General features: G+C 44.5%; 2 protein-coding genes across 2 annotated transcripts; one reads left to right on the forward strand and one right to left on the reverse strand.

The window, feature by feature from the left end:
* The first annotated feature begins 15650 nt into the window (after nucleotides 1-15650).
* On the forward strand, nucleotides 15651-35090 carry LOC146396350 (putative serine protease 47). The gene is made up of 6 exons (XM_084995481.1): nucleotides 15651-15732; nucleotides 20553-20699; nucleotides 22400-22583; nucleotides 23773-24050; nucleotides 26318-26478; nucleotides 32246-35090. Exons 1-6 carry the CDS (start codon nucleotides 15651-15653, stop codon nucleotides 32561-32563), a joined length of 1170 nt encoding a protein of 389 aa, XP_084851607.1. The 3' UTR covers nucleotides 32564-35090.
* A 285-nt stretch (nucleotides 35091-35375) lies between these two features.
* Nucleotides 35376-41806, reverse strand: LOC146396351 (NUT family member 2G-like). The gene is made up of 6 exons (XM_084996781.1): nucleotides 41116-41806; nucleotides 40053-40181; nucleotides 38869-39041; nucleotides 38145-38440; nucleotides 37573-37683; nucleotides 35376-37182 (listed from the first exon to the last, which is right to left on the reverse strand). The coding sequence occupies exons 1-5, from the start codon at nucleotides 41781-41783 to the stop codon at nucleotides 37660-37662; spliced, it is 1290 nt and encodes a 429-aa protein (XP_084852907.1). The 5' UTR covers nucleotides 41784-41806; the 3' UTR covers nucleotides 35376-37182; nucleotides 37573-37659.
* Between the last annotated feature and the right edge of the window lie 30283 nt (nucleotides 41807-72089).

Genomic DNA, 72089 nt, shown 5'->3' on the forward strand with positions numbered 1-72089 from the left:
CAAAGGAACAGGACAGATTGTAGGTGTGAATCCACACAAATGTAAGCTTTTTCATTGAGGTACATTTACATAACATGAAATTCATCATTTTAACTCTCTCTTTTTTCTTTTTTAAGTCATTTTAGGGCCTCACCTGTGGAACATGGAGGTTCCCAAGTTAGGGGTCGAAGTATAGCTATGGCTACCAGCCTGCACCACAGCCATAGCAATTCAGGATTTGAGCCTTGTCTACAACACCACAGCTCATGGCAATGCTGGATCCTTAACCCACTCAGTGAGGCCAGGGATCAAACCTGTGTCCTCATGGATTCTAGTCAGATTCATTTCCACTGAGTCATGATGGGAATTCCTCATTATTTTAACCATTTTTAAGAGTACAGTTCAATGCTATCTTTGGTATTAAGGTCTGTAGTAATTTCCTCACTTTTGTTTCTTATTTTAATTGGAGTCTTTTCTCAAAGATTTGTCAATTTTGTTGCTCTTTGAAAATATCTTAGGTTCATTTATTTTCCCTCTTGTTTCTCTGTTCTTTATCTCCACTCTAATCTTCATTATTACCTTCCTTCTTCTAGTTTGGAGTTTTTCCATGTGCTTTAATTAAGGTGCCAATTTAAGTGGCTAATTGGAGACATTTTTTAATGTAGGAACATAGGCATTTAAAGCTACAAATTTCCTTCTGAGCATATTTCACTGCATCACAAAAATTTCGGTAAAGCATGTTTATGTTTCTTTCATTTGTGTCTTCTAATTTGTCTTGTGATCTTTACTTTAGCCCACTGGTTGTTTAAGAGCATGTTACTGTGTGCATATTTGTGAATTTTCCAGTTTTCCTTCTGTTGGTGTTGGGGGTAATTTCATAGGAATTTCTTTACTAGTTTGAGCAGGGGAAGAAATTCATGAGTAGATCAGAAGAAGCAGAATTCTTGTAGAATGGATTCTGGCAATCTCTACACAGGACTACTGTTATTTTATCAACATTTGATAAAATAAGGTTATATTTTATTGAAATGACTCTCTCCAGCATTGACAGCAACAACTACAGGAAACTTAAGTTTTGATCCTACGATGGGTGGAGGAAAAAATGTCAAGCAGAGACCTGACTTCTCCCACAAGAATAAGAGATCATAATAAAGGCGTTCATTCCTTCTACTCCAGCAGCAAGATTTAAACCCTGCATTTGGAAACAGAGCATGGAAACAGATACTCCTGTTGGCACAAAGTTACACAATTTTTTTTAAATGGCTGCATCGAAGGCATATGGAAGTTCCCAGGCCAGGGACTGAATTCCAGCCACAGCTGCAACCCCATGCCTTGCAGCAAGCCAGATCCTTTAACCCACTGCACCAGGCCAGGAATTGAACTGGTGCCTCTGCTTCGATTAGTTAGATTCTAAACCCACCTTGTCACAGCAGGAACTCCTACATACTTTCTTTTCATTTTTCATGTTTCATTTCTTTTTTGGATGCCCTGAAGGCATATGGAGTTTCTGGGCCAGGGATCAGATCCAAGCCACAGTTGTGACCTGTGCTGCTGGTATGGCAACATTGGGTCTTTAACTCACTATGCCAGGCCAGGGATCAAACCTTTGTCCTGGCCCTGCAGAGATGCCACCAATCCCATTGTGCTTTTTAAATGCCAACTTTTCTACATTTCACACCAGTAAAGCTGCACTTAAATTGATGTTACTTATAATGGTCATGAGATGAGTGATGTAGCTCCACAGTTTATTACTGCATCTCCAATTCCTAGAAATGTCACTTCATTGAAATGCCCAGTAAACGACTGACTTGTATTACTTTAACGATTCTCCTATTAATACTCTTAGAATTGATTTCCAGTTTGGAAGTACTACTACAGTGAGAAGTGAATTACTATAATATCCTCTTTTTTATGTTTTTATTTTCTTTTGCTAACATGTTCTCAACTTTAGAAATTCTTCTCTGAATGGTTTCACAGATGTGAACTTCAGGACAGAGGTGGAAGAGTGAGAGTCTACTGCTGCAGAAGAAACAAAAGGACAGATTCCTTTTTTTGGTCCTTTTGTCTTTTTGGGGCACACCCACAGCATATGGAGGTTCCCAGGCTAGGGGTCCAACTGGAACTGTAGACACCGGCCTATGCCAGAGCCACAGCAATGCAGGATCTGAGATGTGTCTGCAACCTACACCACTCTCATGGCAATGCTGGATCCTTTAGCCCACTGAGTGAGGCGAGGGATCGAACCCACATCCTCATGGATGCTAGTCGGGTTCACTAACTACTGAGCCATGACAGGAACTCAAGGACAGGTTCCTTTTGAGGTAACATGATACCATAAATAAATTAGTACATTTGTCAACTTTTAAAATTACAATGGCTAGCCTCATGGGGAAATTGGAAGAGATGAATTTCTACTTGCTAAAATATCTTGGCCTCCTTCAATTTAGTTTCCTGAATGAGGTGGTGAGTCAGATGAGCTCTGAAGTCCATTTGAGCTCAAGGATTTTATTCTTCTTGACCTGAGAGTGCCAGGGAAGGTGGCAGCATTTCAGGGCTGATGCAGGTGCACTGGGTTTATGGAAGCCAAGATGATAAGCCTCACATTAGCTCCATGGGATGAGGTTCTGCTCTCAGGACATGCTGGCAGCCACCCCCACTTAGGACATAACCTGAATTTTAATGACTGAAGACATAGGTACCCTGTGGATATTTTCATAAATGCCAAAGTTCACACATTGTGGCTGATTGACTATAATGGCTAATAAACTTCAACAGAGTTTTTGCAAGGAACTGTATCTTATGATGAACATCATACTAGATGATGATTATCTGTTATTATTAATGATATCTTCCTGAAATGTATTATGAATATTTATTTAGTCATGAACTATTCATAATTCATGGAATATCATATATGTTTGTAATCTTTGTGATATTCTTTCCTCCCAGAACAAAAAGTTGTCTCTGTGTCGAAGAAGCCTTGGTTTGATAAGATTTCTGTGGAAATAGTCAATATTGATGTTCCTCCAGCAGATGTATTTTCACCAACTTATCTTCTATTATTAAAAATTTCTTCTATTATGAAAAATATTTTATATTGATATACAAGTGTGTGCACCCATGGGTTTCAACTTTCAGCAGTGGCCTAAGTTTGTGTTGATTCTCTTGTTTTATATCAAAGAACTCCAAGCCATTATTAGTATTTTACTTCATTTTAAAGTAAAAGTGGGAGCTCCTCTTGTGCCTCTGTGTGTTAAGAACCCAACATAGTGTCCATGAGTCCCTGGCCTCGCTCAGTGGGTTAAGGATCCAGCATTACCTCAAGCTGTGGCATAGGTCACAGGTGTGGCTCTGATGTGGCATTGCTGTAGCTGTGGTCTAGGCTGGCTGCTGCAGCTCTGATTCGACCCCTAGCCTGGAAAATTCCATATGCCACAGGTTGGGTCCTAAAAAGAAAAAAAAGTAATAATAAATAAATTAAAAAATAAAAATAAAATGATGGTGTTTGTTGTGAGGCGTCAGGTTGTTTTAGGGATGATGACATTCTACCAAACGATCTTTGCACATTAACAGCTTAAAAAATTGCTCATAGATATATTTCTTCAAGTCAGTCTTTAAGAAATCAGATGTCCCCATAAACACAGAGCTTTGACATTCTAGTATATAATATAATTTATTTAATTCTACTTTCATACTTGAAATAATCACGAGGGTTGGTAGATGCTACATTTCTGAAACCCTGACATTAATTTAAGGAACTCAGCTGAAAAGATAAGGTTTCAGAAAATTGCAAGTGATGTAATGTTAACAGTTCATGGGTCTCTGATACAGATCACCAGTTTGCATTCTCCTCCAATAGAAAAACTAACCACATTTCATCTTCCTCATGACTACAGGTGTTGAACAGTAATCATGTTAGGGAAATGTGTATTCAAGTCTTTCGCCAATTTTTTAAATAAGAGTTGCTTTTGGTTGTTGAATTATACAAGTTATTTCTACATTCTCTATATCAAACACTTACCAGGGATGTGGTTTGCAAATATTTTCTTCTATTCTGTAGGTTATCTTTTTACTTTCTTGATTATGCCATTTGCTGCACAAAAGTTTTTAATTTTGATGAAGATCTGTCTTTTTGTCTAAATAAAATTAAGAGCTGATTTCTCATCAGAAACCATGGAGGCAGTAGTGTTGCAAGAAAATGGCATGTTAATGGATGGTCATGTCTTGGGTCTTGGGTAAATTTCTGGGAGAGGCTTCCAAGTGAGGGCTCGTGGCTTTGTGCAGGAGAGAAAAGAGCAAGCCATAGTAAAGAGAAAGTGAACTTATTTAGAAAGATACATATTCCATAGACAGAATGAGGACTTTCTCAGAAAGGGAGAGCTGGCTTGACATGTGGGGTTGTTAGTTTTTATGGTCTGGATAATTTTATGGGCTAACAAGTGGGAGGATTATTCCAACTATTTTGGGGAAGGGGTAGGCATTTCCAGGAATTGGGCCACTGCCCAGTTTTTTGGCCTCTTATGGTCAGCCTTGGAACTGCCATGGCACCTGTAAGTATGTCATTCAGCATGCTAATGTGTTACAATGAACATGTAATGAGTTTCAAGATCTACTGGAAGTTGAATCTTCTACCATCTTAGGCCTAATAGGCTCTCACCACTTTTTGTCAATGTTCTAACCACTGTTCTACTCAATGGCTGTCATTCTTTTAATAGTCATGCCTTCCCCTCCCCTCCTGTTTTGGTAGGAGGATATACTCAAATTCTGAGAGAAAAATAAAAGTCAAATGAAGTATTCTATATCCAATAAAACTATCCTTCAAAGACAAAGGGGAAATGAACTTATTTTGAGCTAAACAAAAACAAATAATTCATTAGTTATAGACTTGCCTTACTAAAGGGGTGACATCAGTAAAAAATGTCAGATTAGATAGTTCCAGGGGCCTATCCCTCCATAGAAACACTGAAAAAAATAAAGCAAAAAATGTAAGAACCACCATAGTCAGAACTGTTGAAAACGGAGGTTTACAGCAACAAAGAGAATAATGAATCAAGAAAAGCCAACTTTAAAATGGTAGGAAAGCATTGCAACATTTTTACTTGTACTTGACCTGCACCATTCCCCAGCCTTGGTAGCAGTCTTGAAGAAAGCAGCCTTCAACCTTTGTCCCTGGCTAAAGGGAGTAGAGAAGACCTTATTTACGGTGACTCACATTTGTCTGCTTTGACCTGTCTTAGGTATCACCTGAAAGATTGATAGGAGGTGCTTGTCTGTTTAACATAATTTGGAATTTGCTCAGGCCAGAAAATTGCCTACACAGGTAGCATTCCTCAAAAAATTGTACAACAAATGAACAAAATACTGTGGCTTAGGGCAAAAGATAAGGTTGAGAGATAATAATAAACCTGCCAAAAGCTTAGGGAAAGAGTTTCTCTGAGAAATTAGGGCATTCAAATGTACTTGTGTATGGTGGTACATTTATGTGTATAGACATGCATATAACCTAGGCATGACACATGCTCAGACAGGACTTGAGAAGAGTCTGAGCCTTCCTTGCTGGCTGATTTCTAAGGTCAGCACAAACAGGAAGTGAAGGTGAAGGCAGAGTTGTAACTTGCCTGGCTAGGCAATAAAGGAGTGCCTAAACACAGAATCAATGTGAGAAAACCGGGAGAGATTTTTATTTTCCTTTTTTCATTTTTAGGCATTGGTGGACTTTTAGCTTCCTAAGAACTTTTCAAAGCCCCTGTGAATATTTCATTCCCCAGTTTTTTCTTTTATATTATTTGGCTGGTCTATTGTCTGTCCCCACTAGTATTCCCTGCCTCAGGCAGCTGTAAATTTAAACAATTGCCTGTAATTTTCGAGACAAGTGCTCTCAAAGAAGCCTTCTGACAGTGGTTGAACTCTCGCTAAGGTCAAATACATAGCCTTAAAGTAGGGGTTCCAAGGAATCATCAGTCAGATCATATAATGGTAATTCTCTGGTAATGGAGCTTAGGAAAAACTCTAACCCTCGTTCTGTCCCCTCCTGGAGCTGGCAGCCTGCTAGTTTTCACTGTGATTGGGAGTTGTTAGTTTTCAAAGCTACCATGGATCTGGAGAGTGGAGGATGGGGCTGGTGCCAGTTAAAACACACCAAAACATTTCACTCAGTATGAGATTCTCTAGTTCCATCCATGTTGCTGCAAATGGCATGATGTCATTCTTTTTATGGTTGAGTAGTATTCCATTGTGTATATATACCACATCTTCCGAATCCAATCATCTGTTGATGGACATCTGGGTTGTTTCCATGTCCTGGCTATTGTGAATAGTGCTGCAATGAACATGCGGGTGCATGTGTCTCTTTTAAGTAGAGTTTTGTCTGGATAGATGCCCAAGAGTGGGATTGCGGGGTCATATGGAAGTTCTATGTATAGATTTCTAAGGTATCTCCAGACTGTTCTCCATAGTGGCTGTACCAGTTTACATTCCCACCAGCAGTGCAGGAGGGTTCCCTTTTCTCCACAGCCCCTCCAGCACTTGTTATTTGTGGATTTATTAATGATGGCCATTCTGACTGGTGTGAGGTGATATCTCATTGTAGTTTTGATTTGCATTTCTCTTATAATCAGCGATGCTGAGCATTTTTTCATGTGTTTGTCACAACTTAGAATAGATTTACAAGGATATCCTGCTGAACAGCATTGAGAACTATGTCTAGATACTCATGTTGCAACAGAACAAAGGGTGGGGGAAAAAATGTAATTGTAATGTATACATGTAAGGATAACCTGACCCCCTTGCTGTACAGTGGGAAAATAAAAAAAAAAAACACCAAAACAAACTTATAAGCTTTTGCGCAGTGAAGGAAACCATCAACAAAATGAAAAGGCAACCTAATGAATGGGAGAATATTTGCAAACCACATCAGAAAAGGGATTAATATTCCAAATACATAAAGAATTCATGCAACATTAGGAAGTAATGTCAAACAAGAAAAAAAAAAACTAGGAGTTCCCATTGTGCTCAGTGGTTAAAGAACCTGACTAGTACCCATGAGGATGTGGGTTCAATCCCTGGCCTGGATCAGTGGGTTAAGGATCTGGCATTGCCATGACCTGTGGTGTAGGTCACAGAGGAGGCGCAAATCTGGCGTAGCTGTGGCTGTGGTGTAGGCCGGCAATTTACAGCACTGATTCAACTCTTAGGCTGGGAACCTCCATATGCCATGGGTGTGGCCCTAAAAAGCCAATAAAGAAAAACAAACAAACAAACAAAAAAAACCCAAAGAAACAAAAAACCCTCTGATTTTAAAATGGGCAGAGGACCTGAATAGACAGTTTTCCAAAGAATTCATACAACTGGTCAACAGAGGAAAAAGTGCTCAACATGATTAATCATCAGGGAAATGCAAATAAAAACCACAAAGAGATAGCACCTCACACCTGTTAGAATGACTGTTATCAAGAAGACAAGAAATAAAAAATGTTGGTGAGGATGTGGAGTAAAAGGAAAACTTCTGCACTGCTGATGGGAATGTAAATTGGTACAGACCCCATGGGAAAAAAAGTAGAGTTCCTTGAACAATTAAAAATAGCACTACCATATGAACAAGCACACCAAAAAATGGGCAGAAGGTCTAAACAGACAATTCTCCAAAGAAGACATACAGATGGCCAATAACACACATGAAAAGATGTTCAACATCACTAATTCTTTGAGAAATGCAAATCAGAACTACTAAGAGGTACCACCTCACCCCAGCCAGAGTGGCCATCATCAAAAAGTCTACAAACAATACATGCTGGAGAGGGTGTGGAGAGAAGGAACCCTATTAGATTGTTGGTGGGAATGTAAATTGGTACAACCACTATGGAAAACAGTATGGAGATTCCTCAAAAAACTAAAAATAGAATTACCATTTGATCCAGCAATCCCACTCCTGGGCATCTATCCAGAGAAAACCATGACTCAGAAAGATACATGTGGAGTTCCCTTCACAGCTCAGCAGAAATGAATCTGACTAGCATCCATGAGGATGCAGGTTCAATCCCTGGCCTTGCTCAGTGGCTTAAGGATCCAGTGTTGCCATGAGCTGGGTCCTAAAATCATACACAAAAAAGATATATATACTCCAATGTTCATTGCAGCACACTATATACAAAAGCTAAGACATGGAAGTAACCGAAATGTCCATCGACAGAGGAGTGGATAAAGATGTGGTACATACATACGATGGACTATTACTCAGCCATAAAAAGGAATGCAATAATGGCATTTTCAGCAACATGGATGGACCTAGAAATTATCATGCTAACTGAAGTTAGTCAGACAGTGGGATACCAATATCATATGCTATTACTTCTATGTGGAATCTATAAAAAGCATACAGTGAACTTCTTAGCAGAACAGATACTGACTCACCGACTTTGAAAAACTTATGGCTTCTAAAGGAGACGGGTTGGGGGAGGGGAGGGATGGGCTGGGGTTTGGGATGGAAATGCTGTAAAATTGGGTTGTGATGATCATTGTACAACTATAAATATTATAAAATCCTTTCAGTTACAATAACCAAAAAAAAGCTACCATATGATCCAGCAATCCCATTTCAGGGTGTTTATCTGAAGGAAATGGAACCACTATCTCAAAGAGATAGCTGCACCCCTGTGTTCACTGCAGCATTATTCACAGTAGCCAAGACATGAAAACAACCAAAGTTGCACACACACACACACATGTACACACATTAAGTGTGTGTTTGTGTTTTTGGGACTGCACCAGAGGCATGTAGAGGTTACCAGGCTAGGTGTCAAATCAGAGCTGTAGTCACTGGCCTACACCATAGCCACAGCAATGCCAGATTCCAACCATGTCTGTGACCTACAAACTAGGAGATATATATTTGGTTAATATATATAACATTATATATATCTATATATCACATTATATATATATCATGTATGAGTATATATCTCTATATGTAGAATATTATATATGTGTGTGTGTGTGTGTGTGTGTGTGTGTGTGTAATGGTATATTATTTGGCCAAAAAAAAAGAAGGAAATTCTGCCATTTGCAACAACATAGATGGACCTCAAGGGCATTATGGTAAGTGAGGCAAATCAGATAAAGACAAATACTATATAATCTCACTTATATGTGGAGTGAAAAACAAACAGGAAAAAAACCCAAAGCAACCCCCCCAAAAAAAAACCTCATAGATGACAGAAGACAGATTGGTGGTTGCCTGAGGTGGACGGTGGAGGAAGTGGGTGAACACGGTCAAAAAGTACAAACTGGAAAGTTATAAAAATGCATAAGTCCTAGGAACGTAATTTACATCATGTTGACAACAATATTCTATTGTATATTTGAAAGTGGTAAAAAGGGTAGGTCTTAGAAGTTCTCATCATAAGAAAAAAATTGGGAGTTTCCTTCATGGCTCAGTGGGTTAGGAACCTGACATAGTGTCCGTGAGGATGCAGGTTCAATCTCTGGCTTTGCTCAGTGGGTTGAGGATCTGGCACTGCCACAATCTGTGGCATAGGTTGCAGATGCAGCTCAGGTCTGGTATTGCTGTGGCTGTGGCTGTGGCATAGGCTGTCAACTATAGCTCTGATTCAACTCCTAGCCTGGGAACTTCCATATGCCACAGGTGCAGCTCTAAAAAAGAAAAGAGAAAAAAAATATAGCTATGTGTGCTGATGGATGTTAACTAAACTTACCGTGGTTATCATTTTGCAATATATGCATATATCAAAATGAATACACTACTATATGTAAGCTGTATCTCAATGTTGTAAAGACCTCCATAGCCCACCTTAAAGAATATAGAAACAACAATGAAAATTCAGGTAGCAAAGTTAACCTGGGAGGAAATTTACTGGTGGCCTCCAGCATGTCCCAAGAGGGAATATACAGCTGCCCACCAAACCAAATGTGTATATAGCCTTAGCCACAGCAATACGTACATATCTAAGCAGATCTAACTGTATGCTGCATCCTCATGAATATTAGTCGGGTTCAATTCCACTGTGCCACAATGGGAACACCTATAATTTTTTTTTCCTTTTAACTTCATTATGAGCAAACACACATATAATTTTTTCCAGACCTCTTTAGTCAGGAGCAGAATAGCTGAACGATGTGGAATATTCATTCCTAATAGTAGGAAAGCACATTTTCCCCCCTACCAGGAGAATTTTATTATCTTTCTTTTTATTTATTTATTTGTTTGTTTGTTTATTTATTTTTTAGGGCTGCACCCATGGCATATGGAGGTTCCCAGGCTAGGGGTTGACTCAGAGCTGCAGCTGCCAATCTATATCACAGCCACAGCAACATGGGATCTGAGCTGCATCGACATATACCACAGCTCACAGCAATGCCAGATCCTTTAATCCACTCAGCAAGGTCAGGGATCCAACCCACATACTCATGGATACTAGTCAGGTTTGTTACCACTGATTCACAATGGGAACTCCTAACTTTCCTTTTTAAATTGAGGTATAATTGACCTATAACCTTATATTATTTTCAGATTAAAATATGATTCTATATTTGTATATATTGTGAAATGATAACCACAATAAGTCTAGTAAATATCCATCCCCATACATAGCTACAATATTTTTAAGGACTTTTTTTTTTCTTTTTAGGGCCACACCCCCAGCATATGGAGGTTCCCAGGCTAGGGGTCTAATTGGAGCTACAGCTGCTGGGTTATACCACAGCCACAGGAAAGCCAGATCTGAACCACATCTGTGAGCTCATGGCAATGCTGGATCCTTAACCCACTGAGTGAGGCTAGGGATCAACCCTGCAACCTCATGGATCCTGGTTGGATTCGTTTCCACAGCACCATGACAGGAACTCTAATAAGGGCAAGATCTACTCTCTTATCAATTTTCAAATATGCAATACAGTATTAGTAACTGTAGTCACTAGGCTTATTACATACTCATCACTTATTTAATAACTTGAAGTTTATACTGTTTGATACATTTTACAAATTTCTCCACCCCAGCCCCTTGCCTCTGCCAACCACCAATATGTTCTCTGTATCTATGAACTCAGTTTGTGTGTGTATGTGTTGTTTTGTCTTGTTTTTAGACTCCACATATAAGTGACATTACCTGGTATTTGTATTTCACACTAGCATAATGCCTTTAAGATTATACATACATATGTATATATATATGTATATACATGTATCACATTTTCTTCATCCATTGTTGATGGACACTTGTTTCCATGTTCTGGCAATTGTGAATAATGCTGCAATGAACATAGGGGTGCAGATGTCTCTTTGAAGCAATGATTTCATTTATTTCAGGTAAATATCCTGAAGTGGGATTGCTGGATCTTATGGTAGTTCTATTTTTAGTTTTTTGAGGAACCTATATACTGTTTTCTATAGTGGTTTTATGAATTTACATTCCTACCAACAGTGCACACGTGTTCCCTTTCTCCACATCATCACCAACATTTGTTACTTATTTCTTTAATTAAAAATTTTTAATTGGAGTATAATTGTCCTACAACACTCTGTTAGTTCCAGGTGCATAATGTCGTGATTCAATATTTCTATACATTAGAAATGATTACCATGATAAACTAGCTACCATCTGTCACCATACAAAGATAATACAATATAGTAACAATATTTCCCATTATGTATATTTCAACACCATGACTCATGTATATATATACATATATACATATTCCCACATTCCTAAATAATTACAATGAAATAACTCCAGTCATCTTCCAAAATACAAATTCATAATAACCTCACACCACACAACCCACACAATCCATTCATCTGCACATATACAGCATATTACCAGTCCCATAAAATAGTCATAGACCTACCCTCACACACCCCAAACCACAAAATTCCTGAAAAACCACCATAAGAAACACATGCACTAATACAAAATTCCCAGAGTTCCCATTGTGGCACAGTGATGAAAAGATGTTCAACATCACTCATCACTAGAGAAATGCAAATCAAAACCTCTATGAGGTATCACCTTACACCAGCCAGAATGGCCATCATCAAAAAGTCTACAAACAATAAGTGCTGGAGAGGGTGTGGAGAAAAAGGAACCCTAGTACACTGTTGGTGGGATTGTAAATTGGTGCAACCACTGTGGAAAACAGGTTGGAGATTCCTCAGAAAATTAAAAATAGAACTACCGTTTGGTCCAGCAATCCCACTCCTGGGCATCTATCCAGAGAAACCCATGACTCGCAAAGACACATGTACGCCAGTGTTCATCGCAGCACTCTTTTCAATAGCCAAGACATGGAAACAACCTAAATGTCCATCGATAGAGGAGTGGATCCAGAAGAAGTGGTACAAATACACAATGGAATATTACTGAGCCATTAAAAGGAACAAAATACCATTGCCATCTGTATGTCTTCTTTGGAGAACTGTCTGTTTAGATCTTCTGCCCATTTTTTGATGGGGTTGTTTGTTTCTTTTTGTTTTTTTTTTGGTATGGAGCTGCAGAAGGTGTTTATACATTTTGGAGATGAATCCCTTGTCAGTCGAGTCATTTCCCAAGATTTTCTCCCATTGTGTGGGTTGTCTTTAAGTTTTGTTTAGGGTTTCCTTCGCTGATGCAGAAACTTCTAAATTTCATTTAGTCCCATTTCTTTCTTTTTGTTTTTACTGTCATTGCTCTAAGAGGTGGATCTGAGAAGATGTTGCTCTTGTTTATGTCAGAGAGTCTTTGGCCTAGTTTTATGGTGTCTGGTCTTCTATCTAGGTCTTGAATCCATTGGGAGTTTATTTCTGTGTATGGTGTTAGGGAGTGTTCTAATTTCATTCTTTTCCATGTGGCTGTCCAGTTTTCCCAGCACCACTTATTGAACAGGCTGTCTTTTCTCCAGTGGGTATTCTTGCCTCCTTTGTCATTGATTAGTTGGCTGTAGGTGCATGGGTTGAATTCTGGGCTTTGTATCCTTGATCCACTGATCTATTTCTGTCTTTGTGCCAGTACCATATGGTTTTGATGATTGTTGCTTTGTAGTAGAGACTGAAGTCCGGGAGCCTGATTCCTCCAGCTCCATTTTTCTTTTTCAGGATATCTTTGGCTATTCTGGGTCTTTTGTGCTTCCAAACAAACTTTAAAATATTTTGTTTGAGTTCTGTGAAAAATGTCCTTGGTAATTTGATAGGGATTGCATTGAATCTGTAGATTGCTTTGGGTAGTATAGTCATTTTGATAATTTTTTTTTTTTTGTCTTTTGTTGTTGTTGCTATTTCTTGGGCCACTCCCGCGGCATATGGAGGTTCCCAGGCTTGGGGTTGAATCGGAGCTGTAGCCACCGGCCTACGCCAGAGCCACAGCAACGCAGGATCCGAGCCGCGTCTGCAACCTACACCACAGCTAATGGCAACACCGGATCTTTAACCCTCTGAGCAAGGGCAGGGACTGAACCCGCAACCTCATGGTTCCTAGTCGGATTTGTTAACCACTGCGCCATGACAGGAACTCCTCATTTTGATAATTTTTAAAAAGTATTTTCTAGGACTGCACCCACAGCATATGGAGGTTTCCGCACTAGGAGTCTAATCAGAGCTACAGCTGCTGGCCTGTGCTAGAGCCACAGCAACATGGAATCCAAGCATCTGGGACCTATGCCACAGCTTACAGCAATGCCGGATCTTTAACCCACTGAGCAAAGCCAGGGAGCAAACCTGCAACCTCATAGTTCCTAGTTGGATTCATTAACCACTGAGCTATGTTGGGAATGCCCTCATTTTGATAATATTGACTCTTCCAATCCAAGAACATGGTACGACTTTCCATCTATTTGTGTCATCTTTGATTTCTTTCATCAGTGTCTTATAGTTTTCAGAGGACAGGTCTTTTGTCTCTTTAGGTAGGTTTACTCCTAGGTATTTTATTCTTTTGGCTGTGATGGTAAATGGGATTGTTTCCCTAATTTCTCTTTCTGCTCTTTCATTGTTAGTGTATAGCAATGCCGTTGATTTCTGTGTATTAATTTTGTATGCTGCGACTTTGCCAAATTCATGGGTGAGCTCCAACAGTTTTCTGGTAGAGTCTTTAGGATTCTCTAGGTATAGTATCATGTCATCTGCAAATAGCGATAGTTTTACTTCTTCCTTTCCAATTTGGATTCCTTTTATTTTTATTTTTTTCTCTGATTGCTGTGGCTAGGACTTCCAAAACTATGTTGTTTGGCCTGGGGCTTCTCAGCACTGATGTGTGGGGGCCAGATTTTCTCAAAATGACCACTTGCAGAGAAAGGCAGCTGCTGATGAACATTCCTGAGAGCTTTGCTTCCAATGTCCTTCCCCCACAATGAACCACATTTAACCCTGTTTTCCCAGGAGGTCCTCCAAGAACTGCAGTCATGTTTGACCCAGATTACTATAGAGACTTTGCTTTGCCCTGGGACCCAGTGCATGAGAAAGTCTGGGTGTGCCTTTTAAGAATGAGGTCTCCATTTCCCCCAGTCCCATGGAGCTCCTGTGCACAAGCCCCCTGGCCTTCAATGCCAGATGCTCCAGGGGCTCTTTCTCCCAGTGCCAGATCCCCAGGCATGGGAGTTTGATGTGGGGCTCAGAACTCTCACTCTTGTAGGTGAGTCTCTGTGAACCAGTTACTTTCCTGTCTGTGGATCTTCCCACCGGGAGGTATGGGGTTGCATATATCCTGTAATCAACCCACCACCTCTTGATGTGTCCTCCTCTTTGTCTTCTGGAATAGGATATCTTTTTGAAAGTTTCTGGTCCATTTGGTTGAAAATTGCTCAGCATTTGGTTGTAAATTTTGTTGTTTTTAGGAGAGAAATTGATCTCCAGTCCTTCTATTCAGCCATCTTATTTCTGTCTCCTACCCAGTTGATTCTTCCCTAATGCATTTCTTGATTTTTATTGAACTCTTGCATCACTTGCCAATCTATGCTAGGATATCTGTTTTTGTTTTTGTTTTTTGGTGGCATGGCCAGTCCAAAGTATGTCTATGGCCAGAGAATGAACAGCCTGTCACAATTGTAACCAAAGCTACAGTAGTGACAACCATGGACCCTTAACAAGCTGAGCCAGGAGGAAACTCCAATTCTGTCATTTCTTGAGAGTATTAGACTACAAATCAATGCTTATTGTTAGATTCAGCAACGTTGCCCCCATCACTGACAATAATATGCAGTTTGAACATGTGTTGATTGACATTTTTATGTTAAAATGGAAGACACTGGTGAAACTATGAGGATGTACAATAGATCTTTATTCATTTTCCACTCAATTTCCAGTGTCCTGAGCTATTTCTTGTGAACTGGATGAGCATTCTCGAACTGGAAAACCTTCCTTCTAGCTTTCATATGCTTTAGAATGCAAACACTAGACTGGCACCCATTTAATCGTTCACACATTTTATTCACCTGCCTCATGGTAGGGCCGGAAATCACTGAAGCCTTCATGCAACCTGCTCCACAGTGGTGCCAACAACCCTGGTGTAAACACTGCAGGGACACCGAGCTCCAGTTGGTGGCGGTGGGGGAGGGGCACAGGGCGGTGGTGAACTCACTTGGACAAGGCCACAAATAACCCACAGAGTGACTAAGAGTGCACAGCAGGACACCCAAGAGGTGAAAAGTCCGTTTTCCTTACTCCTGCTTTCAAATAATTGATTCTAAAAGCTGCCATGATTGGCTCCGCCCCCAGCCGGGATGACCGTTGGAACCCCACCCTCCACGCTGGCACGTGTGTTACTGGCTTCCCAAGCGGTCAGGCCTCAACAGATGCTCTGAGCAGCTGGAGGACAGTGGTGCGCATGCGGGGAGCCCCGCCCCTAGTGGGTGTGCACGTGCGTGCAGGGGTGTGGCCTTGCGGAGCTGTCCTTGGAGGTTGCTATGAAAGAGGAAAGCAACGGAGGATTGGGATCCCCTGGGAAGATTTTATGGCAAGGTCTTCTCAGCACTTTTGTGGTCCTCTCTTCTTAAAACTAGGGGTTGTGAGATGAGCCCCTGGGATTTTAAAATTGCAAACGTGAAATCCATTCATTTAGATATGACCCTTGTGAAAGAGTTTTGGAGAGCACCAGCCTAAGCACAGTATCTTCAAACTGGGGCAAGTGCTTTCACGCCCTTTGGGCTGCACTTTCTTGGGTTTCCTTAGTTTTTTTCTCCCCAGAAATAGTAGATTCTTTTTCCTAGCAAGCCTGATAGTTCCATTAAAGAACAATTCTAGTGAAGAATTTTAGACCTGAGAAACACTCTAAGAGCTACTGTCTCTTGGCTCCTCCATTCCTAGAGTTTTTCCAAATGAATTGATTCTGCTATAATGTTTTTACTTAGTGAGTTTTTTTTAAATACGTGGGGGTTCTTCAATAGATGTGGATTCATAGATGTTGCCTTTGCAGTGTTTTTGTTGTAACTTTGAGCAAGTTTTGACAGTTTGGGTCAATTCCAGTTGACATAGCATTCCCAAATTTTATTCTCCCCTCCTACTTTTCAGGAATATATTACACAATTTCAGTTGGAAAAAAAAATAGTAGTGGAATCAACGTACTGACTTGAGTTTGTTATACTTGCCAAAGAAATTTCAATCATCAGATTCTTTCACTGGTCATTCATTTCTACTGCATAGAATACCTCTGAAGATCCCTCACATCTAACACCACCAAAGGCTCTAAGCTCAGAGACTGAACATTCTACAAGACACAAACATTGTATCTCACCATACCGCTAATATTCCATGCTTGTGTAGAATATCATGTGTTTTCGGAGGTCTGTGATCCATATACAGATTTTTTTTTTCTCAGCAGTCAATACCACACCCCCAGTTTCTTGCAGGAATAGTCAGACATCATTGTCCAAAGGAGTTTTATCTATGCCCTTCTGTTGTCTGTCTCCCCAAGTTACATCTGGACTAATTTGATTATATCTGTGGTCTAGGATTTTGATATAGCACAAAAGTGATTATAGAATTGGAACTGGATAATTTTTCACAAGTTTTTGCAGGTTTTTATGTCAGTAGTCCAGAGAAGACTCATTGAAATTCTGTGTCAGAGCCATGAGTGAGAATCTTTTATTAACTACTGACTGACTAGACAAGAGGAGGAAGCAACAAGGAAACCTGCCTTTCTGGAGTGCCAGGGTACATTATCTTGCCACAGTATTCCCCTAATATGAAGCTATTGGTTAATAATTTAAAGTTTTCCATGATAAATGCTCAAGTCATGAGAAATGTCTCCAAACTGTGTATTTTTTCAACACTTAGTTTTTTTTTTTTTTTAAAGTTCACCATGATTTGCCTTGAATTGCTCTCACCTCATCTTCTCAGCTAAGGTCAAGGTAGAGTACACAGAATAGTTACCAAAGAGAATGAAAGAGAGAAGTGTTGCAGTTCTCATTGTGGCTCAGAAGTTACGAACCTGACTAGTATCCACGAAGACTTGGGTTCAATCCCTGGCCTCTCTCAGTGGGTTAAGGATCCAGTGTTGCCCCAAGCTATGGTGTAGATCGCAGATGTGGCTTAGATCCAGCATTGCTTTGCTGTGCCTGTGGCATGGGCCAGCATCTGCAGCTCCAATGATTCAACCCTTAGCCTGGGAACTTCCATATGCTGAGGTTGCAGCCCTAAAAGAAGAGAGAGGGAGGGAGGGAGAGAGAGAGAGAGAGAGAGAGAGAACCTGTAAGAAGACAGTTCTGTACTGCAGACCACTAAATGCCTTGGAAATATTAAAATGGATGAACACTGTGTAAGTCACTCCCTTCAAGTGGCCAAGAAAACACTCTCTGAAAGTACCAAACATAGACCATTTTCAAATTTAGAGTTAGAAAAAAAAACCCTTAGAAATCACAAGTAAATTGGTCAGGAGTTTAGAAATGCCTTTCCTACACAACTGCTAGAAAGAAGAGGAAAGAACCTGGGCCTGGCTTCAAAATTCAATGCCTTTCTTCAATAGCCACCATTTTGCATGCAACTTTTTTTTTTTTTTTTTTTGCAAGGAGCAAGAAACATTTAGCAGACAGTAAAGCTTGAAATTCAAGAGATTTGCTTGCAATCCTCTGAAGTCTTCACCTCTCATCTCCCTTGACCAATTTCCTACCAATCTTCTTCTATGAAACACAAATACTCTTTCATTTTGACACATAAACCCAGTGCTGAATGATAGCTCTTCCAAATCCCATATCATCAAAAGAGGCTGAAGGTGTGTGTGTGTGGGGGTGTGTGTGTGTGTGTGTGTGTGTGCAACTAGGGTGTCTTCTATTGGAGCCAAGTGGCACATTCAAGAATCTTTAATCCAGTTAAGGATTCTTACAATGAGTAATTAACAATTTAGTTTACTGTGCTATACTTTTTTTTGAAGAGTTGCCAGATAAAGTACGAGATCTAAGTTTAATAATAAATTTCAGATAAAAATGAAAAAATGTTCAGTAAAACTATGTCCAAAATATTGAATGGGAAATGATTATACTAAAACACAACATATTGTTTACCTGAAGTTCTAATTCATTTGGGTACTTACTATTTTAATTAAATACACCTGACCATTTTATTCTTTCCAAAACTTTTGATTTTAAGGGGTGTAGAAATTCTTGTTCTGGAAGTCTACTCCCATCTAGAAAGGAATCTCGTTAATGTAAGAAGATAGTCATTGTAAACATCTGCAAATGTATTGAAAATATATTAAGTTTGAATCAAAGAAAACCCTGCATTTTAAAAAATGCAAATATATTGCATTCTAAATTCTTTGCATAACACATCTATGGAAGGATTTAAATAAACACTACTTCCCTGTGGGAAAGAGGACTGGGTGGACAGGGGAAAGAGTTGGGAGGACGCATGACTCAACACTGCATATTCCATTTTGCACAATTGGATTGTGATCCATGAGAAGGTATTATTAGTTTAAAATATTAAATTATTTACAGGGAAAAAGTTAAATATTTAACAATAATAATTTCTGGTCTTGGACCTGTGGGCTGCACAACCACGTTTTTGATACACTGGGGCTCTCCAGAACAAAGGAATATTAGGCTGGTCCTGCTGGATATTGGTTGGAGCACAAGGACTTCTTCACTAGGAATTATATACCTACAGCCATGAACATATTGGATCTGCTGAGACGATCCTAATTTCAAATACTTTGTTCCATGGCACCATCACTACAGAAGTGTTTATCAGATGATAAATTGTGAATTTTGTTCAGAAAGTCTAGCCTCTGTTGAAGTAAGTTAAGAGCCAGATAGGAAGCAGAGTGGGTTGAGGGACAAAAAATTGGGTTGATGGATAAAGAAGTGAAAGGAAATATCAAGTCAAACCTTGGTGCTCTGACTCTGAAAACCAATTCATAGATTGCCTGAAGAGGCACTCAACAATTTATGAGTGATTTTTTTTCTATTTCTTTAATTTTGTATCTATATGAATGATAGATGTTCACTAAATTTATTGTGATGATCATTTTATGATTGTATGTAAGTGAAATCATTAAGCTCTATGCCTTAAACTTTAAAAAAAACTGAAAAAAGAGAGCTAATGGAATGAGTTAAATTTTTTTTTTTTTGTCTTTTGTTCTTGTTGTTGTTGTTGCTATTTCTTGGGCCACTCCCGCCGCATATGGAGGTTTCCAGGCTAGGGATTGAATCGGAGCTGTAGCCACTGGCCTACACCAGAGCCACAGCAACGCGGGATCTGAGCCGCCTCTGCGACCTACACCACAGCTCACAGCAACGCTGGATCGTTAACCCACTGAGCAAGGGCAGGGACTGAACCCGCAACCTCATGGTTCTAGTCGGATTCGTCAACGACTGCGCCACGACAGGAACTCCGGATTGAGTTAATATGAATGTATCAATATTGGCTCACTAGTTGTGACAAATGTGCCGTAACAATATAAGATCTTAACAAGAGGGGAAATTGGGTAGGGGGATACGCAAAGTCTTTGTATTATTTTGCAACTTACTCATACATCTAAAACTCTCCCAAAATAGAAGATTGATTTAAATACAAACATAAACAAATGAGTGAAGAAAAATGTACTGGAAATCATTGAAACGTCGCTTGTGATACGGGAACTTCATGGTATAGAAATAATTTTTCAGTGGAGTTATTTTAAAAGTTAATAGGGGAGTTCCTGGTGTGGCTCAGTGGTTAATGAATCCGACTGGGAATCATGAGGCTGCGGGTTCCATCCTTGGCCTTGCTCAGTGGGTTAAGGACCCGGTGTCGCGTGAGCCGTGGTGTAGGTCGCAGATGCGGCTCGGATCCCGCATTGCTGTGGCTCTGGTGTAGGCCAGCGGCTACAGGTCCAATTGGACCCCTAGCCTGGGAACCTCCATATGCCAGGGGAGCGGCCCTAGAAATGGCGAAAAGACAAAAAAAAAAGTTAATAGGAAGGTCACGTGGGATCAAGGCTGGGTTGGGGCGGGGTCAAGGCGTGGTGGGGGCGGGGTCAAAGCCTTGGCCAGGGCGGGGGCAGGGTCCAGGCCTAGGGCTGAGTCAGGCCAGGTTCAGGCCCAGGTCCACAACACTGACAATGGTCTCAGAGGCGAGGCTTCGACAAGTAGGAAGCCAGCCTGCGGCTCTCCTCTGGCTGCAGCTGGTGCTGCTCCGCCATGGTCGCCCACCACCACCCTAAACCTGCGAGGGTCCTGGGCCGACCCCGGCCCAGCTCCTGCAGCCGTGCGAGCGGTGGAGGGTGGGCCTCTGACTCCGGAAGCACAGCCATTGGCCTGGGCAGCCACAGGTGTGTGGGGGCCTCTGTGTGGGGCTGAGAAGGTGGGCCTGCAGGGCCTGAGGGGGCTTGACTGTGACCAGGGCTTGGTGCCCAGGGTCACTGAACCTCTTCTTTTGTTTGCGGTCAGGTCCATCTAACCAGGCAGCCCAGAGACCACCTTAACACAGGTGGGTCACAGGACCCCTACTGAGGGGCCTCTGGGATGGAAACTGCCCCAGGACCCTTGTGGGGCTGTGCAAGTGGGCACTGGCAGGGTCCGGCCTGAGGCTGGGTGGAGGAAAGCCCAGGACTGCTGAGTGAGGAGCCCTGAGTCCCTGGGGCCCAGGCCCTAGAGCAGGATGTCTGCTCTAGGGGCCCTGGCCTCACCCCTGCCCTCAGGTGTGGGTCCTAGAACCATGGCTGTCTTCATTAGCCCACTCCCTCTTATTTATTTAATTTTTTGGCCACTGCATAGAGTGTTTTTTAATCAATTAATTTCTTTTTTTCCGCTGCTGGCCGCGGCTTAATGTGGGATTCCCAGTTCCTGGACCAGGCATTGAACCCTGGCCGTAGTGGTGAAAGCACCAAGTTCTAACCACTAGACCACCAGGGAACGCCCACCCCTCTTATTTATAAATGGAGAATCCTGAGTCAGAGGCAGGGAGTGACTTTCCCCAGGTTGATGCTGAAGCTCAGTCTCTGTGGACATGCTCTGAATTGAATCTCAGAGACAGAGTTGTGGGTGAAGTAGAAAAGAACAGCTTAATTGCTTTGCCAGGCAGAGGGGGCCACAGTGGGGTAACAGCCTCAAGGCTGTGTGCCCCCACCTCGAGGGCTGAGTGAGGTTCAAAGAGCAGGGCTTGATCAGCTTGTAGACTTTCTTCGGATTGGTGGGTGGTGAGGTACTTGGGAGTCAACCTCATCCACCTTTGGTTCCACCTTGTTTGGGTCTATGTGCTTGTGTGCAGCATATAGGTAACTTCTTCCACCTGGTGGGGTTTCAGTATCTGCAAAACATTTCCAAGGACATGGCTCAGAATATTATCTATAGTCCTTGAGGAGGAGCTAAATATTCTTACTCTGTTTAATCGTTAAAATATTATTTTGCTTTGCTTGACTGTTTTCCTTTCTTCCTGCACTTTTCCACTTCTCCAGGTAAATGTACTCTGTGACTAAAGTTTTCTACAGACAAAAGGCAGGCAGAGGACATGGGTGGGGGTCTATTAGGGGAGGGCCTCATGGGGTCCTGCTAAGTTCCATGGTCACACATCACCCCAGACTCCTGCCTGCAGATCTGCTTCTCTAAGATACTGGGGCAAAGTGGAGGGGCACCGGCCCTTAGAAGCTATGATTTGAGTGTATAATGTTGGCAACTTCGGAGACCTTGAGTTGTTGTGGTGTGTTAGTTCAGGGAAATAAGGCCTGGCACATGGCCAGCCTTTGGCAGACTGCCTCAGTGATGTCCAGCTCAGCGGAGATGCTGCCATGAGCTGTTGCCACCTTTGGTCACCCTTGGCATCTCACCACAGCCCTGGGCCTTCATGCTCAGAAAGCCTGCTCCATTGTGCTCTGCTGTCAAATTCTCACTGGCAGCTGGTAAAGGCAGAGTCCAGGCAGCCGTGTCCTTTTGGCCAGGCCACTGGACACTTGCCCTTGATTTTCCCATCTGTGAAGTGGAGGGGGCCTCCCTGGTAGTGGCATTTGGGGTCTCACCCATGTCTCTATTGTAGGTGGCAGGGGAGTCTCCACAGCGTGCGGGAAACCCAAGGTGATGTGGCGGATCTCTGGTGGTCAGGATGTGGTGGCTGGCCAGTGGCCATGGCAGGCCAGCCTGATGTACCAGGGCTTGCATGTCTGTGGAGCTGTCCTCATCAACTCCCGCTGGCTGGTTTCTGCTGCCCACTGCTTTCTCAAGTGAGTCCTCTTTCCTAGGGTGCCAGCAGAGGCACTGGCAGGGGAGGAGATGGAGGGGATGAGGTGTGAGGGTGTCCCACCCCGGCTCCTCTGGGCTTTCCTCTGGGGCTGTCTGTGGCCCACAGGTCCATGTCATTCCTGCCTTTGACCTGTGTACCTTCTACCTGGACTGTCCTCCTGGCTGCCTTTCCCAGACCCTCCCCAGACTCTGCCCTCAGCCCCTGGGCCTGTCTCCCAACACAGATGTGCCCCAGAAGAGTAGCAGTGTCCATTCTGGCTGCCATGCAGTGTGGACCAATCTCAGATCACAGTTTCTCAAGGTCCCCACATTTCCAGGTTTCTGAGTCTAGGCAGGGACATGGGACCTCATGTCTGGCGAGCAGCTGAATGGCTCTACTTTTTACTCTTGCAAAACTGTGTGCCCAGGAGGAATCATGGTCACTAGTGTGCATGTGGGAGATGTGGTGCCAGGCTGTGCGGGTGGGAGATGGGGCACCCTGGGAGAGTGATGTGGCTGCTCAGGAGTCTGACACACCTGGCGCTCCTGGGTCTGCTCAGTGCCCAGCTTGTGAACAGATGAGGAGGCATCCCCAGGGAGTTGGAACATCACAGCCCAGGTCTGGGAGCTGGAGCTTTGGGAGCTCAGAATCTGATCAGCACCTACTCTACGGGAGCAGCTGTGTTCAGGGCAAATGCAAGGTTCTGTTTCCTACACTCAGTTGCTCCTTTACCTTACAGATCTTTGGCAAGTGCTTCTAACTGAGCGGAGAAACAGCTATTTGGCAGGAAGGTGGTTAAAGGAGGGAGGGGTCAGGAGAATTGTGGGGCCATAAGGTGGGTTGTAGGAGCCTTGGGAAGGTAAAAGTAGAGCTGGGATCAATCCAGAACATCTCCTGTAAACAATCCAAGGGCCTTCATTTGATGAGCCCACCAAAGACCTTTCCCGCACAAGGATTCAATACTCCTCTGATTCTTGGATATGGTGGAGAAACCATATGTCTGAGGTTGTAAGTAGAATATCAGTCTCAAGAAAGAAGTGCTCCTGAACTTTAGGAATGCAGAGACCAAGGCTGGCACCATGGGGGGGTGCAGGGGTCCAGGTGGATGTCAGCAGTTAGATGAATATGCAGGGGAAGAGACCTAGCCCACACTCAGGGATGATGGTGACAGCATGCTCTTCCTCCTCCAGAAAATCCCATGCTCCAGAGAACTACCGGGTCCTGTTAGGAAGCACGCAGCTGTTTGAACACACTCAGCACACCCTGGAGATGTCCGTGAGCCAGATTGTCATGCACCCAGACTTTGAGAAGCTTCATCCCTTCGGAAGTGACATAGCCATGTTGCAGCTGCTCTTTCCTGTGAACTTCACTTCCTACATCATCCCTGCCTGCCTCCCAGCCCCTGGCTTGCAGCTGCTTAATAATGCATCCTGCTGGATAACTGGCTGGGGGATGCTCAACGAGGAAAGTGAGGGGGTAGGGGAGAGGCTGGGGTGGGAGGGCAGATAAGGGGGAAGCGAGGAGGAGGAAGAAGGGAAGTAGGACAGAGGAGGGGAGGAGGGAAGTAGGGCTCCCCAGGCAAAACAACCGCTGGACCTTGGTCCACTGTGCCTCATTTCCAGAGGACTGGACCATTCTGGCTCTAGTTCTGAAAGTGTGTGATTCTAAAATTCAGTGTTCCCTATGTGGAAAGCTCTGAAAATCTGTTGACTGTTGGATGTTAAGAACTCAGGTTCTTGGAATCTGTCAGCTTCTTGATTTCAAGGCCTTAATCAACTATAGATCTAAGATGACTTGATTCAACTCAGAGGTCCTGCTTGGGGCCTGGCCCCTTCTAGGCCACTGAGGAACCAAGATTTCCCATTGGAGGCACTTAGGAAAAATGGAAAGAAAACATATTTATAATTTCTGACCTGTGAGCCTCCAAGGTCAAGTTAGAATGACTACAACTTAAGAGTGTTTCACTCTTTGAACCTCACTTTGCACTTCTCCCAACCCAGGTCAACTGTCTACTTTGTGGGTTTATTAGGTGAACTGAGTAACACAGAAAAAGTTTGTGTTTTTCTAAGATTGAAAGGGAAGAAATGCAGGCAAAAACTCATGAGTAAGAGTCTTTATTAAAGAAAAGAGTGTTTATGGTTGGGCACAATCTTATGTGGCAGAATTAGGGGGAAAAGAATGTGTATTTGCAATTATTTGTAAGGTTGTAATTTGGTAGGTGTTTCTCAGGATAGGAGATCAGATTTTGATAAGACCCTGTCTTCACTGGGTGGGATGTGCCAGCATTGCTGGCCCTTCTCAATAGTGTATCAGTAACAATCCCCAACCACAGGACAGACAACCAGGTCCCCAGCATTGTCACACACACACACACACACACACACACGCACACACACACGCACGCACGCACACACACACACACACAGTCTGGTTCTTCCTTGAGGACAGGGACTCTGTCTTTCTTGTTTTAATATCCCAGCCTATGCCCCAGGGCCTGGCAGCGGGGTAGGTGGCAATGCTGCCACCCTGGTCCTGTAGACCACCCGTTCTTGCATGGACCTCCAGACTGGTCTGCTAGCTCCCACCCTGTGTGCCCTACTTTAGTCTCCACACAACTGCCTGAGTGTTTGCTTTGAAGCAGGTGTTGTGCCAGTTCCCTGCTCTTTCTCCTCAGTGCCTTCTCATTTATGCTTAGAAAACTGTCCAAATGTCCTACCTTGGCTCTCAGGCCCTGTGCAATGTTGGCCCCCATTCCTCTCTGCTCAGCTCCCACTCCACCCTCACCCAGGCCATCCCAGCCACCAGGCCCCTTCCTGCCTTGAATATCCTGAGGCTGTCCCCACCTCAGGACCTTTACCTTGGCTGTTTCCCCAGCCTCACAGGCTCTCCCTGCTAATCTGGGTGACTCATTTCTTTGATATACAACTCAGCTCCTCCTCTGAAGAGTTTTCCTTGATGTGAAACCTAAAACAGGCAATGCATAATGTCACATTTCCCTGTTGTATTTCCTTACCACACTTCTCAGAGCTAAATAATCCTACTTATTTACTTCACTTACCCTGTTTCCCCAACTAAAAATGTTCCCCTCTATCACTAGTGTCTAAACAATAGCTAACCTGAAGACAGATGAATAAATGAGTGATTGAATGAGAGGATGGATGGAGGATGGATAGGAGGGAAGATGAGTGCATGGAGGGGAAGATGGTTGAGTGGGTGGGAAGAGGGATGGAGAGAGTGGATATATTGATTGATGGAGGGAGAATGGGGAGATAGATCCAAAGATGGATAGGCCAGCAGATAGATGGAAGGGTGAGTGGATGAATGGGGCATGAGACAAGTTGGGTAGATGATGGACGGAGGAATTAGTGGAGGGAAGGAAAGGTAATGACTGACAAATGGAAGTGGAAAGGATGGTTTGTGAGAGGGTAGGTGGGTTGGTGAATGGTTGCTAAGCATCAGTGATTGGCATGCATTGCTAGGATTTGCCTTTTTTCTTTATGGACTACGAGTGGTGTGGTCTATTGCTATGCGAGAGGTGGTGGGAATAGGATGAGTTTGGAAAAGTTTGAGAAGCAGGGGAGGCCTTATTAGGCATAGGTAGAAGACTGATAGAGAGCTGAAAGCTCAGCTTTGCTGAGAAAACCCTATGATGCAGGGGTGGTGGTGAGCAGTAAGGCAGAAGAGCCTGTAGCTAAGCTCTAGCAAACTTCACTGACTTCCTTCTTATCCTCACAGCGCCTCTGCCCACACCCTTCCATCTCCAGGAGGCTAAGGTGGGCCTCATTGAGAACCAGTTCTGTAATCTGGTATATGGACACAGGCTCAGCAAGAACTTCTCCGTGTACGAGGAGATGCTGTGTGTTGGGGACTTCTCTACAGGAAAGGCCATCTGCCATGTGAGTGAGGTCATTTCCCTTCTTCCCTGGCCTGTTCTCAGGGCCTCAGTTTCCATGGTGGGAGGCTGTGTTGCCTCCACTCTCTTTGTGGAGACCCCTGGTACCTTCTGTTTCGTCCCTCTACCTATGTTCCCAGGCTCTATCTCTTGGTAGTGTCCCCCAGGCTAGCCCCTTCCTCAGCCCATTGCACAGGAGGACAACTACTACTGGCAGGACACTCCAGCAGTATCTATTCTGGAGGCATATTTTAAAACCTTTATTGAAATATACATACAGAAGAAGGCATTCATACTCTTTCCCTACGTGTGTAGTTGGATGAACTTTCACAGTGCTACACCCCAGGTGGCCAACACTCCTCTCCCCTTCTTGTCACCAACACTCAATGGAAACTCTCATCTTCACCTTAACACTTTATATTAGATTCTGAATTTTCCATAAGTAGAACTTATTTCCAGTTGTCAGATTTTCACGTCTTAACATTATGTTTGTGAGGTCCATCCACACTGTCACATGTAGGTATAGTTTGTTCAGCCTCATTGCCCTGCAAGACACTATCGTGTGAATTGAATTTGATGGGCAGTTCTGCTCTCAATGGATATTTTAGTAGCTTCCAAGTTTTTCATTTCATTTCACACCCAGAGGTTTTCTATTTGATTTCACAGAAGCCGCTGAGGAGAACTGTTAGATTAAAAGCTATCTGCATGTTCAGCTTTGGCAGATGTTACCAAACATCTCCGGAGGGGTTGCACCAGTTCCACACATTCCAGCAGTGGCTGAGAGTTTACAAGCTCACCAACACTTGGCACTTTCCATCCTTCCTAATGGTGATGATTTATTGTGGTTTGCATTTTCCTGATGACGGATGAAATATACTTCCGTATGTTTATTGCCGTTGAATATCTTCTTCCTAATTTACCTTCCGTTTTTTTCCCCCTGTGTCTTTTTCTTTAGGGGCTGTTGGTACATGTGTCTATGATATACATTCCAGACATGAGTGTACTGTTGAATTGTGAAGATGTCTATCCACTCTCTGTAGTGTCCTATTTTAGAAGTGGGCAAACAGGCCCAAAGAGGGAAAGCACTCCCATAAAATAAGGAGGGCCTGCGTGTTCTGACTCCAAGCTTCACCTGGCCTCCAGGCCTTCACCACATCCCCTCAGGGCCCAGCACCCTGAGCTGGCATTGGCTGCCAAGCTCTTACACAGATGGCATCGTGGAGTGGAGGGCAGAGGGTGAGGGTTCTGGAGTTAGAGGCACTGCTCTGCCCTTGGGTGGTCTTTTCACCATCTGAGCCTGTGTCTTATTCACGGTGTAGGAGTCTGAGGCCTCCTTCATGGGATTGTTGAAAGGGTGGTGTAGGGGGTTGGATAGTGTCCCCTAAGTTTGTATCCATTTGGAATCTCAGAATGTGACCTTCTTTGGAAATAAGTCTTTGCAGCTGTGATTAGTTAAGGATCTTGAGATGTGACCATTGTAAATTTCAAGTGGGCCCTGTACCAATGACTTGTGTGAAGAGGGCTAGACACAGAGACACTTGCTTTCAGCCTTCCAGCTTCCAGAACCGTGAGAGGATACATTTGCATTGTTTTTATAGTTACCCAGTTTGTGGCACTATGCCTTGGCACCCCAGGAGATGCACACAGGAGGGACAAGATGACTGGGATTGTGACTTTAGCCTAGCCCATGAGAAGGCCACATGGATAGCTATCTTCATGGCAGGCCCCTGAGCTGCTGGTAGAAGGCAGACCCATATTTCTTGGTTCCCAGTTCTTAAACAGTAGTATAGATTTGTAGCTGCCTGGCCTGGTCTGACCTCCTCACAGAGCCAGCTCCACCCAGAAGTGGAACAAGTGTTCAGCCCCCACCCTGCCCAGTCCACATCCGGCTGTCACCATGGACCTCCCTTACAGCCTTGTCCACCTCCCTTCTCCTGCAGGAATTATGCCAATGGAGCTCAAGGCCAGAGCCTTGTGTCTGCTCACCTGCTGGATATTCGTAGTGCCCCTCGACCCCACTCTTCCGCTGGTTTCTCTCCAGGCTGAGAATACCCCTGAGCTGGACACTCGGGAGTCCCAGCAAATGACCCCCCTCCTGCCTCCCCTTTCACCTACCACCGCCTGACTGAGAGATTCCACCTAGATTCATCTTCTGCCATGTCACCTGCTCTGGACCCCACCCTCCAACCTGGGGCTCCCATCTCTCCCTACAAGGGCCCCTCCCTCTGCACAGGGGGTCCAGAAACAGGTCTGAGGAGAGAGAGCCTGCCAAGGCACTCAATGCTCAGACTGTGGGGCAAGACAGACCTGGTTCCATTGACTGGGATTGTGGCCTTAGCTAAGTTTCCTCACCCATGAAATGGAATTGCTCATGGCCTCCACTGAAGAAGGTTCCTATAGAAATGCAGCACTGTGCCTGGCATTCAGTAGGTACTTAACAAGTTTTGGCTTCCAGTCTCCTGACCTGGTTTGCCTCCCTCTCTCTGGATTGTACCTGGCTTAGACCCAACCTCTTGCTGAAGGTGGAATTCACTGCTCCGGCCCTGCCCAACACAGACACACACACACACACACACACACACACACACACACACACACACACACACACACATGCATGCACATGCATACACATGCAAGAGTGCACACGCAAGGTTTGCTTTGTATCTACAGTAGTGCAAACTGTAGCTCACGTTTCATGTGATACCTTAGATTTGGGGTTTCTCCCTTCTTCCCTTCCTTTCTTTCTTCCTTCCTTTTCCTTCCTTTCTTTTATTCCTGCCCTACCTGCAGCATATGGAAGTTCCCAGGCTAGGGGTTGAATGGAAGCTGCAGTTTCCAGCCCTTGCCACAGCCACAGCAATGCCAGATCTGAACCACTTCTAGGACCTATGTCACAGCTTGTGGCAATGCCAGATCCTTAACCCACTAGGCAAGGCCAGGGATTGAACCTGCATCCTCATTTGTACTAGTCAGGCTCTTAACCTGCTGAACCACAATGGGAACATCTCTTAATTTTTTAAAGACCTCCAGAGTCCACCTTAAAGAATATAGAAACAATAATGAAAAGTCAGGTAGCGCAGTTAACCTTGGAGGAAATTTATTCGTTTAGTCGCATCACCACCTCTCAAGGGGCGCCCCCTGAGGCTATGAGAGCTGTACCGACATCTGCCCTAGAAAAGTGGATGCAGCAGAACAGATGGTCCCAGAGGAGGCTCTCTCCTGCCTTCTGAGAGCTCTCCAGGGGTCAGGAGGCTATTGGAGCCTGACTCAGAATCCGTCATCATTTCCGCAACTGCATGGGTCCCCTGTGTGAATCCCTGAGGGCTGCAGTGAACAGGGAAAGGCCTTCCACTGGCCTCACACAGCTGGGAGGGGGTCCACCGTGCAGAGGGCTGAGGCCACCCCAGGTGGGGACCACAGAGGGGAAGGGCTGAAGTAATGATGGCACGTTCCCAAGAAGGTGCCTTACTTGGAGCTGCTGTGACAAATCCCCTCCAAGTGAATGGCTAAACCCACGGAAATTTATCTTATATTTCTGGAGGTCAAAAGTCTAACATCAAGGTGTTGGCCAGGTGGGTTCCTTCAGGAGGCTTTCCTAGGGGAGAATGTTTTCTTGGTTTTCCCAGCTTTTTAGAGGCCACCCTCATTCCCTGGCTCACAGCATTTCCGTCCTCAAAGTGCAACACCTCTGACTCTGCTTCCGTCACATCTTCTGCTCTGACTCTGACCTCCTGCGTCTCTCTTTCCTTATGAGGATCTTGATTACATTGGACCACCCAGAGAATCCAGGAAAACCTTCTTAGCTCAAGAGCCTCAACTCCATCACTGCTGCAGAGTCCCCTTTGCCACATGAGCTAATAGCCACAGGTTCCAGGGGTGAGGATGGGCATCTCTGAGGGGTGTTTTTGGCCACCACACCATGTACCCTTCGCTCTCCTTCAACCTGCCACTTCCCCCACCCCGCCCTCTCAGCTGGAGATCTTGCTTGTTTCACTGAGAACCCCAAAAGCAGCCAATCAGACTAGAGTCATTCGTCCTGACAACCCTACACACCGTCTATCCCAGCGTCTTCCCTCTCTCCTCAGCCTCAAGTTCCATCCCTGCCATGCCCAGAGTCTCTCCTGCTCCATGTCCTCTGACGCCCCTTCCACGGCTCCTGTGTAAATGCGCACCATCTACTGCTCAGTTTCTTTACCTCCCTTCCCCCAAAGACTCCTCCCAACAGTCCTGAATCTAACCCACTCCACCTAGGAGTGTCCCCAGCTTGCTATCCAAAACCTCAAGGCCACCATCCCCAATAGCTTGTCTCACCAGAACCACCTGTGGATCTGAGTCCTCCTCTCACTTGGCACTTAAGCAAGTCTCCCTCCTGTTTCCTGGGCCCAGGCACTCACCAGATGCTCTGCTCTATGCCTGGTCCCCTCCCCTCCCACCTCTAAATGCTGGGGCCCCAGGGCTCCATGCTCAGCCTGCTTCTATCCCTCTGCACTTCCCCCATGGTTAATGACAGAAAGGCTCAGATTTGACAGGTCCTATAGGCAGCTTCAAACTATTGTTCCAAATCTGACTGTTCTTACCACCTGGCCCCTCTCCATCAGTAATCTCTCCTGTAGCTGCCTCCCAGCTGGTTCATTCTCCACACAGCACTGGACTGATCCAGGCACTAGACATGACCTAGACAGTTCTCCATGGGGATCAAATCCTACCCTCTGCCATAGGCCCTGAGACCCCTCGTCCCATATACTTTCCTCACTCCCCACATGTCACTGCTCTTCCTCCCACCCACCTGGCATATCCCTCCTTCCCTGGTCTGCACTTACTCCTCCCAGTGCTCCTGCTTCAGAAAGTTTAGTTGTTTCCCGCTTGGAAACTCTACCTTGTGTTTCCTAGTGCAAGAAGAGTAGCCTTTCACCTCCACTTGATGAAGTGCCCTTCCCTTCCTGTCCTGACCCTTCCATGGCTTGTTTCCACATGTCACATCTGCCAATGGCAGGCTGGTTGGCTTATTTACAAAAGCACCACAAAGGAGGAGACCCTGTGCCCAGGGCAGAGGATTCCTGGCTGCTTGCTGCACATGTTGAATGGGTAAGTGGAGGAGCAGCAAGCGTGACTAAGGCCCCTGCCCCTCTACCCCCAGCCACAAGGACCAGACCCTCCCTTTGGCTGATGACATGAGGAGATTTCCAACCAGATGGCCCTGCCCTGAGAGCATGAACTCTAGTAAGTCCCAGCAGATTTCTTTCTAACCCCCACCGACTCCCTGAGCAATACAGGTTGCCTCTGCCAGGCCAGGGTATGGGCATCTTCTGAAATTGCTCAACCAAGGTGTTGAAAGTAAACCAAATGACTAAATGAATGAAAAATGAAGAGGGTCCAGGTAAGGGGTGTGCTGGTGCAGCCCAGGGTCTTGCAAGAGCTGAGGTCTGCAGGGGCTTGAGCTGGCCAGCCTCCACACCCAGACCAACTCTCTTGGGCACTGTAGGTGTAGCTGTCCCTTCTCTTCCTTGGACAGTGCCTTGTCAGGTATATCCAGGCGGTCTCTGGGCACAGGGGTCCATATGATCATAGACTGAAACCTGTGATTGTCCTGAGGGTCAATCAGGAGCTTCCTAAATCATGATGCCATTGCCTCCCTGCATGGCTTAAACAGGCTGGTCTGCTGTGGGATGCTGGTGTTTGGACCTTCCCAGAAGTCCACCTGAGGGACCTAGATGGCAGAGACTCCTCTGACCTAACTCAGTTGCTCACAGTAACTCCCCTCTCTTTCCTAGGGCGATTCCGGGGGGCCCCTCATCTGTGACCTCCTCAGTTCATGGGTTCTGGTGGGGCTGGCCAGCTGCGGCTTGGACTGCCGACATCCCACCTACCCCAGCATCTTCACCAATGTCAGCTACTTCTCCCATTGGATTGACGAGATCCAGAAGTGCACACCCCTCCCTGAGCCCATGGCCCCTCCTCCTCACACCCAGGTTCCATCCCAGTCTCTGCAGGCTGCTGGCTCGCCTGGGCCTGGCACAGCCTTTGTGCCTTCAGAGACCTGGACCCTGCTGCTGTTTGTGCTCCCGGTCCCGTGGCAGGCCTGGTGCTGACCCGCCCAGCTCCTGTGCTCCTGTCTCTGCCTCAGAGTCCAGTCTCTTCTCTGGAAACTGCGGCCCCTCCCCCACCAGCTCCATCAGCTTTCCATGGCCCCATCTTGGCATTTCCGTCCAACAGTGGCCACCCCACAAACCAAGCCTGCAATCCCAAATAAACAAATGAAAGACTCCTCCTGCTCCTGCCTTGGGGCCCTACAGCCCCTCCTGACCTCCATCCGTACCTCTTCCATTGAGGTCCACTGTCTGACTCCCTGGACAAGGAAACAGGCCCTGGCAGAGAAGCTGTCTCAGGAGGAAGGCAGGGGTGAGGATGCTGGTGGAGCCCAGCTGGGGACAGAGAGGGTGTCTTCACTTGCAGGCTCCATCCTGTGGTGGGAGTGTACAGGCCTTCAGAGAGAGTATATCAGTCAGCTCCAGCTGCCATCACAAATCCCACGGGCAATGGGGCTTAAACAACAAGAATGTATCAAGTAACTGTTGAGATCAAGATATGCGCATGGTTGGTTTGCCCTGAGGCCTCTCTCCCTGGCTTCTAGATGCCCATCTTCTGCCTGTGCCCTCACATCAGCATCCCTCTGTGTGTTTCTGGGTCTAAATTTCCCCTTTTTATAGGGGCACCAGTCATATTGTATTAGGGGCCACCTTAGTGACCTCATTTTAGCTGTTTCTTTAAAAACTCTCCTCTAGGTGTTCCCGTTGTAGTGCAGCGGAAATGAACCTGACTAGTATCCATGAGCGTTCATGATTGATCCCTGGCCTCGCTCACTAAGTTAAGGATCCAGTGTTGCTGTGAGCTGTGGTGTAGGTCACAGACAAGACTTAGAACTGTCATTGCTGTGGCTGTGGTGTAGGCCTGCAGCTGCAGCTCTGATTTGACCCCGAGCCTCAGAACTGCCATATGCTGTACCTGCACCTCTTGAAAATGAGCAAGTTCCCCTAAAAAAAGGACCCTTAGCTACATCCGTGGACCATCCTTGCTCTCTCCTGCCTACTGCTGAGTAGGAAAATGTTGGGGATCCAGAACTCCTCCAATGACTGGTGTGCTAGCAATAGCTTCTGTGACAGCAGGAAGCTGCTCCCCCCCAGGCAGAGGCGGTCAGGGGACCGTAGGTGATGGCTCTGTGCTCTGTGCCCCCTTTCAAACCCTTTGCATCCCTGCCATCTGAGGAAGGCAGGCAGTGCCTGGGAAATCACCCTGGTTACAGATGCGTCACTTGGCCTGTGTGGCAAGAGGTCACCTGTGAGCCAGATGGCCCGAATCCCCTCTGGAACACACTGCTCCATACCCACCACTTAAAAATGCCCTTCAAACAAAGCACATTGGCTGCACAATTGTAACAGCTGTATCGTTAAGATATGATGTCTGTGATTTAGAAAAGGGTTACTCCTTGCCTTGTTCTTAGAGAAACATACCATGATTTGGTAAGGAGAAGAACACAGACTAGGCGGCCCATAGCCTCTGTCAAGTGTGTTCCTTCAGCCAATGCTCTGGTTCCATGTTGAGGGTTTTGGGGTTGAGCCTTTCCCTGTTGTCAATGGGCAGGCTTCCCCTTGGTGTATATCATATGCAAAGGTTGCCCAGCACCTGCCTCTATTTCAGACAAGCTCCAGTCATGCTGCCGCTGGAATTAGGAACCTCCTTTACCCACCCTGTGGACAGTGGTCATTTCTCTGATTCTGTGAGTGTATCATCCATTAAACCACTATTGATTTTATTTATTTATTTTTTGTCAAGTTAGGCTCCACCTACAGCACATAGATTCCCTGGCTAAGGGTCAAATGTGAGATACAGCTGATTCTATTGAATGAAATTTCTATTAATTTCTCTTTCATTCTTTTTCTTATTCTTTTTTTTTGTGTGTGGGGGGGTGTACTCTCAACATATGGAAGTTCCCAGGCTAGGGGTGGAATTGGAGCTCCATCTGCTGGCCGATGCCACAGCTACAGCAATGCAGGATCAAACCTACATGACACCTACACCACAGTCATGGCAGCACCGGATCCTTAACCCACTGAGCAAGGCCAGGGATTTTACCCATGTCCTCATGGATAGAAGTTGGGTTCATTACCTCAGAGCTGTGACAGGAACTCCCTCTATTTCATTCCTTTTATGGCTTGAAGAACATTAGTGTAATTCCTCATTTACAGTCCAAGCACCTTAATGTTAATCTTAGACTTTTTTCGGTTTTGTTTTTGTTTTTTTTTCCTTTTTTGGGGGGCCACATTCATGGCATATGGAAGTTCTTTGGAACAATGCTGGATACCTAACCCTCTTCCCCACAGCAGGAAATCTATTCCTAGTCTTTTTAAAATCCTAGGTCTTGCTCTTCCTAAAGCTATTTGGGTGTTGATGCCAGTAGGCTGGTGAGGTTAGCATCAGGAAGTTTGACAAGATGCAACACTCAGAGTTCCCATCACGGCTCACTGGAAACAAATATGAAACAAATCTCCACCTTGTGGATGTTGGTAATTTCTATGATTCTGTGAATGTATTGTCCATTAAACCACGGTTTGATTATTATATTGATTGATTGATTGTCATTTTAGGGCCACACCTGCAGCATATGGAAGATCCAGCCTAGGGGTCAAATCAGAGAATGCCAGATCCAAGCCACATCTGTGACTTACATCACAGCTCATGTTAACACTGGATCCTTTAACACATTGAATGAGGCCAGGGATTGAACCTGCATCCTCATGGACACCAATCAGATTCTTCATCTGCTGAGCCACATGGAATCTCCCTAAAATATTATTTGGTTATGGTCTGTTCAACTTTCATTTCTGCAATTTCTATTGCATTCAATTTTGTCTTTTCTTTTTTGGTCTTTTTATGGCCACACTCTTCAACATATGGAGGTTCATAGGCCAGGGGGCTAATCAGAGCTACAGCCACAGCAACACCAGATCTGAGCTGCTATGTGATCTACACCACAGCTCAAGCCAACGCAGTATCCTCCACCCACTGCGTGAGGCCAGGGATCAAGCCCGCATCCTTACAGATGCTGGTCAGATATGTTTCCGCTGAGCCACGATGGGAACTCCCAATTTTTTCTTTTTTTTTAAGGCTGTGTTGTGGCATATGAAAGTTTCTGGATAGGGGTCAAATCAGAGCTGCAGCTGCTGCACTATTCCACAGCCACAGAAAAGCAGGATCTGAGGTGTGTCTGACACCTACACCACAGCTGACAGCAGTGACAGAAACCAAACCTACTAAGCGATGCCAGAGATCAAACCCATGTCTCCATGGACACTAGTCAGGATTCTTACAGCTGAGCTACAACAGGAACTCCCATTATTTCATTTTTTATGGATTGAATAACATTAGAGAATTCCTCATGTACAGCCCCTGCACCTTGACATTAATTCTAGACTTTTCAGGGGTTTTGTTTTTGTTTCTTCTTTTTTGGGGGCTGCACCTGTGGCATATGGAAGTTCCCAGAGACAACCCTATATCCTTAACCCTCTTCACCACAACAGGAACACTACGCCTGGTCTAGTGAAAGTCCTAGGCTTTGCTCACTTGAAAGCTACCAGGGGGTTGATGCCAGTGGGCTGGTGAGGGTGGGACCACTGAGCTTGACAAGATGAAATACTCCACCCAGGACATTAATAGGCCATGAAATTCCACTCCCCATTCCCTTTGCTTCATCCTCATTGGGACTATGAGGCATCTGCTTCCACCATATTGTACACTGCAGAAATCCAGCTGAGACTATTGGATGTTCTCCCACCCACAAGGCAGTGAAGCAGAAAGTCCCGTCCTGACAGACAAGCCTTTTCTTCTCTGGCTAAGCCCCCCACACGGGACACCCTGGATGATTGGAGAATCACCCCAGCCTGTCATCTGGCCACTTCAGAGAGGCAGAGAGAAACTCTCTAGAGGTAAGGGCTGCCTCCAGCCTCCATTCTCATGACTGGTGAGTGTCCAGAGGGCGGAACGGCACAAAAGCAGCTCTCCATCCCCAGTTCCTCAGCAGCAGCCAGGCCTCCACACTGAGCCCGCTTTCTAGACTTGGCAGCTTCCAGGGGGCCTGAGCTGAGGCCCATTCTCTGGGGCATGGGGGCCTGGGAAGCTTGCTGGGCCCTCTGCCCTGCAGTGCAGACAAGACCCGAGGCAGGGACAGGGCTCTGTGGCAGCCCCCAGGGCAGCAGGCTGTGGTGAAGGCCCAAGAGGAAGGCCAGGCTGGGGAGCTCCTCCTCATCCTCACTGAACCCGTGACCCAGCCCTGGGGCTCCACTAAGAGGAGAGGCCTCCCTGAGAACCTTGCTGGCCCTGGGTCCTGATGGAGGGCCCGAGCGCTTGGTGCCCTGGCGAGGAAATGGCTGTGCAGTTCCAGCCTGAGGGGGCTCCTGATATCCTGGAGAGGGCACAGAGCCTTTGTGCCTGAACAGGCCCCTGTCTGTTTGGGGGTGCCTTAGATGGCCATGGAAATCCATCTGGGGTTCCAGGTTTCATCACTGACCCCGGGCTGTGGGCCTTGCTCATTCCTCTGGGCATCTTGTTGGGCCACAGACTCTGAAGGTCTTGAGTCCAGGTGGGGTGCCCTGTGATTGGGAGTGGATGGCACCCCGTCGTCCTCCTCCAAGGCCAGGACTTGTGTCTGCACCAGCTGGTGGGAGAGAGGTGGACAGTGACTGCTCTGCACCCTCCAGGGAGAGCCGGGGCTTATGGGCAGGGGGAGGTGAGTTGGGACTCACATCCACAGACAGAGTCTGTGGCCCTCCTGCCTTCCTCCTGCACCTTCTCCCCAGCAGGGTCCTTGCCCTGTCCCCGGCTCCCCTCTTCCCCTTCCATTCCTCCTGCCCTGCACCCATCTGGGCAGCCTCCTGGGTGCAGGGCCTCTCCGTCAGGGGAGGGAGGGACAGAGCCTTCAGGGCCTCCTGCTCTAGGGCCCTCCCCGGCCCTGGCTGACCTGGGTCCTTTCCTCCTGGATTTCCAGGGTCACCTGGGTTCCCACCCTGCCCCCAGTCTCCCTAGTGTCAGTCCCTCCCCTGGCCACCTCTTCAGGGGAGAGTCCTTCCTCCTGCTCCTCAGCCAGGCCCGAGAGATCCAGCTCTGGTTCTGGGGTAAGCAACTCTGGCAGGAATCATGGGTGAATGAACAACTCCACCTGGAATGGAAGGAAGAGGCTGTGAGCAGCCTTGGCAGGAGTGCCCTGGGAGGCGGGAAGGCTGGGGGGAAATGTGACTAGCAGAGGCCAATCCAGAGTCCCCCTCACAAAGGGGGAGCTTTCAAACTCCCATAGGTATTGTCTCCTCTCACATAAACACACACACACACTCACAAGCAGGTGCACATGCAGACACATGGGCTCCAAAGCACAAACACATAGGCACCGACACAGACACACAAAGGCCTACAAAGAGAGAGAGAGACACACATGTACAACTTACACATCCACATATACACATCCCATGCACCAAAGTACACTCAGACACACAGGAAGACACACAGATGTCAGGGTCAAGGACCAGAGCCTAAATCCCATTATCCTGGGCCAAAGCCAGAACTAGGGTGCGAAGAGCATCTCTCCCTGGAATCCTGGAGTCTCAGACTCCAGGCCCAGCCCACCTTGGTGTCAAAGTCCTCCTGGGAACACAGCTTGTCCATGTAGCTGAGGAGATCCGGGTCTAGGAACCAGCCGTCGTCGTCCTGTGGCAGCTCATATCCATCCTCTCGACATTCCGTATCTGACTCCCCTGTGGCTGAGGGGCCAGGACCCACCAGTGCCTGCGGGATGTCCCCATGCTCCCTGCGAGCCTCAGGGGCAATCTCCTTGGGGGCCTTGTCCTCCAGCAGCTGCCAGGCTCTGCGTGGCCTTGGGTGGGTGTGCTGGACCCTGGGGCCGTGTTTCCTTGGAGCACAGGCTGAGGCAGAGCAGGAGGAAGGGAAAGTGAGGGGACCCAGCGCCCAGAAGCTGACCCCTGAGCAGGCACAGGGGAGGGCATGGTTGTGGGGCAATGGATATGCCTGTGGGAAGGGGGAGGAGCAGCCAGAGCCTCAGGTTTTGTGGGAGGCCAGATTCAAGTCAGGGACAGGTAAAAGTCAGGTGTGAGAACGTGTGGAACATCTAATGATCAAGGGTCTCCCCACCAGCACACTTGTTAGGCAGATTTCACAGGGGCCCCTTAGACAGGGGGAAGGGTGATGAGGTTCTAAATGGACCAGGTCCACACCCCAGAGGGGAAAGGGGTGACTGAGACTCCCTCGGGGGCTATCCCTGTTGAAAGACCAATGCCCCCTTGAGGGAAAAGGACCAATCTGGGAACAGGGACCATGCCTAGGCCTCTCTTACCTGTGCCTTGACGTCCAGCAGGAAGGTGATTCACAGACTGAGTGCCCATTTTGCGGGATGTGGGTTCCTGAGGAGCCAGCTTTGTTGGAGCTGGAGGAGGCATGCCCTGTGCCCGCGTTCTGCAGGACACGTTTCCCATCCTGATCTCATCCTCTGCCTCAAATTGCATGAACCTGGGGGGTGTTGAGGGACAGGCCCCAGTGAGAAAACCACCTGGGCTCTGGAGCCCACCCAGGGCAGCAGGACCGAGTGGGTGAGGAGAGGGTGTCCTTGGGGCTGTCAGGGCCCTGTGAGGTGCTGTCGCAGCAGGGAGCTGCTCTGGCGCAGGTCCAAGATCTGGGCCTCCTCCTGCCTGAGCAGCCCTGGAGCTGGAGGGCATGGCCCAGCAGAGACCTAGGTCAATCTCTGGGACCAGGCTTAGGGACACATGGTGGGTGGTGGGGGCCCATGCTCATGTGCCCCCGGACCTTGTCTGACCCAAACAATGGAGATGGCCAGTGGCCTGGTCAGGCACGTATCGCCACAGAGCCGTTGCCCAAACGCAGAACCTGGGGCTGGGAGTGAGAGTCCGGGAAAGCACGCATGAGACAGGGCCCAGCACAGGCTGGAGTGGGGATCCTACCCTTAGAGGTGAGGCATCTCTTGCCACTGAGAGCTAGCTGCTCCTTTGGTTTTGTTTGGAAACTAGGAGATTCACATGCAGAAATGACAGGGAGGGCCAGAGACCCATGGGCTTCCCCAAGGATGGCCGGTTGCCCATTCCAGCCACCGCTGATGAGGAGAGGCCTACCACACACTAGGTCAGTGATTGCCAGGCACCCAGCATGAAGGGGTGCCAGGCTGTCGGGTAGAGTCCTCACCCCTGCACAGACCCCATGCCTTCAGGGGACCCCCACCTGGGCTGCCGTGCTCCCCAAGGCCATCCTGAGGCCTCCCCACATCAGCATCACGGTAGGGCAGAGCTCCTGGGACAGGCAGGCTGGAAGAGCCAAGCTCTCCAGGTGGCAGAGGGGATTCTGGAGGCCAATAGGATTTGGGGATTCAGGGAACAGGAGGTGTCAGGTGCCAGCCTCCTCTTGCATCCTCTCTGATTGCTAGCACCAGAGCCAGATCCTGCCCTGGGGCCTGCCCATCACCCACCACCCACCCCACCATGTCGCCCATGGCCCAGGACCCTGACTCACTTTGCTGCCATTTCATAAAAGGCCATCCTCTCAACGGTGCTCATGTGCTGCCATTCCTGCATGGCCTGCCGCATGCCCTCCTCCAGCGTCATGGTGGGTTTCAGGCGAGCCAGGGTGCGAAGCACTGGGCTGTAAGCCCTCAGGGTCAGTCTCTTGGTACAGCCCAGCCCCCAACTGCCCAACCCCACCCAGCTCCAAGGCCTCCATGGGCCCCACCCCTGCCAAACCCAGGCTCAAGAGGGGGAGACGAGGGTGTCTGGAGAGCAAAGACAAGCCTTCCTGGTGCCTGGTGCCACCACATCCCACTCACCAGAGGATGCTTGTCCACTCCCTGGCTATAGCTGGGACACTGTGGCTGGGGGGGTTTGCCATCTCATATAAAATGCAGCCCCATCAATGAGGGAGGGAAGGCGCCAGTCTACCTGCTAACAGGTCTGAGAAGTCCAAGGATTCTTCTGCCCAGGTCTCTGCACTAGATGGCCTAGTCCCCCTTTTCGGAGGGACCTCGGGTCTAGGAGGGATGTTCCTGCCAGGCTCACAGCTCTAGGATAGACCCTTGCCCTTAGGACAGCTCGACCACCTCCCCGTTCACACTGGACTTCTTCAGAACAACAAGGACCGGGCATGCAGAAAGCTCTGTTCTGGGCCTGAATGTCCTAAGCCTTATCTGAAGTGATACCCACTGGCTGCCATAGGCCCAGGTCCATGTTGAAAGGAGGTAGCACCAGAGCAGCAGGTCCCATTCAAACTCTGGCTCCTCACATCTGAGCAGGACCCTCTCGGACTGCTCTCCTGCACTCCATGTTATCATGGCAGTGCAGAAAGTGAGACAACTGGTCTTGCATGGTGGTGGTAGCTGAGCTAAGGCACGGACGGGATGTCATGGACTGGACGTGGGACACATCTGAGTGCAGACGTGCCTCCTCATAGCATGGACATTGCTGTCAATGCTCCTTCTTTCAAGGTGAAAGGATGCCTGGAAACCTAAGCAGGGAGTCCATGCCAAGGTCCTGTATATGCGAAGGCTCCAGCTGAGCTAATGAGGGCCTGAGAGGTCACTTACATGAGAAAGCAGGAGAGAGCTTCCGCATCGGGGCTCTGGGGCAGGTGGCTGCGGGCCAGGGACTTGAAGCGCTGCCAGCGTCGGAAGTTCTGATAGACGCTGTTATGGTGAGAGGCGTCCTCCTGAGGGCCCCTGTGCTGGGAGGCATGCAGGCTGCCTGCCCCAGAGGCGCCATGTGGCCACGACCCAGAGCTCCCTGGGGGCAGGATGAAGGCCATCTGGACAGCTGGTGGTGCAGCTTGAGGAGGAAGGCCTGGGGCCAAGCCTCCCTTGCCAGCCTGAGCTGCTGCAATAGCTGGGGCAGCCACCCCACTGTCCCCCACAGGGCTTGCTCTGCAAAGGGGTGCAGGACACAAAGCACTCCCCATGAGGGCCCTGGAAGCATTCCCATTGAGGGGGGCCTGAGGGCGCCCAAAGGCCTGAGACTGGTGGGGCAATGCTGACCTCCCTCCTGACCAGACTGGGACAGGGATGTTGCCAAGCCCTGGGGCAATGGGGCCATGGTCAGCAGGAGTCACCCGAGGTGTCATGGGGTGAGGTGGCTGCAATAGGGTGCTGCCAGGCAGGAGTAATGGGGCCATGGGCGGTGGCAGGTGCTGCTCCCAAGCTGGCTGGGGTTGGGAGCCAGGAGTGAGGGGAGGATAGGAGCGTGAGGCCCCAGGGGGCATGACCACATCCGTGCCCAGCAGTAGAGATGCTGTGGAGAGAAAGGAAAGGGGTGAATGGAAGAGGAGAAGGGGCGACATGGACGGAAGCTCTCTGGGGACTCAGAGGGCACACCTCAGTGGGAGAGGGCATTTGGCCCGAGGAACCTGTGTGTTGTGCAGATGTCGTGGTGGGATTTTCACGGTCTTGACCACCGCACCAAGTTGCCTGCCCCTGTCTACCAAGAAATGCTCAGCTCAGCAGCAGGGATTGGAGAGCCTCCCTGAGGAGCTCCCTGACACCTCGTCCTCACAGGCTGTCCCCACGTCCTGGACCTGAGAGGCCATCTACTCTGAGCATGCCCCTCAGCAAGGTCACTGGCAGGTAAGGGCCTTCTCCAAGGTCCTTCCAGGCACCGTGAGGCCTTTGATGGACCTCCACTGTCTAAAGTCGAAGGGCCTCATATCCTCCTTAACCCTTCCTCTCGGGATGCTCAGCACATATCTGTTCTGTCTTTCATTCCTGACCTCACACAACACCTCTCAAAGGCTGAGAAGATCGCTCTGCATACAGAACCCTTAGACAAACGCAGAGCAGCCCCACCAAGCATGCACCTGCCTCTCCGAACCACCCAGAGTGGACACTTCACGGAGGCTAAGGTGTGCCACCCCATCCCGATGGCCCTGAATCCCTCCCACCATGCAGTTCTGCTCCTCAGAGAGAAGTCTGAGAAGCTGGTGTGTGTCCCCTGCATTTTTGCCACTTCCCATCCAGGGTTGGCTTCCGAAGAGGAGCATGGGTCCAGGGCGGCTCATGTGACTTGGGTCATGGGAGTAGAGGCTGCCTGGGGTCCTTCCCCTTCCAGCTCCCAATAATGGAAAGTGAGGACAACCTGAGAAGCAGGCAGGAGTCAGGTGCCATTGTGAGAAAACCGCCCATTCAGGAGAAGGAGGTACATGCCATGAGGCACCGAATTGACCTCCACAGGTGTCCTAGGAGGTTTCAGAGTAGCAGACTAGATGATCTTCCTGCTTCTGTGCTACACTGCTTCACCCCCCCCCCCTTTACAAAGGAAGCAGCCTTCATAGGCATTCCACCTGCACCAGCCTCTCTCCACATGTAGTAGTAGTGACTTGAAATAGGAACACACTTTTCATCTCAAAGCCAGGCCTCATCTTCTGCCGTGAGACACCTGACATGCTGCGCCATGTCTGCAGAGACGTATTTCCACAAAAGGGAAACCAATACAGAACACCTCAGGCCCACGAGTCCTAGCTTGGGTGAAGTCACCTGGTTGCCCATCCCTTGTGGGATCCAAGGCCACAGTTGCCTGACCTGAGAAGTGAGTTCTGGGCGGGATGGAGGGAAACGTTCTGGGCCGTGGCAGTGAGAGTCACATCCTGCCCAGCTCAGAGCAGACCCTTTCCTGAGCATGTGGCCACAGACAACACCCACCAGCACTGAATCGTTTTCTGACTATACCCTCCCATTCCACGCCCCCATTAGCCAGAGTATGCTCCAGTTCCAACCCCTTAGAGAGGTCTGGTGAGGCGAGCTTCAGATGCCTGAGGACCACAAGGCGGGGCTAGGCTTTCCCCATGACCCACCCAGGGCCAGCCACAGGACACTGGCTCCACACACGTTCCAAGTGGCTTGTCTCCCTTCTAGAAACCGCCAACCTGCCTGCTGCCATCCTGCCTCCCCAGCCAGAGCAAGGCCTCTTGAACCACCTCCAAGCAGCTCTCCTCCCCAGGGCAGCCTCAGGTTTCTACAGGCTCCCCAGCTGAGATGTCCCTGGGGTGCAGTGCTCTCGCCTAACTCTCCTTCAGTCCAATTCCATGTCCACAGTGAAGGGTCCCAACGGAAACCCAGGGTTTTGAGGGAGGCACTTTCTCTTGGAAAACAGCCCCTGTCTAGAGGCTTATGGCCTTCTGAAGCCATTCCCACAGGCATGGGCCTGGACCACCATGGGCTGGTAGCATCAAGAGCAGGACCTTACTAATGTTTCTTTGTGCCGAAAGACCCAGTCTATCAACCATTTGTCACACAGCCTACTGTCCAAGACCAGAAATCTTTACTACTTTTTCCTGTATTATTACATTGCTGGTAAATATTTTATGTTTTACCTTTTAAATCATTTAATGTAACATTTGAACAAATCATACTTCTCAGGGATCACAATCCACTTGTGCAAAGAAGAATATTTATATCATATATAGCAGAAAGGATTCTTTCCACTAGAAATCAGTGTTAACTGTTTCACTAAAATGTTTTTAGAGCTGTTTTTTGCAAGTAAAATTGAATGCAATCCACTTTTATTTTTTTACATAGTATATATCTTTTATTTTTTATTTTTTTCATTGTTTTATATATTTGTAAAAGTCTTTATTGTCCAGCTTAAGGGAGGACAGCTGGTGTTTCAGACCTGATTCTGCCTTTGTTATTATTATTTTTTAATAGTTATTTCCCCAATACAATTTTTTTTTCTACTGTACAGCCTGGTGATACAGTTACACATACATGTACACATTCTATTTTCACACATTATCCTGCTCCATCATAAGTGACTAGACATAGTTCCCAGTGCAGCACAGCAGGTTCTCATTGCTAATCCATTCCAAAGGCAATAGTTAGTATCTATTAACCCAAGCTCCCCAACCACCCCATCATTTTCATTTAAAAAAATATTTCTTTCTTCCTGGTTGAAAATTAAAATATTCACAGAGAACTACATCTTAGACTTGTGATGGAGCATGATGGATGGAACTAGAGACTCTCATTCTGAGTGAAGAAAGTCCGAAAGAGAAAGCCCAATACCATATGATATCACTTATATCTGAAATCTGATATATAGCACAAAGGAACCTTTCCACAGAAAAGAGAATCATGGACTTGGAGAATAGACTTGTGGTTGCCACGGGGAGGGGAAGGGAGTGGGAGGGACTGGGAGCTTGGGGTAAATAGATGCAGAACTTTGCCTTAAAGAACTAAAGGTCCTAGAGATCAGTTTTTCCTCTTCTTATTTATTTGTCCTTTTGGGGGCCACACCTGCTGCATATGGAAGTTCCTAGGCTAGGAGTCACATCAGACCTGCAGCTTCATGCCTATGCCACAGCCACAGCAATGTGGGTATTCAACATGGACAGCTGGTTGGTAGGTACGTTGCACCTGTTTGTATTCATGGTTTGGATGTGTATAGAGTTGGAGTGTTACCAGCTAGGGTTCTTGGCCTTCCTTAATCAAGAGCAATTGATAAGATGCCAGAAGAGAAAATCAGGAAGGCTTTATTCAGGACACCTGCTTCAGCAGAGAGGTGCAGAAGCAATCACCAGCTTCCCTTGTTCACCTGCTCACTGAGCAGGGGTGAGCTTGTTCCTTCTATGGGGTGAGCGTAGGGGCATGTCCAGGGGTTGGGCCAGGGGGGTGGCTGAGGTGGTTTTCCCTCCCCTTTAGTGGTGGTGCATGTAGGGGGTGTGCATGGTACCCTGCTTTTGCTCTCTGTTCTTCAGAAGTGGAAGTTTTTTTTTTCTCACAATTTGTCCCAAATGAGCAAGCACATAGTTCTTTCTCATCCTTTATACTTTTGCTGTATTTCATTCTCCAGGAGATGTTTGTCCAGGTGCAACCACTGCAGCCCCTGCAGCCAAGGGTGCCAGGTCCCAACCTGTATCAGTAAGAGAGGCAGTTGGATATTCAAGGTATATAGGACTTTGTCTGTAAAAATTTAGACTATGTGTATATCTAGGTATGTAAATTTAGGTGGCCTGTTTGTAGAGTTATCAGGCTGAGTGTAGAAATGTGCATGTGTGTCCAATACGTATATATTTACACACACACACACACACACGTGTGATGTCCTTTGCTTACATAACTGAGGTGAGAGTTGAGGATCCCACTCAGAGTGTAAGTGGATTGTGTGGATTCCATATTCATATGGAAAGGTGTGGACTTCACTGGAACTGGTTCATACTAGCTTGGGAGAGTCAGCTCTGTGTTTGGTAACATCAGGTTGGTAGTTTGAATTTTCTCGTGCTTGGAATATTTAGACCATGTAGATACCATAAATGAAGTCTTACCTGACTTTCCTAGAGATAAGCATTTACCAGCACACTGCTCATCTTTGTCTGGATGTATGTATGTGTCAAGCAAGAATTTTCAGGCATCAGTTTATATGTACGTATGGGACATTTTATGTGAATTGTGAGTGGGGGATCTGGGTCTTCTATGTGTGTACTGACCCTTCATTCTGAATCACTGCATTGCTCCTGTCAGGTTGAGTCATTCTTTCGGGTCAAAGAATTCCCCCCTCCCCCAGTGCTGGTGACTTCCAGTGGAAACGATGCAGATGGATTTAGGGGCATCTGTACCTTAGGCGGGTGGACACGCCTTCAACATTTGTATGGTCCTAGAATCTGGGGCCCTAGAAGGGTGAGCCTGGTGGACAGATGGCCATGTAGAGAAGATCCTTCACAGGTGTGTGGTTGGCATGACAAGCAGCAGTCAGGAAGTCATGGGGATTCATGGATAAGTGATAAGGTGGGCAAGTGCTCTCTCAGGAAAATCCCCTGAGAATCCGTTGGGCAGTCACAGGTGTTTCTGGCTCTTCTGTGGCACAGCTGGTAGGCAAGGACACCCTGCACATGCAGTCCAGGTGGTTCAAGTCTCTAGAGCCATGTGTCCCTGTGCCCAGTTGCCCCAGGAGGGTGCGAACTATTGTGGGTCAGGCTGGTAAGCTGTATCAATAATTCTCCACCAACCTATCTGTATGGAATCCTAGGTCCTCAGGGATAGGCAGGACCTCAGGGATCAGTGAGCTGACAAGGACAAAGGTGGGGAGGCCTTGTCTCTAAGGGAGGCTTGAGGAGTGAGGCCTGGAGAGCCTCGGGAGTCCTACTCTGAGGAGATATGGCTCCAATATTCCCAAACCCTGTAGACATGGTCATTGTTCTTTTCTGAAGGTTCAGGATTCTTCTGGCAGTGGGAAGATCATCCCAGTCTCGTGGTTCTCAGATCGGATGACTTGAGCCTTTTTTCCTCCTATTCTGCCTCCAACTGCAAACCCATCAGGGAGGCCCATGATCACTGTGTCCACTAGCTGACCCTACAGCCACCTCCTGCCTCCCCTGGATCCATCTGTTTTGACGCAGCCCATGGATTCCATGCTGGGAACTGCTGGTGACAGCTATAGCTCTCCATTTGGCTTGGGATGAGTTTTCAGTCCCCATTCTTTGGGATTTGCTGGTTCAGCCTTTTCCCCAGTCCAAGAATCCCTGGAGTTGGTGGTGGAGCATCCCAGGCCTTCTTGTGCATCTGCATCTCTAGGTGCAGTGCTCAGAGGGAAGTTCATAGCAACACAGGCCTTCCTCGACAGAGAAGAAAAATCTCAAATTGAAAACTGAACCCACCACCTAAATGAATTAGATAAAGAAGAACAGACAAAACCTAAAGTCAGCAGAAGGAAGGTAATCATAAAGATCTAAGAGGAAATCAATAAAGTAGAGATTCAAAAAACAATAGAAAAAATCCATCAAACCAAGAGCTGGCTCCTTGAAAAGATAAACAAAATAGACAAACCTCTGGCTAGACTCACCAAGAAGAGGAGAGGGAAGAAACCCAAATAAACAAAATGAAAAAGGAGAAGTCACAACTGACGCTACAGAAATACAAAAAAACATAGACTACTATCAATAATTATATGCCAACAAATTCAACAACCTAGACGAAATGGACATCTTTCTAGAGACTTACAGCCTGCCAAAACTGAATCAAGAAGAAATAGATCAACTGAACAGACGGATCACTAGAAATGAAATTGACTATGTCATAAAAACATCCCCTACAAATAAAAGTCCAGGACCATATGGCTTCACAGGAGAATTCTACCAAACACACAAAGAGGAAATCCTACCCTTCCTCCTTAAATGTTCCCAAAAGGTTGAAGAAGAAGAAACACTCCCAAAGACATTCTGTGATGCTACCGACATGCTAATTCCAAAAACAGACAAAGATGCCTCCAAAAAAGAAAATTATCAGCCAATATCCTTGCTGGATACAGATGCAAAAATTCTCAACAAAATTTTAGCTAACCAAATCCAGCAACATATCAAAAAGATCGTACACCATGACCAGGTGGGATTCATCCCAGGTTCACAAGGACCGTTCAACATACACAAATCAAACAATGTCATACACCACATTAATAAAAGTCAGAAACCACATGATCATCTCAATAGATGCAGAAAAAGCATTTGACAAAGTCCAACATCCATTCATGATCAAAACTCTTACCAATGTGGGCCTAGAGGGAACATTCCTTAACATAATCAAAGCCATTTATGACAAACCCACAGCAAACATAATAGTCAATGGAGAAAAACTGAAAGCCTTCCCACTAAATCTGGAACAAGACACAGATGCCCACTCCCACCACCACTGTTATCATAGTGCTGGAAGTCCTAGTCACAGCAAGCAGACAAACAAAAGAAACAAAAGGCATCTGAATAGGAAGAGAAGTGGTAAAACTGTCACTGTATGCAGAGGACATGATACTATATATAGAAAGCCCCAAGAACTCAACCCAAAAACTACCTGAACTGCTCAACAAATTCAGCAAAGTAGCAGGATATAAGATTAACATTCAGAAATCACTCGCATTTCTGTATACAAACAGTGAAATAGTAGAAAAGGAATACAAAAATATGATACCTTTTAAAGTTGCACCCCAAAAAGTCAATCATCTGACCAAGGTGGTGAAAGACTTATATGCTGAGAACTATGAAACATTAAACAAGGAAATTAAGAAGATGTAAAGAAATGGAAAGACATTCCATGCTTCTGGATTGGAAGAATTAATATTGTAAAAATGGCCATACTACCCAAAGCAATCTACAGATTCAATGCAATCCCTATCCAGTTACCCACACCATTTTTCAGAGAACTAGAACAAACTATCCCAAAATCTATATGGAACCACAAAAGACCCAGAATTGCCAAAGCAATTCTGAGGAACAAAAACCAAGCAGGAGGCATAATTCTTCCAGGCTTCAGGCAATATTACAAAGCCACAGTCATCTAGACAGTGTGGTACTGGTATCAAAACAGACAGACAGACCAATGGAACAGAATAGAGAACTCAGAAATAAACCCAAACACCTACGGGCAATTAATCTTTGACAAATGAGGCAAGAACATAAAATGGGGAAAAGACAGTCTTTTCAGCAAGTACTTCTGGGAAACCTGGACAGCTGCATGCAAATCAACAAAATTAGAACATACCCTCACACTATGCACCGAAATAAACTCAAAATGGCTGAAAGACTTAAATGTAAGAGAAGACACCATCAAACTCCTGGAAGAGAATATAGACAACACAATCTCTGACATCAACCTTACAAATGTTTCTCAGGTCCGTCTCCCAAAGCAACAGAAATCAAAGCAAAAGTAAACCAATGGGACCTAATCAGCAAGCTTCTGCACAGCAAAGGAAACAAAAAGGCAACTTACAGAATGGGCGAAAATAGTTTCAAATGATGCAACTGACAAGGGCCTCATCTCTAAAATAGACAAACAACTTATGCACCTCAACAGCAAAAAAACCCAACAACCCAATGGAAAAATGGGCAAAAGACCTGAAGAGACATTTCTCCAAGGAAGATATACAGATGGCCAAGAAGCACATGAAAGAATGATCAACATCGTTGATTATAAGAGAAATGCAAATCAAAACTACCATGTGATACCACCTCGCACCAGTCAGAGTGGCCATCATTCATAAGTCCACAAGTAACAAAGTCTGGAGGGGGTGTGGAGAAAAGGGAACCCTCCTGACCTGTTGGTGGGAATGAATGTAAGCTGGTACAGCCACTATGGAGAACCGTATGGAGGGAGATACCTTAGAAATCTATACCTAGAACTACCCTATGACCTGGCAATCCCACTCTCAGGCATATATCCAGACAAAACTCTCCTTGAAAAAGACACATGAACCCACATGTTCATTACAGCACTACTCACAATAGCCAAGACATGGAAACAGCCCAATTGTCCATTAACAAGTGATTGGAGTAGGAAGATGTGGTATATATACACAATGGAATCCTACTCAGCCATAAAAGAGAACAAAATAATGCCTTTTCCAGCAACATGGATGGAACTAGAGGCTCTCATCCTGAGTGAAGTAAGTCAGAAAGAGAAAGGAAAATGCCATGTGATATCACTTATATCTTGAATCTAATATATGGCACAAAGGAATCTTTCCATGGAAAAGAAAATCATGGACTTGGAGAATAGATTTGTGGTTGCCAAGGGGGAGGGGCAGGGAGTGGGATGGATGGCGTGCTTGGGTTAACAGATGCAGACTATTGCCTTTTCTTTTTTTTTGTCTTTTTGCTATTTCTTTGGGCCGCTCCCTCAGCATATGGAGGTTCTCAGGTTAGGGGTCGAATCAGAGCTGTAGCCACTGGCCTACGCCAGAGCCACAGCAACACAGGATCTGAGCCACGTCTGCAACCTACACTACAGCTCATGGCAATGCCGGATCGTTAACCCACTGAGCAAGGGCAGGGACTGAACCCGCAACCTCATGGTTCCTAGTCGAATTCCTTAACCACGGCGCCACGACGGGAACTCTGACTATTGCCTTTGGAATGGATTAGCAATGACATCCTGCTGTGTTGCACTGGGAACTATGTCTGGTGACTTATGACAGAGGATGATAATGTGAGAAAAAAATGTATACATGTATGAGTAACTGGGTCGCCATGCAGTATAGTATAAAATTGACAAAACACTGTAAACCAGCTATACTGCTAAAACACAAAAATCATTATACAAACAAATATTTAAAAAGTAAAATAAAATAAAATACAATAAAAATTTCTCTGAGGAAAAAGAAAAGAAAAGAATATCTCTTGGTTACCAAAGGAGACAGGTTGGGAGGAGACAGCATGGGGCTTAGGGTTAGAAATGTTGTAAAATTAGGTTGTGATGATGGTTGTACAACTATAAATATAATAAAACTCAATGAATTAAAATATAAAATAATTAAAAACCATGTTTTACAAAATATGAGAAGGCAGAATTTCATTATGCCCGTAACCACAATTCATTGTACTGACATTTTAGTGGGGATGGATAATGAATGGGGCAATCTGAGCCACTAGGCATCCACTTGTACTAGGAGAAGCAGTAACTGGGACGTCCAAGTAAGTGATATTGGCACTCCAAAAAAAAAAAAAAAAAGTAACTGAGTAAATCTGAAGATCTAATTGGGTTCATTAAAAGACTCATGTATCAGGGAGCATCCCACCTGGCAAACAGAGAGCTCCTCCAAGGGGTTACACACTATGAAAGTCTTTTATAGTAAGAAGGGTAGGACAAGGGGAAAATGACATCAATAGGAAAAAAAGACAAAGAAAGAAAAGTTCACTGGAGAAAAGTAAAAGTTCAGGTGATGTTGGCTTCTTATTGGCTACACTGTAGCATTTTTTTAATTGGGAGGGTTTGCTTTTGCATAAGAAGGCAGTCTTCCCTCCTCCTGCTGGGGTAGAAACCAAGTGAACTTCCTGTTTGGGAATGCAAGGTTCCTAGCTTCCTGCTGGGGTCAGTAATTGACATTCTCCTTTTAGGGTAATTACCATGAAGGGTAAGGTGTGAGAGCTCCCTCTACAGGCCTTCTCAACTCCAAGTTGAGTTAAGGTACCCTAAATTCATGTTCACAGCTCTCCTTGATCTTCAAAGATCAAGATCTTTCTCTGAAAGGGTCACTGATCAAAAGTCAGGTTTTCCAAATTCAGTAGTCCTCACCTCTCAGCGGCAGGAAGCCTCCATCCTGGGTAATGTGTCCCACATAGATGGGAAAGTGTACAGACCAGAAACCACTTAAGGCCACATTTGAGGAACAAGTAAGGACAGGAGGGAGAACTGTCAGGCATTTTGTAAGCATCACGGATCATCTCAAAGTGCTGTCACCTTTATAACCTTTCCAGGCCTCTGTCAGAACTGGATCCAACGTCTTGGTCAAAAGCATCCTGGCTATCATTTTAAACACTGACAGATCCTCCCTCTGACAACTGGCATGCTCTGGAAAGGGCACAGAGCTCTGCCTGAGGACATCTCCAACATTGACTAGGTCATCATGGGTAGAAACAGCATAACTAGCTTGAAAATCCCTTCTCAATTGTAAGCATAACTCATCAACACACAAGATTTGATTGGGATTGGTTTAGAGATATCATTAATCAGGACAGTGTCACAAAATGGGATATTATTACCTCATTGTCATGGTGCTTTCCTTGTTGAGATAAAAGTAGTAGTGTAGCAGGTCTGAGAGCATTGCAATGTTTAAGATATAGATGAGGTGGTGAGAGCACAAGGATCTCATAGGAAGTTAATCTACCTGCAGGAAAACACTGAGTCATTTCACAGTTAAGAAGACTGGAGAGTGTGTGGCATTTGCCAAGGCTTTCGCTAACTTTGCAGGTCTGGCTGTCACTTCAAGACAACGGAGACAGGCATGAGCAACAGAATCAAGTTGCATGCTACAACAGGCAGTAGGGCTACATTTACTACATGCTTCCATAACTCCCAGGGCCTAGTTATCCCTTTCCTGCACAAATAAAGTAAAATGCTTGAATAGTTGAATAACCCTAAGGCAGGTGGCTCTTGTAGCAGTAGTTTTCACTTTAGAAAAGCCTGCTCATGTTTATCTTCCCAAGGATGGGGTTAAGGAACTAGAACTTCAGTAAGTTCATAAAATTTGGAACCCAGAGTTTGCAATAACCAGCTAAATCTAGAAATCCACAATGTGGATTTCTTAGTTGTGAGCCTGGGAATGTCCTGTGTGAGCTTAATTCTTGTGGAAGTCAGCTGGATTCCTTTAGTGTTTAGATTATGCCCTATATAATGTCCAGTGTTGAGATAACTGAAATTTTCTCTATGTGCTCTTTTTCAGCTACCTATTGCAGCAAATAAAGGGAAGCTTTCATGCATGCCTCATAGAATTGTATAGTGGCAGAGTACACCATGAGATCATCTGCATCTTGTAAAATGGGTGATTTCTCAGGGAACTAGAAAACACTTAAAACGTTAGCTTTTTTCTTTTCCTTTTTAGGGCTGCACGTGCCACACATGGAGATTCCCAGGCTAAGGATCTAATTGGAGCTACAGCTGCCAGCTTACACCACAGCAATGTTAGATCCAAGCTGCATCTGTGACCTATACCAGAACTCACAGCAATGCCAGATCCTTAACCTACTGAGTGAAGCCAGAAATTGAACCCACAACATCATGTTCCCTAGTCGGGTTTGTTTCTGCTGTGCCACAATGGGAACTCTATAGAAGGTACTTAAATCTTGGTGAGTTACTTGGGGGAAGAAAGAAGGGGCCTCAGGAAACACTTGAGGCAAAACCGTCCAGGTCTACTCCTGATGGTTCCAAGGAAAGACACATAGACATAGATATTGGCTGTTGGATCTACAGGGATGCTGAAGTCATTTGATCAAAAGTCTACAAAAGTAAACCATTTCAAGTCAGTTAAAACTTGTGGCAGAAGGGTGTCCAGTTTTGGAACAACTGGTAAATGGAGGATAACTACTTTATTAATAGCCCCCAGCTCCTGGGCAAACACCTATCCCATTAGGTTTCCAAATAGGCAAGACTGGCCTGTGGCAGGAACTCACACAGGACATGAGAAACCCCTGAGCAAATAAGCCTCCTACAATGAGTGTGAGGCCTTGTATTGCCTCAGGCTTTAACGGTTATGGAGGAAACTTAGGGAGAGGTTTAGCCACATCTATCTGAATTCTTATAGGTTCTGCATTTTTTATTCTTCCAATGTCAGGGTCAGAAGTAGCCCACACATTTTCAGACATCTCAATTCAATTAGAGAACTTTTGTTGAGCTTCTTCCTCTTTTATCTTCAGGACAGAGTATAAGGGATATAAATGATCAGGGTTGGGGATGATCAAGAAATTTTAAGGTGAGATCTCCATCACAGGGAAAACATAGTAGCCCTTTCACATTAGAAAGGAGATCTCTGTCACATAGATTAACTGGGCTATAGTGCATAGCAAAACAGAATAGTGGCTGAGATAAAAGTTCTCTCTGAACTTATTAGATACCCGCACTCTGGAAACATCCTTCTTACTCTGAGGGGTGTACTGTTTTATGAGGATGGAATTTAAAGTAGAAGGCACAGCTATGGTCGGGGTAGCATGTTAAGAGTTGGCTATGTTTACAGTTAGGCTTAGGGTTTCACGTAGATTTCAAATGAAAGAATGAGTGGGGTTTCAAGTACTGAGTATAGCTCTTGTATCAACTAAAATTGAGCCAGGTTTTCTATTAATTTTCGTTTTCCTTTCTTCTAGGTTGTTTCATGTAATTGCTGGTAATAGAACCTCTGGTGTTCTGTCAACTATGGTAAGGGTTGATGGGGGAGCCCTCACATTGAGGTAGGTATGAGAGTATCTCCTGTGAAGAGTCTGCACAAGACCTTTGAGGACAGCTTTTTTTTCCCAGTGGCTAGCTGATTACAAATGAAACACCAACGCTGGGTCACTGAAATGATCATGGACCCCTAGGAGGGGGTCTTGGGAAGGTGCAAGCATTCTTTTGTGTCTCTTCCCTTGGATCTGTTGGAGATATAAAGCTCATAGCTTGGTGGTTTTTGTTTGTGATCTTGCTGCCAGGTCCTTTACAAAATGCTCAACTAGCGTCAGGAGTTCAGGTAGGCCTATAGCCTCCCATCTTCTTTTCTGTCTTTTCTGTATCAATCTGCTAATCTCAGAAGTTAATCGATTCATGAATAGGGAAGCTGAAGCAGGCCGAGTGGCCTTTTAACTGTATGGAACCCCAAATGCTATAAAATGAGATTACACAGGGCTCCAAAGGCTGCCACAGATTCACCCTTCTTTGTGGCTATGATTGAATAGTTGACCTATTGGTGTGAGCTGGGAAGACTTTAGGAATGGCTCATAAAATGTTAGTTGTTGGAGTTCCTGTCATGGCTCAGTGGTTAATGAATCCGACTAGGAACCAAATGAGGTTGCAGGTTTGATCCCTGGCCTTGCTCAGTGGGTTAGGGATCCCGCATTGCCATGAGCTGTGGTGTAGGTTCCAGATGTGGGTCGGATCCCTGTGTTGCTGTGGCTGTGGCCAGTGCCTACAGCTCCAATTTGACCCCTAGCCTGGGAGCCTCCATAGGCCATGGGAGCGGCCCCAGAAATGGCAAAAAGACAAAAAAAGTTATTTGTTATTTTTCAAGCCTGTTCAGGTTGAGGCTCTTGAATATCATCCTAGAGGTCACTAACAGTTCACTGTATGGAATCCAGGGGCTGAGTCACAATAGAGGGGTCTATTTTGGGAAGGGAAGCAGGAGGCTGTAGGGTCACCTGGTGGACACAGTGACCATATGGCTCCCTGTTGGGTTGATGGCTGGATGTGGAATAAAGAAAAATAGGGTCAGGTCATCTGATCTGAGAACCAAGATCTTGGGATGAACTTCCCGTAGATAGAAGTACCCTGAACCTTCAGAAAAGAACAGGGACCATGTCTAAAGGTTTGGGAATATCAGAGCCATATCTTCTCAGAGAAGGACTCCCCAGGCTCTCCAGGCCTCACTCCCAAGCCTCCCTTAGAGACAAGGCCTCCCCACCTTTGTCCTTTTCAGCTCACTGACCCTAGATGTCCTGCCTATCCCTGAGGACTTAGGTTTCCATAGAGATACAGTAGTGGAGAATTGTTCATACAGCTTACCAGCCTGACCTACAATACTTTCCAACACTCTTGGGCAGCTCTAGAGACTTACACCATCTGGACCCCATGTGCACGGTGTCCTTGCTTACCAGCTGTGCCACAGAGGAGCCAGAAATCCCTGTGCTTGCTGAACTGAATCTCACGGGCTTTTCCTGGGAGAGCACTTGCCTACCTTATCTTTTATCCATGAATCCCCACAACTTGCTGACTGCTGCTTCTCATGCCAACCACACTCCTGTGAAGGTTCTGCTGTACAGGGTTAATGCCATCAGCCTCACCCTTTGAGGGCCCCAGATTCTAGGACCATACAATGCTGAAGATGTGTGCACCTGCCTAAGGTACAGACACCCCCAAATCCATTTGCATGATTTCCACTGGAATTCACCAGCATTTGGAGGAAGGAATTCTTTGACCCGAAAGAATGACTCAACCTGACAGGAGCAATGCAGTGATTCAGAAAGAAGGGCCAATGCACACATCAAAGGGCCCAACACCCTGGATGCCCCACTCACAATTCACATAAAATGTCCTATATGACAGGAGAACTCACCTAAAACAGTCAACAATGAAACAGATCTCTTCTGTCAGACAGAGCTGGAGTTCAAAAGAGAAATAGTGAAAATACTGAAGGAATTAAGAGAAGATATGAACAGTAATGCAGATATCCTCAGAAAGGAACTAGAAAATATAAGGAGGAGCCAAGAAAAACTAGAACATTCATTTGCAGAGATGCAAACTGAACTAGGGGCAGTAAAAACCAGAATGAATAATGCAGAAAAACGAATCAGTGATATGGAAGATAGAATAATGGAAATCACTCAATCCGGTCAACAGACAGAAAACTGAATCAAAAAACTGGAAAGCAATATAAGAGACCTATGGGATAATATAAAGCAGGCCAATCTACGCATAATAGGAATTCCAGAAGGAGTAGAAAAAGATAAGGGGATGGAAAATATATTTGAAGAAATTATCGCTGGAAACTTCCCAAACCTAAAGGATACTGGGTTCAAGATACAAGAAGCACAGAGGGCCCCAAACAAACTGAACCCAAACAGACCCACACCAAGACACATCATAATAAAAATGGCAAAAGTTAGTGATAAAGAGAGGATCCTAAAGGCAGCAAGAGAAAAACAGAATGTTACCTACAAGGGAACTACCATAAGAATATCAGCTGATTTCTCTACAGAAACTCTACAGGCCAGGAAGGAATGGCAAGAGATATTTAAAGTGCTAAAAGGAAAAAAATATGCAACCTAGAATACTCTATCCAGCAAGAATATCATTTAAAATAGAAGGGGAAATAAAAATTTTTTCCAACAAACAAAAACTTAAAGAATACAGCAACACAAACCCCAGGTTAAAGGAAATATTGAAAGGGCTTCTCTAAACCAAAAAGAAAGGTAGGAAAGGGAAGAAAAAAGAAAAGAAAAAAAAAGAAGAAGAAGAGGAAGAACTAGGACTGAGGAAACCGCAATCAGAGAGCAGTCACTCAAATAAGCCAGCATACAGATTTAATCATGAACATGCTTCAAACATAATAAAATTAAAAAGAAAAAAATAAAAAAGAGTCATCAAAACCATAAAATGTGGGCAAGGGATGTTAGGAAGTAAATAACCCTTTTTGTTTGTTTGTATGTTTCTCTTCTTAATTTTAATATAGTAATGAAGAGTTTGAACTTACAGGACCATCAGGCTAAAACACACAATTATGGGAAGGGGTTAGCATACTTAAAAACAGGGCAACCACAAGCCAAAACCAAATATTGCATTTGCAAAAAAAAAAAAAAATACACTCAAGCAGATAAGAACAGGAGACCATCCATTCAAAAAAAAAAAAAAAAAAAGAAAGGAAGAATGGAGAACCATAGAATCAACTGGAACACGAGGTTCAAATGGCAATAAATAATCATCTATCAATTATCACCTTAAATGTCAATGGACTGAATGCCCCAATCAAAAGACACAGAATGGCTGAGTGGATAAAAAGGCAAAAACCTTCAATATGCTGCCTACAAGAAACTCACCTTAGGACAAAGGATACATATAGATTGAAAGTGAAAGGGTGGGGAAAAATATTTCACGCCAATAGACATGACAGAAAAGCAGGAGTCGCAATGCTCATGTCAGACAAAATAGACTCTAAAACGAAAGACATAAAGAAAGACAAAGAAGGACACTACTTAATGATTAAGGGATCCATCCAAGGAGAGGATGTTACTATCATCAACATATATGCCCCAAATATAGGAGCACCCAGATACATACAACAAATATTAACAGACATAAAGGGAGATATTGATGAGACTACAATCATAGTAGGAGACTTTAATACCCCCTCACATCAATGGACAGATCCTCTAGACAGAAAACCAATAAAGCAACAGAGATCCTAAAGGAAACAATAGAAACGTTAGACTTAATTGATATCTTCAGGACACTACATCCAAAAAAAGCAGAATACACAATCTTCTCAAGTGCACATGGAACATTCTCAAGAATCGACCACATATTGGGACACAAAGCTAACCTCAACAAATTTAGGAACATAGAAATTATCTCAGGTATCTTCTCTGACCACAACACCATGAAATTAGAAATCAACCATGGGAAAAGAAATGAGGAAAAAACCTACTACATGGAGAGTAAACAACATGCTACTAAAAAACCAATGGGTCAATGAGGAAATCAAGAAGGAAATTAAAAACTACCTTGAAACAAATCATAATGAAGACACAACCTCTCAAAATCTATGGGATGCTGCGAAAGCAGTGCTCAGAGGGAAATTTATAGCAATACAGGCCTTTCTCAAAAAAGAAGAAAGATCCCAAATTGACAACTTAACTCTCCACCTAAATGAATTGGAAAAAGAAGAACAAAAAAGACCTAAAGTCAGCAGAAGGAAGGAAATTATAAAGATCAAAGAAGAAATCAATAAAATAGAGGTTCAAAAAACAATAGAGACAATTAATAAACCCAAGAGCTGGTTCCTTGAAAAGGTAAACAAAATTGACAAACCCCTGGCCACACTCACTAAAAAGAGGAAAGAACCCAAATAACAAAAATTGTAATTGAAAAAGGAGAAATCACAACGGATACAGCAGAAATACAAAAAACCATAAGAGAATACTATGAACAACTGTATGGCAACAAGTTTGACAATCTGGAAGAAATGGACAATTTTCTAGAATCTTACAGCCTGCCAAAACGGAATCAAGTAGAAACAGACCAACTGAACAGACCAATCACTAGAAATGAAATTGAAGAGGTCATAAAAACACTCCCTACAAATAAAAGTCCAGGGCCAGATGGCTTCACAGGCGAATTCTATCAAACATATAAAGAGGAACTGGTGCCCATCCTCCTTAAACTCTTTCAAAAGGTTGAAGAAGAAGGAATACTCCCAAAGACATTCTATGAGGCCACCATCACCCTCATGCCAAAACCAGACAGAGATACCACCAAAAAAGAAAACTACCGCCCAATATCACTGATGAACATAGATGCAAAAATTCTCAACAAAATCTTAGCCAACCAAATCCAACAACATATCAAAAAAATTATACACCATGACCAGGTTCACAAGGATGGTTCAACATACGCAAATCAATCAACGTCATACACCACATTAACAAAAGAAAAGTCAAAAATCATATGATCATCTCAATAGACGCAGAAAAAGCATTTGACAAAGTTCAACATCCATTCATGATCAAGACCCTCGCCAAAGTGGGTATAGAGGGAACATTCCTGAATATCATCAAAGCCATTTATGATAAACCCACAGCAAATATAATACTCAATGGGGAAAAACTGAAAGCCTTCTCACTCAAATCTGGAACAAGACAGGGATGCCCACTCTCACCAAAACATCGTTTTGGAAGTCTTAGCCACAGCAATTAGACAAACAAAAGAAATAAAAGGCATCCATATAGGAAGAGAAGAGATCAAACTGTCACTGTATGCAGATGACATGATACTATACATAGAAAACCCTAAGGACTCAACCCCAAAACTCCTTGAACTGATTAATAAATTCAGCAAAGTGGCAGGATATAAATTAACATTCAGAAGTCAGTTGCATTTCTGTATACCATAAAAAAAAACTTAAGAAAAGGAATACAAAAATATGATACCTTTTAAAATTGCACCTCACAAAATCAAATACCTCGGAATACACCTGACCAAGGAGGTAAAGGACCTATATGGCGAGAACTATAAAACTCTAATCAAAGAAATCAAAGAAGATGTAAAGAAATGGAAAGATATTCCATGTTCAAGGATTGGAAAAATCAATATTGTAAAAATGGCCATACTACCCAAAGCAATCTACAGATTCAATGCAAAACCTATCAAATGACCCAGGACATTTTTCACAGAACTAGAACAAACAATCCAAATATTTATATGGAACCACAAAAGACCCAGAATCGCCAAAGCAATCCTGAGAAACAAAAACCAAGCAGGAGGCATAACTCTCCCAGACTTCAAGAAATACTACAAAGCCACAGTCATCAAAACAGTGTGGTACTGGTATCAAAACAGACAGACAGACCAATGGAACAGAAGAGAAAATCCGGAAATAAACCCTGACACCTATGGTCAATTAATCTTTGACAAGGGAGGCAAGAACATCAAATGGAAAAAGGAAAGTCTATTCAGCAAGCATTGCTGGGAAACCTGGACAGCTGCATGCAAAGCAATGAAACTAGAACACACCCTCACACCATGCACAAAAATAAACTCAAAGTGGCTGAAAGACTTAAATATAAGACAGGACACCATCAAACTCCTAGAAGAAAACATAGGCAAAACACTCTCGGACATCAACATCATGAATATTTTCTCAGGTCAGTCTCCCAAAGCAATAGAAATTAGAGCAAAAATAAACCCATGGGACCTCATCAAACTGAAAAGCTTTTGCACAGCAAAGGAAACCCAAAAGAAAACAAAAAGACAACTTTCAGAATGGGAGAAAATAGTTTCCAATGATGCAACTGACAAGGGTTTAATCTCTAGAATATATGAGCAACTTATACAACCCAACAGCAAAAAAACCAATCAATCAATGGAAAAATGGGCAAAAGACTTGAAGAGACATTTCTCCAAAGAAAAAATGCTCAACATCGCTGATTATAAGAGAAATGCAAATCAAAAGTACCATGAGATACCACCTCACACCAGTCAGAATGGCCATCATTAATAAATCCACAAATAACAAGTGCTGGAGGGGGTGTGGAGAAAAGGGAACCCTCCCGCCCTGTTGGTGGGAACGGAAACTGGTACAGCCACTATGGAGAACAGTTTGGAGATACCTTAGAAATCTATACATAGAACTTCCATATGACCCCGCAATCCCACTCTTGGGCATCTATCCGGACAAAACTCTGCTTAAAAGAGACACATGCACCCGCATGTTCATTGCAGCACTATTCACAATAGCCAGGACATGGAAAGAACCCAAATGTCCATCGACAGATGATTGGATTGGGACGATGTGGTATACATACACAATGGAATACTATTCAGCCATAAAAAAAGAATGACATAATGCCATTTGCAGCAACATGGATGGAACTAGAGGATCTCATACTGAGTGAAATGAGCCAGAAAGACAAAGACAAATACCATATGATATCACTTATAACTGGAATCTAATATCCAGCACAAATGAACATCTCCTCAGAAAAGAAAATCATGGACTTGGAGAAGAGACTTGTGGCTGCCTGATGGGAGGGGGAGGGAGTGGGAGGGATCGGAAGCTTGGGCTTATCAGACACAACTTAGAATAGATTTACAAGGAGATCCTGCTGAATATCATTGAGAACTATGTCTAGATACTCATGTTGCAACAGAAGAAAGGGTGGGGGAGAAAATGTAATTGTAATGTATACATGTAAGGATAACCTGATTCCCTTGCTGTACAGTGGGAAAATAAAAAAAAATATTTAAAAAAAAGAATATTATAAGAGACAAACAAGGTCATTACATAATGATCAAAGGATCAATCCAAGAAGCATGCATAGGGATGTTAAATACATATACACCCGAAAGACGGTTACCTCAAAACATAAGGCAACAGCTGTTAACCTGACCAAGGAGGTGAAAGACTTCCATGCTGAGAACTCTACAACTTCACTCAAGACACTTAAAGAGGATTCAAAGAAACAGAAAGATGTTCCACACTCCTGGATTGGAAGAATTAATATCATTTACATGACCCTCCTACCCAAATCAATCAACAGATTCAAGGCAATCCCTATCAAATTACCCATGCCATTTTTCACAGAACTAGAACAAACAATCCAAAAATTGATATGGATCCATAAAAGACTCAGAATTGCCAAAGCAATCCTGAGGAACACAAACCAAGCAGGAGGCATAACTCTCTCAGACTTCAGACAATATTACAAAGCTACAATCATCAAGACAGTGTGGTACTGGTACCAAAACGACATACACTCCAATGGAACAGAATACAGAACCCAGAAATAACCCCAGACAACTATGGTCAAACAATCTTTGACAAATGAGGCAAGAATACAAAATCAGAGAAAGATTGTCTCCTCCCCAAGTGGTATGGAGAAAGCAGAACAATTCCACGTAAATCAATTGAACTAGAACACACTCTCATACCATACACAAAAATAAACTCAAAATGGCTTAAAAACTTAAACATAAGAGAAGACATCATAAAACTCCTGGAAGAGATCATAGGCGAAACATTCCCTGACATCAAACATTGAAAGGTTTTCTTAGGTCGGTCTCCCAAAGCAACAGAATGAAAAAACAAAAATAAACCAATGGGAGCTAATCAAGCCCACGAGCATTTGCACAGCAACGGAAACCTTAAAAAAAAAGCAAAAAGACAATCTATGCAATGGGAGAAAAGAGTTTCAAATAATGTAACTGACAAGAGCTTAATTTCCAAAACATACAAACAACTTATACAACTCAACAGCAAAAACAAAACAAACAAACAAACAAAACCCAGTTGAAAAATGAGGAGAAGGGGACTGGATTAAGATGGCAGGACAGAAGGAATGGAGTTCACCTGCTCTCTTCAAAACAACAAAATTACCACCAAATGCTGAACAACCTTCAACAAAATGGATTGGAAACTTTCAAAAAAGATATCCTACTTCAAGAAACAAAGAGGAAACCACATCAAGATGGTAGGAAGGCCTATTATGTGACATACACAAGCCCATGAGCATCATGTGGGCAGCACACAGACTGGAAAGGAACTGTGTCACAGAGACCCACCTACAGGAGCGAGAGTTCTGAGTCCCACATTGGATCCCCATACCTGGGGGTATGGCATTGGGAGAAAGAGCCCCCAGAGCATCTGGCATTGAGGGTAGTAGGGCTTCGGTGCTAAAGCTCCATGGGACTGGGGGAGACAGAAACCCCATTCTTGAAAGGTACACACAGGCTTTCATATCCACAGGGTCCCAGACAAAGTAGAGACTCCATGGGAATCTGGGGAGGCCTGACTGCAGTTCTTGGAGGATCTCCTGGGAAAACAGGGAGTGACTGTGGATCACTGCTGGGGAAGGACACTGGAAGCAAAAGTCTCAGGAGTGCTCACTGGCATGTGTTCCTCTAGAGGTGGCCATTTTGGGAAAATCCGGCCCCACCTATCAGCGCTGAGAAGCCCCAGGTCAAACACGAATCCAGGTGAGATCACAGCCCCACCCATCAGTAAACAGGCTGCCTAAAGACACCCTAATCACACAACTGCCTCTAATCTCACCCAGAGCAAAGACCCATCCTCCAGAGGGATAAGAAGCAGCTCCACCTACCAGTGGGCAGGCACCCGTCCTTTCCATCAGGAAGCCTATAGCAAGCCCCCATACCAACTTCAGCCACAAAGGGTGCGGACTTCAGAAGAAAGAGGGGCTACCACATTGTTTTCTGGAAAAAGGAGACCACACCAAAAACCTATAAAAATGTAAAGGCAGAGAACCATAACCCAGATGAAGGAGAGAGAAAAACCCCAGAAAAACAGCTAAGTGATCTGGAGAGTATCAGCCTCCAGGAAAAAGACTTTAGACTGATGATCATGAATGTGATGCAGGGCATTGGAAACAGATGGGAGGCAAAGACTGATAATTTACAGGAAACACTGAGCAAAGAAATACGAAATTTAAGACTGAAGCAAGCAGAGATGAAAAATACAATACCTGAAATATAAAATTCATTAGAAGCAGCCAACAACAGAATACATGAGGCAGAAGAATGAACAAGTGAGGTGGAGGACACACTATTGGAAATCACTGATGTGGAACAGAAAAAGAAAAAAGATTGAATAGATTGGAAGACAGTCTAAGAGAACTCTAGGACAACATTACATGCACCAACATCTGCATTATAGGGGTGCCAAAAGAAGAAGAGAGAGAGAAAAGGCCAGAGAACCTATTTGAAGAGATAATAGGCCAAAACTTCCCTACCATGGGGAAGGAATCACTCACTGAAATCTAGGAAGCACATTGAGTACCATATGAAATAAACCCAAGGAGGAACACCCCAAGACACATATTCATGAAACTGGACAAAATTAAAGACAAAGAGAACATATGGAAAGCATCTAGGGAAAACAAACACATAACATACATGGGAATCCTGAAAAGCTTTTCAGCTGATTTTTCAGCAGAAGCTCTGCAGGCCAGAAGGGAGTGGCACGATATACTTAACAAGATGAAAGGAAAAATCTCCAACCAAGATTACTCTACCCAGCAAGGCTTTCATTCTGATTTGAAGGAGAAATCAAAAGCTTTACAGAAAAACAACAGTTAAGAGCCTTCAGCACCACTAACCCAGATTTACAACAAATACTGAAAGAACTTCCTGAGGCAAAGAAAAGGCCACAACTAGAAACCAAAACACTACAAATGACAAGGATCACCAGTAAAGGCATAGACACAGTAAAGGCATAGACACGGTAAATGTAGGAAATCATCCACGCTTCAATATGCTACCAAAACCAGAAATTGGGAGAAGAGGAGGGTACAAATGCAGGACACTGGAGATGCACTTCCAATTAAGAGACCAACAACTTAAAACAATCAGAGAGAGAGAGACGCCTATCTCAAAACTTCAGGGTAACTACAGGACCAAAACCTACAATAGATACACACACAAATAAGAGCAATCAACTCAAATACAATGCTAAAGGTAGTCATCAATCCACAAAAGGAGAGAACAAGAGAAGAAGGGAAGAAAAAAGAGCAACAGCAACAAATCCAAAACAGTTAATGAAATGGCAATAAGAACATACAAATCAGTAAATAGCTTACATGTAAACGGACTAAATGCCCCAACCAAAAGATCTAGACTGGCTGAATGGATACAAAAACAAGAACCATACGTATGCTGTCTTCAAGAGACCCACTTCACTTTCTAGGGACACATACAAATTGAAAATGAGAAGATGGAAGAAAATATTCCATGCAAATGGCAATCAAAAACACTGGAGTAATGATACTCATATCAGACAAAATAGGCCTGAAAATAAAGAATATGATAAGAGACAAAGATGGGCATTACATAATGATCAAAGGACCAATCCAGGATCACTTTAATATATAAGGCAACTGCTAACAACCTTAAAAGGAGAAATTAACAACAATACCATAGAGCAGGGGACTTTAACACCCCACTTACTGCAATGGACAGATCATCCAGACAGAAAATCAACAATCAACAAGAAAACTCAGGCCCTAAATGAAGCATTACACCAGATGGAATTAATAGAGAGTTATAGGACATTCCATCCAAAAGCAGCAGAATACAATTCTCAAGTGCACACGGAATTTGCTCTAGGAATGATCACATTCTGGGCCACAAATCAAGCCTTGGTAACTTTAAGAAAATGGAAATCATATCCAGCATCTTTTTCCAAACACAACGCTATTCAACTTGAAATCAACAAGAAAAAAATTGCCAAAAACCACACACACACAAAGACATGGAGGCTAAACAACATGCTGCCAAACAACCAATGGATCATCGAAGAAATCAAAGAGGAAATTCAAAAATACCTAGAAGGAAATGACAATGAAAATAAAACACTCCCAAAACTATGGGCTATAGCAAAAGCAGTTCTAAGAGGGAAGTTTATAGCAATACAAGCATACCTTAGAAAACAAGAGAAAGCTCAAATAAACAATCTAACTTCACATCTAAAACAGCCTGAGAGAGTGTAACAGACAAGACCTAAAGATATAAGAAGGAAAGAAATAATAAAGATCAGAGCAGAAATGAATGAAATAGAAATGAAGAAAAACATAGAAAAGAGCAATAAAAATAAAAACTGGTTCTTTGAAAAGATCAACAAAATTGAAAAACCCTTAGTCAGACTTATCAAAAAAAAAAAAAGAGGACTCAAATCCATAAAATTAGAGATGAAAAAGGAGAAGTTACAAAGGACATCACAGAAATACAGAGGATCCTACGAGACTACTACATACCAATAAATCTATACCAATAAAAGGGAAATCCTAGAAGAAATGGACAAATTCTTTGAAAACTACAATCTTCTAAGACTAAACCAAGATGAACTAGAAAAGACGAATGGACCAATCACAAGCACAGAAATTGAAACTGTGATTTAAAAAATTCCAAAAAATAAAAGTCTAGGACCAGATGGCTTCACAGGGAATTCGATCAAACATTTAGAGAAGAGATAACACCTATTCCTCTGAAACTATTCCAAAAACTTTCAGAGGAAGGAACGCTTCCAAACTCATTCTAGAAGTCCACCATCACCCTGATATCAAAACGAGACAAAGATGCCACAAAAAAAGAAAACTACTGGCCAATATCTCCAATGAATCTAGATGCAAAAATCCTCACCAAAATACTAGCAAACCAAATCCAACAGTACATTGAAAGGTTTGTACATTATGATCAAGTGGGATCTGTCCCAGCAATGCAAGGATTCTTCAATATCCACAAATCAAACAGTATGATACACCACATTAACAAACTGAAGAATAAAAACCATATCATCCTCTCCATAGGTGCAGAGAAAGACTTTCACAAAATGCAACACCCATAAAATCCCTTCAGACATGGGTACAGAAGGAACCTACCTCAACATTCTAAAGGGCACATATGACAAACACACAGCTAACATCATTGTGCATGGTAAAAAGCTGAAAGAATTCCCTCTGTGGTGAAGGATGTCTGCTCTCGCCCCTAATATTCAACATAGTTTTGGAAGTCTTGGGCATGGCAATCAGAGAAGAAAATGAAATAAAAGGAATCCAAATTGGAAAGGAAGAGGTACAACTCTATTTGCGGAGGCATGATACTATACCTAGAAAATCCTAAAGATGCTACCTGAAAACTGTTAGCATTCATTGATGAATTTGGAAAAGTCACAGAATACAAAATTAATACACAGAAATTCATGGCATTTCTATATATTAAGAATGAACGATCAGAAAGAGAAATTCAGGAAACAATCCCATCAACCATCACATCAATGAGAATGAAATTCATAGGAATAAACCTACCTAAAGACATAAGAGACCTGTACTCTGAAGACTATAAGACACTGATGAAAGACATCAAAGGTCACACAAACAGATGAAAATACCATCTTTTTGGATTGGAAGAATCAATATTATCAAAATTACTGTACTACCCAAGGCAATCTGCAGATTCAATGCAATCCCTATCAAACTACCAAGGACAGTTTTTGTAGAACTAGAAGAAAATATCTAAAAGTTTGTTTGAAAGCATGAAAGACTCAGAATAGCCAGACATCCTGAGAAAGCAAAACAGAGCTGGAAGAATCAAGTTCCCTGACTTCAGATTATTCTACTAAGCATCAAAACCATATGGTACTGGCACCAAGACAGAAATGTACATCAGTGGAACAGGATAGAAAGCCCAGAATTAAACCCACATGCCTACAGTCAACTAATCCTATGGCAACAGAAGCGAGAACATACAATAGAGAAAAGACTGTACCTTCAATAAATGATGCCATGAAACCTGGACAGCCACATGGAAAAGAATGAAATCAGAATACTTCCTAACACCACACACAAAAATAAATGCAAAATGGATGAAAGACCTAAATAGAAGACGAGATAACATAAAACTCTTGAAGGAAAACATAGGCCAAACACTCTCTGATATAAACCAAAGCAATATCTTCTCATTATCCTAGAGTAATAACAATAAGAACAAAAAAATCAATGGGACTTAATTAAATTTAAAAGTTTCTGTACAGCAAAGGAAACCCTAAACAGAACAAAAAGACAACCCAAAGAATGGGAGAACATATTTGCAAATGAAGAGACTGACAAGGGGTTCATCTCCAAAATTTATAGTTACCCCTGCAGCTCAATTACAAACAAGAAAATAACCGCATCAAAAAATGGGCAGAAGACCTAAACCGACAATTCTCCAAAGAAGACATAACAGATGGCCAAAAAACACATGAAAAGATGTTCAACAGCACTAATTCTTAGAGAAATGCAAATCAAAACTACTAGGGGAACTACCTTACACCACCCAGAATGGCCATCATTAAAAAGTTTACAAACTGGAAATGCTGAAGAGGGGTGGAGAAAATGGAACCCTTATCATACTTTTGGTGGGAATGCAAATTGGTGCAATACTATGGAAAAGAGTGTGGAGATTCCTCAGAACACTAAAAATAGAATTACCCTTGATCCAGCAATCCTACTCCTGGGCATCTCTCCAGAGAAAACATGACTTGAAAAGATACCTGTACTCCAATGTTCATTGAAGTACTAGGTACAATACCCAAGCCATGCAAACAACCTAAATGTCCATCGGCAGTGGAGGAGATAAAGAAGATGTGGTCCATATACACAATGGAATATTACCCAATCATACAAATGAATGATGGGAGTTCCCACAGTGGCCCAGTGGTCATGAATCTGACTGGTATCCATGTAGATGCAGGTTTGAACCCAAGCCTTCTTCCATGAGTCAGGGAGCTGGCATTGCTGTCAAATGTGGTGTAGGTCATAGATGTGGCTGATGCCATGTTGCTTGGACTGTGGTGTAGACCAGCAGCTGCAGCTGTGGTTTCCCTAAATGGAAACTTCCATATGCCCTAGGTTTGGCCCTAAAATGCAAAAAAATAAAATAAAATAAATCATAAAGAATGAAATAATGCCATTTACATCAGCATGGATGGACCTAGAAATTATTGTTCTAAGTGAAGTTAGTCAGACAGTGAAAGACAAACATCATATGACATCACTTATAGGTGGAATCTAAAAAAGGGATTCAATGAATATCTTTGCAGAGCAGAAATAGACTAACAGCCTTTGGAAAACTAATGGTTTCCAAAGGAGACAAGTTGGGGAGTAAGTGGGGTGGGCTGGGTGTTTGGGATGGAAATGCTGTAAAATCAGGTTGTTATGTTTGCTGAAAAAGTATAAATGTAATAAAATTCAATATAGCCCTGGGAACTATGTCTAGACACTTATGATGGAGAATAATGTGAGAAAAAAGATATATATGTAGGTGAGACTGGGCCACCTTGCCATAGAGTAAAAAATTGACAGAATCCTGAAAAACAGCTATAATGGAAAAAACATTATAATCTAAAATCAATGAATTAAAAATAATAAACAAACAAACAAATGAATACATACATACATACATACATAAACTTAGAAGGTTTTGCACAGGAAAGGAGACCCTAAACAACAAAAAAAAGACAACCCATGGAATGGGAGAAAATATTTGCAAATGAAGCAACTGACAAGGGATTCATCTCCAAAATTTATAATCACCTCCAAAAAAATGGGCAGAAGACTTAGACAATTCTCCAAAGGAGACAGACAGATGGTCATAAAGCACAAGAAAAGATGTTTAACATCACTACTTATTAAAAAAATACAAATCAAGATACAATGAGGTACTCCCTCATACCCACCAGGATGGCCATCATCAAAAAGTCTGCAATAAATAAGTGCTGTAGAGGATGTGGAGAAATGGGAACCCTCTTAACAGTGTTGGTGGGAATGAAAATTGATACAGCCACTGTGGAGAACACTATGATCACGTCTCAAAAAAACTAAAAACAGAATTATCATATGATCCAGAAATCCCACTCCTGGGCATCTATCCAGAGAAATCCATGACTTGAAAAGACCTAGGCACCCAAGTGTCCACTGAAGCACTTTACAATAGCCAAGATCTGGAAGCAACCTAAATGTCCATCAACAGAAGAATGGATAAAGAAGAGGTGGTACATAAACACCATGGGATATTAGCCATTAAAACGAAAGAACTAATGGCACTTGCAGCAACATGGACGGATATAGACAGTATCATGCTAAGTGAAGTTAGTAAGACAGTGAGACACCAATATCATATGCTATCACTTATATGTGGGATCTAAAAAAATATGGATACAACTTCTGTGTAGAACAGAAAATGACTCATAGACTTTGAAAAACTTTCCGTTACCAGGTGGAATTCACCACAGGTTCACAAGGATGGTTCAACACACTCAAATCAAACAATGCCATGCACCACATTAACAAAAAAGTCAGAAACCACATGATCATCTCAAAAGATGCAGAAAAAGCATTTGACAAAGTCCAACATATATTCATGAGCAAAACTCTTAATAAAGTGGGTCTAAGAGGGAACAATCCTTAACATAAATAAAGCCATTTATGACAAACCCGCAGAAAATATAATACTCAATGGAGAAAAGCTGAAAGCCTTCCCATGAAAATATGGAGCAAGACACGGATGCCCACTCTCAGCACCAATGGTATTCAACATATTACTAGAAGTTCTATCCACAGCAAACACACAAACAAAAGAAATAAAAGCCATCCGAATAGGAAGAGTAGTGGCTAAAACTGTCAAGTGTAAAATGATCACAGTAAACCTAGTTAATACCCATTACCACAAAGAGTTACACATTTTCTTTCTGTGATAAGGACTTTTTTTTTTCCTTTTGGCTGTGCCTGTGACATGCAGAAGTTTCTGAGCCAGGGATTGAACCTGCGCCACAGCAGTGACCTGAGCCACAGCAATGATACCACTGGATCCTTAACCCACTCTCCACTAGGGCATCCAAGGACTCTTAAGATCCATTCTCTCAGCTACTCTCCAACACACAAAGCGGTATTAACTGCAGTCACCATGCTGTACATTACCGTCCATGATTTATTTATTTTATTTTACTATTATTATTTATTACTCATCTGTAATTGCACAATGACCATAATAATCCAATTTCACAGGATTTCCATCCACAGCCCAAGCACATCCCCCCATTCCCCAAACTGTCTCCTCCGGAGACCATTATTTTCTTTCTTTCATTTATCAATCTGCTAAAAGGGAAGCTGAAGCAGGCTGAGTGACCTTTTAAATGTATGGAACCCCAAATGCTATAAAATGAGATTCCACAGGCTCCAAAGGCTGCCACAGATTCACCCTTCTTTGTGACTATGATGGAATTGTCCACCTATCAGTGTGAGCAGGGAAGATGTTAGGAATGGCTTATAAAAGGTTACTATTTTGCAAGCCCACTCAGGTTGAGGCTCTTGAATATCATCCTAGAGGTCACTAACACTTCACTGTATGGAATCCAGGGGCTGAGTCAAAATAGAGGGGTCTATTTTGGGAAGGGAAGCAGGAGGCTGTAGGGTCAGCTGGTGGACATGGTGAGCATATGGCTCCCTGTTGGGCTGACGGCTGGATGTGGAATAAAGAAAAATAGGGTCAGGTCATCTGAGAACCAAGGACCTGAGATGAACTCCCCATTGTTAGAAGCATCCTGAACCTTCAGAAAAGAACAGGGACCATGTCTAAAGGTTTGGGAATATCAGAGCCATATCTCCTCAGAGAAGGACTCCCCAGGCTCTCCAGGCCTCACTCCCCAAGCCTCCCTTAGAGACAAGGCCTCCCCACCTTTGTCCTTGTCAGCTCACTGACCCTAGAGGTCCTGCCTATCCCTGAGGACTTGGGTTTCCACAGAGATATGGTGGTGGAGAATTGCTCATACAGCTTACCAGCCTGACCAACAGTAGTTCCCACCACACTGGGGCAACTGGGCACAGGGACACATGGCTCTAGAGACTTGAACCATCTGGACCCCATGTGCACGGTGTCCTTGCCTACCAGCTGTGCCACAGAAGAGCCAGGAATACCTGTGCTTGCCCAACTGATTCTCAGGGGGTTTTCCTGGGAGAACACTTGCCCACCTTACCTCTTATCCATGAATCCCCATGACTTCCTGACTGCCGCTTGTCGGCCAACCACACACCTGAGAAGGTTCTGTGCTAGAGAGTGATCTGCAATCAGCCTCACCCTTCTAGGGCCCCAGATTCTAGGACCATACAAATGCTGAAGGTGTGTCCCTGCCTAAGGTACAGATACCCTAAATCCATCCACATGATTTCCACTGGAATTCACCAGCATTTGGAGGGAGGAATTCTTGACCCTAAAGATTGAATCAACCTGAGAGGAGCAATGCTGTGATTCAGAATGAAGGGCCAAGGCACACATAAAATGGCACATCGCCCAGGATGCCCCACTCACAATTCAAATATAAT

This window comes from Sus scrofa, chromosome 14 (assembly GCF_054392235.1).
Source record: "Sus scrofa isolate SSC_HxYL_T2T_F1_AM1 chromosome 14, Sscrofa_HxYL_maternal_Yorkshire_Landrace_v2.0, whole genome shotgun sequence".
Lineage (NCBI taxonomy): Eukaryota > Metazoa > Chordata > Mammalia > Artiodactyla > Suidae > Sus > Sus scrofa.

Coding starts and splice junctions, on each gene's coding strand:
- LOC146396351 (XM_084996781.1), bottom strand. CDS start 41,783: ATGCCCCCTGGGGCCTCACGCTCCTATCCTCCCCTCACTCCTGGCTCC. Junction 38,441..38,868: donor TGCTGGACGTCAAGGCACAG/GTAAGAGAGGCC, acceptor GCTCTGCCTCAG/CCTGTGCTCCAAGGAAACAC. Junction 37,684..38,144: donor AGGAGGACTTTGACACCAAG/GTGGGCTGGGCC, acceptor CTTCCATTCCAG/GTGGAGTTGTTCATTCACCC.
- LOC146396350 (XM_084995481.1), top strand. CDS start 15,651: ATGATTGGCTCCGCCCCCAGCCGGGATGACCGTTGGAACCCCACCCTC. Junction 20,700..22,399: donor ATTGGCCTGGGCAGCCACAG/GTGTGTGGGGGC, acceptor TCTCTATTGTAG/GTGGCAGGGGAGTCTCCACA. Junction 24,051..26,317: donor GGGGATGCTCAACGAGGAAA/GTGAGGGGGTAG, acceptor TTATCCTCACAG/CGCCTCTGCCCACACCCTTC.